Genomic DNA, 66,569 nt, shown 5'->3' with positions numbered 1-66,569 from the left:
CCACATGTGGAGCAGGATCTGCTTACCCTTCCGGAGCACCTGAGATCACCCCCAGTTTTTGGTGGGGTTCGTGTTGCTTAGTCTTTAGTTTTCTATGTTGTGTCATCTGTACTATTATTTGTATCAATGTGTTTGTCTTTTAATTTTTGGCCATGGCGATGTCAGTTTGTTTTCGATCTATGAGTTTGACTGTCCCTCTGGTATCTTGCGTCCCTTTTCTATTTGAGCCATTCCTTAAAGTGGAAAAAAGTAATAGATAATAGAAGATAGCACTCCACATAATAAGATAGAGTTACCAAGTCAATTTATAGCCTAACTAGTTTAGGTCTGTTGACAGGCCATCATCAGAGGCAAACTTCTAATATATACTAATATCTGCCAAAATATTTTTTTTCCTCTACCGTTATTCATTCTGTAACTTTACGGAAAATTTTTCTGTCATGAAACTGCTTAGCAAAATTTAAATTGCACTTTACATTTATTTTGTATGCACTGATCAATTCCTCTGGATTTTTCTCAATATGCAGCAAAGACTAACATTTTAGTTTTTTTTTAAATATCAGTATGACAACCTTCTGATGCAATACATCTCGATAAATACTTTAAAAAAAAGGCAATATGGATATATAAATAAGAAGATGTGGAATGAGTGCCAATGAGACAACTCTCCATCAAAGTCACAATGTAAATTTTATGAGACCAGTAGATTAACAAAACGTTCAAAAAAAGAACCAGAAGTACGCTAAACTCTAAACTTAGTTTTCTACTAGTAAAACATATTTCGAATATATATTGAACTTTGTAAAATATCTCAAACATGTAAATTAAGGCGATAACACCAAATCTCAAAATAAGAAAAAATATGTAGATAAGACACAAGACATGCATACAAGATTTATGACTTGGAACAAACACATAATTATGTGGTAGGGTTAAACTAGTCTTTTTAAGGTCAGTACCGGATAAGCACTGAACTGTAAACATAGTTTTCTAATAATGATACATAGTTCGAACATATATTAACTTTTGAAAAATCATTCTTGAAAATTGAGACGTCAATACCCTATTCTCGAAATTACACAAAATAAATTCAAATATATATGACACAAGACAACCACTGGAGACATTCCTGATTTAGGACAGATGAATGAATATGTGGTGGGACTAAACTATTTTATTTTAGAATCTGGCCATGAAAAGTACATAACAGCAAACTTAGTTTTCTGATTGAGATATATATAGTTCGAATCTATATTGATCTTATAAAAAATCTCATACTTGCAAATTTTAAACTGTTCGGGCAACTAAATTGGGATCCGAGTTTTGTTTAACAAAAAAATACAAAGAAAACTGAAAATAAACTGGAGGGAATGAAAAGAGTTGTCTGTTTTCACATAGAACATCTTTAAAGATTCAGTCGAGTTTAAAAGATCGTTTTGGTTTAATCATGTCAATCTAGTTTGTAGGCCAGTTTGGTTTAAATTCATGCCATATTTTCTGTTTATCTTCAATACTACATATGGCATTATCTTCCAAATAGTGTGTAGATGAATGTTCTTACGCATACAATTTTATTCAGCATGATATTAAGGTATGGTTTACATAATCCTATATTTTTTCTTTTTTTAAATATGAGTCCGAGATATAAATATGACAAGGTTTGCTGTATTAATGTAGAGAATGCCAGCAGACTGTTAAACCTGGATGGTACTAGTTTCTTCCAATACTGAAAAACGGATTTCTATCTTGTGTTCACATGCTAATAAGCAAAAAACGTAATTAAAAAAACGAGTTGGATTCTCGAGAGGGAAAGACATTTTTTATTCACATTTTTTTAAACAGAATACACGGTGTTAATGGTGTTATTATCTTTAACCACCACGGTTGCTTATGGGAAGTGTGATCGGCTCGAATGTGGGAGGTTTTGGGTTCTACGACAATTGGTATTTGGTGCTGCACGGCTAGTTATCTCTGATGCAGAATATGTAATAGTAGGGTGACATGTCTTCCTGTAGCTTTGTAATACGTTAATAAACCGACTCGGCAGGTCGGTCTAGATAGTAGGGTTTATATTCATATCACATTCAGATGCGGATTTAGAGGGTTTTTCAGGGGTCCCGCCCCCCCCCCCCCTTTTTTGTGGGAAAAATTTCGTGGATCCGCCACTGACATAAACATGTTCTCATCCTGATATGCATACACTATCGGACTCTATATTGATTACCGTTTGAACATTTTGAAATGTCGGCTGTTTATATTAACAGTATTTTTAGATTCACTGATATCTGTTTCGATAATATTGGAAGTCAATGCAGTTTCGATTAAGATACATTTAGATAGATGAGAAACACCCTTCAGAGGCGTGGCACGACATACCGCAGTCGCAGTACCATGAATGTTCTTAATGCATACTGCATACCGCGCTTAAAAAACGGAAAAATCTTACATTATAAGAAAAGCTGCAACCATATTTCCATGTTTGAACACAGATGGTAGTGAAAGTTATGAACAGGATTCTAGACTTTACGTGCCACGCCTCTGAAGGGTGTTTTTCATCTACAATATTTTCGTATACATTGTATAATTGACAGACAGCAACTAACGACAATGACATAGAGTACCGATATTGGACTGGTTTTTTCGTTACTGAGTACACAACCTTTTATGAAGTGTAAGAATGCACTATTTTTTTGTCAGATAGTGTAAATAATTGCGTTTTTTTTTATTCTTCATTGTCAAGTTTTATTGTAGAGTATATTTTGTTTCTGTAAAAATGAATAATTAAAAGAGGTTTCAGTACTAAAACTACACAAATTGTCAATTATCCTTGTGTACGCACTGTTTTTAAAGTTCGCCACGGTTCTGTGTACTTTTCTGGTTTTAATGAAATTTGTGTTTATATTGAATTTCACTTTTTGGTATCACCGATTACGAATTATATCGGTGATTCTATTTGGCACAAGCTACACTACGAGTACAGAAAGTAATACTGACCCTATTTGGAATTTTGAATTCATAGCTCATTTGTAATTTGGTTCGTTTTATTCAGTCTAAATTGTATGGGTAATTGTTTGTGAATTATTATTTAGGCACCGATCATTCATCTCTTAGGTCTGCCTCATGTCTTGACTCACATCTAGAAATTGACAATGAGGGTCGATTGAAAACAAAACTTTACGACAAAAGAGATGATTTCAGCTTCCCAATTGTGAACTTTCCATTTCTACATGTTCTATGTAGCAACATTTCAGCAGCGCCTGTATACGGAGTATATATCTCCCAGTTGATAACGATATTCCAGGGCTTGTGTTTCCTATCATGATTGGCTTGATAGAGGGTTGCTGCTCATAAGGAAGCTATCAAAAAGAAGAGTTACAAGTGATGAAGTTGAAATTATTCCTTCGTAAATTTTACGGACGCCATCACGAGTTGGTTGACCGTTATGGAATATCTGTTTCATAGATGACAACGGATATGTTGCAATTGTCGTAACTACAATCTCGTCCCCTTCCCCTGAATGTAACCTACCGAATTATACATATCACCGGGTTTGTATTTACATGATCAACACGAGGGGTGTCACATGTGGAGCAGGATATGCTAACCGTTCAAGAGCACCTGAGATCACCCCCAGTTTCTGATGGGGTTCATGTTGCTCAGTCTTTGGGTTTCTATTTTGTTTTGTGTACTGTTGTTTGTCTGTTTGTTTTTTTCCTTTTTTAGCCATGGCGTTGTCAGTTTATTTTTCGACTTATGCGTTTGGATGTCCCTTTGATATTCTTCGCCTCCCTTGATATTCTTCGCCTCCCTTTATGGCTGTGATGGTTTTTTTTCTTAGGACAAACAATTGTGTCGACTTAAATACAAAACAAACTTTTTTTTTTTATTTTATAACATACACGAACAAGATGTTTTCTTAAAACCCAGTGTCATTTTATCTTATTGCAAAGGAAACAAACTGTTTTTTTTTTTTTTTTTACATTCGTTTCTGAAACAGCTTCTTTAGATTGTAAATGGTGATCTTTTCAATTACTAGTATATATTCGTCATTTGTTATTGGGAATTTCTATCTTTAAATTTAAGTGCACTTTTGCTTCATAACTACACTGGTTGACTGGTGCATCTGGACTTATTATGTTGGGCAGTAACACTCGTGCTTTATTAGTTTGGTCACAAGGGATGTATAACTACGCCTTGTCGCAAAGTGGATGTTCAATTCGATGTCTCGAGTGCAAAACCTTTTGTTTGTTAAAAAGACAAGAAAAAAATCGTGACTACATAAATTCCAAAGCTGACCCCAAAACCATACCGTACTCTCGATATAACAATAATTATAGACGAATTCAAATGCTATATTTGTGCAAATTAATAGTTTCGTAATATGTTTTATGTTTACGTTGTTCTGCTTAAAACCATAACAATGTGAAATACAATCCACTGAATTAAAGAAAATAATCAAAGGACAGAGAAAAAAGAAATTGACAATCATGCACCATTCATGTTTGATTTATCAAATCTCATCTAAATTACCCCATGCACTGTTAGTTTTTATTTAGTTCATTTAAATTTTGATTCGGTTGTTAAATGAAAATAAGCATTGATGTAAATTATTGTGACCAGGTTATTCAAATGATTGAATAGAACAAAAAGAACCTTACGAAATTTGTCTACGCACTGTAATGGTATCAGGTGTTCTCTCCTTGGGGGAGTTTGGACCCTTTTGTGGTATTTGTGAGCGGCTGAGAGATTGAGTACCCGTCCCTTTTGAAATATTTTGAATTCGCTATCATATTTGTTTTAACAGTAAATATGAAACTATATACCTAAAGCTATCATGCTTACGCTATTTCAAACAGAGATAATAGATTCGACAAATATTATGACTGTAGTTTTAATCGCACCTTAGAAGCAAAAATCGACATCTGATTAGTTTCAGATACTTATGATTCATACAGTAACCTTGTCATACATTTCACCTTAATTTCTCGACCTTATGATTTATCGGAAAGCTTGTAAAGTGACCTGCTCCAACGGCTAATTCCAACATCTTATTACACAGTAATTGGCCACCCTAGTGTGTTCTACTCCATGTTAATCAAGATTAATTCTACTAACAGCTGGTAACTTGATGTAAAGTGGTAGGACCGTTTTCCACTGAAATAGTTTTTCGGAAGGAAAATTTTCAAAAAGTCCTTCAACCTTTATTGACATTTACAGTATCAGAGGTTATTTCAGCATTTTATCATATTTCTTATAATCCAATTATAAAGTTTAAAGATAAGATAAGATAAGAAAACTTTATTAGCAGGGGCGGATCCAGGATTTTGGAAAGGGTGGCGAAGTATGTAAAAATTGCCGAGCGGAGCGAGGCGAACATTTTTTTGGACTTTTTTTGGCTAACTTGAAAAACATTAAATAAGTGTAAAATGCACTTTCAAAGTTTAACGGTTCCTGACGTAAGGCATGTATATTTTATAGTTAAAGTGTAAGGGTTGGACATTTTTGATGCCGTATTCTCCCCATTCATTGTCTATTATAAAATGATTGGATGGATCATTCAAAGCTATGTACTAATATATTTGATGTGGGACTTGTCAGTAAAAAATTGACATGGAAAATTCTCGTTTGTTTATTTTCAGTTAGCATATTGTCACGGATTTCTTGTTGTAAACAAGATATACACCGGGCTATTCAATGAAATTTACAATACGACCGACACGAGTTAAGAAAGACAAACAAGCAATTTTTATCCAAATGTTTGGTTGAAATGTTTCACCCAACAAGGGAAGTGAGGGGTTTCAAATCAACCAAAGGCTACGAATGAGTCTGAAATGACAACGAATATAGTCGGGCCTTGAAAAAATATTCATTTTATCAGTTCGACGAAACAGACATTTCGGTCAGATATGGGATTTACATGCAAACCCCCGGCCCCCAAAAAAATTACGCCTGTTTTTTTGAAAATGACGCTATCAGCGGCATGTTTCCGATACCATTGACCAGAACTTACGGAAGTCGATTATCGCCTCCGCCTACCGCACTCGGTTTCATATTTACTATTTTACTATTTTACATACTAACTGGAATCTGCTTGTATTACGCTACACTAGAACAAAGTGTTGTAGTCGGACGGGAACCAGTTTACATACTTTATTTTATTTACCAAAAAGATATCTTGACCTGTCCATATGTTTTTTTGTTATTAAATGGTATTTGGAGCTATCCCTTTGTTATATTTTTCATATTTATTCGAGCTTTCACCTTTATGCACATGTCTTACAATCGTAAACAATCGGTATGTATACATGATAAATAGATCCGTTTTGTTATGGTGTTGGACTTTTTACCCTCTAATGATCAGCAATCGCTAGACAAAATAGTTCTCCTAAATAATGTCAGCCTTTCATGCCATTTCAACTTTACAATCATTAAAAAAAGTGAAAATCGGAATCATTTTGATATCCATTTGATAGAAACTGGTCTTTATCCAGATTTACGAAGATTTTAAAAATCGGAAATTAGTAATACGGTTATACCCACGCGGCGCGTATGAATCTTTATTTACAAAACAGGATTTCGGAACGTCTCTAGTTTTTAGATCGTAAGTCACGATAAACTCAAACTGAAAGTAAACAGTTGTTTGTAAGACGCATGTGTACTCACCATAAACAAGCTGAAACGTTCAGTATGGCATATATTTTAGGTTAAAGACGGTCCCATTCATTTAAAAAGCATTTTGAAAGTAGACGATGGGATTATTTCAGGTTTGGGGAACGAGTAAATTATCACAAAGTTCATTTCTTGACGACCTCATAATTTCATCATGTCGATGGTACAAATCGATTTTTACTGTTTACTGTCGCTTCTCATGTTTTGTATTTAAACGGTCGTTTATTTTTAAACCCGAACCAGGCATATGCATTCTGTAATTGTGCAAATCTTCGTTCTTTGGTCAATTGGCTTATGGATAGTTGTATCAATTTCAACTCTTACATTATTTTTTTTTTAAATATATTTGCATTACACATGCAATGGCAGTACCTTTCCAATTACTATTTATGTGTTGTGTCTAAATTAAAGTTGTAACACTTTATAGTGACTGGAAAGGGTAGAAAAATTCATCAGATGAGAAAAGGCTGAAGATACTTCAAACTGCACCGAATCATTAGATATTGCATCTTATAAAAAGAAACTGAGATTTGGATAGTTCCACTTCAAGGTAAAAATGTTTATCTCTTGTGAAATGAAATAAAAAAATATTGCAACACTGTAGTTAATTAATAAAGATACTATTACGTGTATTTCTGTATTGGCCTTATTATTGATTCTCGGCCCGCAGTCAAACGGCACCGAATCATTAGATATTGCATCTAATAAAAGGAAACTGAGATTTGGATAGTTCCACTTCAAGGTAAAAATGTTTATCTCTTGTGAAATGAAATAAAAAAAATATTGTAACACTTTAGTTAATTAATAAAGATACTATTACGTGTATTTCTGTATTTGCCTTATTATTGGTCCTCGGCCAGCAGTATTGGCCTTCCGCTTCGCCTCAGACCAATACACCCAAGACATGGACCAATAACAAGGCCAATACAGAAATACTTACGCAATGATATTATAGAATGACAGTATGGTTCAATAGCGGGAATCAGCCCCTCAACTACTTTTTACATAAATATTAACTTCTGGCTTCAACGCTTTGTTTGTCTTGTCTGGAGATCTTGCTGTAGTTCCAGTTCAGCAAGCATTTTAGAGACGTATCCCGTCCATCCTCTTTTGACTTGTAATCTCTGGTGATAGATTTTGCCGCTTGACATTGTATCCTTTCAAGCTTGTTTTTTTTTTGTTACCGTGTAGGGGTCTCATACTATGGCTCCATATTAAATTATAAGATCCATCCCTAAAGATCTAGATCATTGTTCTAATCTGACACAAATTTCAATAACTGGAATGCTACCCAAGTTGAATATATGGTGACACACGAGAACAGCATTATCACTTTTGAAATTGTGTTTAATACCATGATTATTCAATGTCATTAACTTAAATGGAGACAGACATTTGACCTGAAAGACATGAAAGGTGGTGTGGGAGTGCAAAATCAAAAACTAACTGACTAAGATATATGGTTAAAGAATGAACATCAATTACATGGGTCAACATGGTCAAGGGCAGAGTTGTTATAAAATAACAATATGACAGAGAAGTGGTTTCAAGTTTCATATAAAGCGACCTGACTGACATGAAATAAAAAAATCGAAGGAGTATCCCTATTTGTCTAATCTTCAAGGTGAAATAAAACTAGTAAAACAATATTATACTATTGTCTAAAGATACAGAAATATAATTTGCTTCAAGTAACAGAAATAACTAGGTCACTAGTAACTTATTTAATGAGTATGTGGGGTATAAGAGCTTGCTAACAACAGGCTCTTCATAATCATTTGGTTTGAAAAGGATACTAGTAGTCTATATTCTTGATTTAGAAAAATGTCATTGCAAGAAACAAATCACATTACTTAGAATACTTTAGATCATTCAGGTAGTCTTTATTTATATGTACAAAAGAACAGCCAGTAGTCATTGGATATTGTAGATCATTCAAATAGTCTTGACCTAATCATTTGTACTGAAAAAACAGACACATATACGAATATCAATTATATGCTTACGAGACATGTTGCAATGTTAAACTCATTACGGTATGTGAAAATCAAGACTTGCATAAAAAATATCACAATATTAGAGACAGTTGCGTCATTTTTCCTCAGAGCTTTCAGCTCTTTGATTTATTCATCTTGTTCATTTAATGCTAAATAATTCTGTTGGAAATTTTTGTTTCTAATATCAAAAAAGTGGACAAGACTATTGTTTTCAATCCAGATACGGCCAGAATTTTTGTTTAAGGCAAAAATCAGGGTCAGAATATTTTCTCTCAAACATCTCAGACTGCCCCCTCAAATCAAATGGTCCGTACCTTAGACTTTAAATCTATCTAGAGCTTATTGACTGGGGATCATTATTCAGCAATGTTGTTAATAGGCTGGGGCGTGTTGGGTTAAACATGTTTTCGTAGATAAATAATATTGCTGTGGAACTTTATTTTCATGGAAGTGTAATAGAGTATTACTGTCTGTTCGGTGGAATTGTGAAATAGAAGTCAATAAATACGTTCTTGCTCAATCCTTTGTCGCTTTGAAGGTGTCATGCCTGTCATCCTCAGCCTAAGCAATGTGTTACTGTTATTTGAATTTCAAAATGACTGAGTGACGTTTTTTCGACACACTGGTCAACTCGACCGTAGCAAATCACATGATTTTGACATAATCAATAATATATTACAGTAAATACGAGCGAGACATATCTTTATAAGTAAAGAATTGCCGCATAAAAATTAAATATGCGGAAAATGGCAAAGTTCACGAAGTCTAGTCTGATTGATCATTTTACAAAAAAAAAAAAAAAAGTGCAAGCAAAAGGGGAAGGGGGGGGGGGGGCGTACGCCCTCTACGCCCCCTCTGGATCCGCAACTGATTAGCACTAACACATTAACAATAAATGGTTATGGCAACAAAATACGGACAAACTACAATAACATATGTACAATGAAGGAGTGACAGTGGATAAGTATGAGAAAAAAATCTAAATTATTTTAAAAAAAAAATCAAGCACCTTTTAACAATGAGTTTCTCACCAACAAGCATTCATTCGAATAGTTCACAACAATTGTTAATACTGTTGGGGAATTACTATTTAGAATTGATATAAGCAAGTTATATGATAAAGAAGGTAATGTGATGTTCAATAGAACATTATATAATTTTTTAATGAGGTTATCTCTCAAATATTTGTAGGATGAACATTTTAAAAGAAAATGTAGTTCATCTTAAATGTCTCCATTGTTGCAGCAAAGACATATCCTACTCTGCTTCGGTATATTCAAATATCGCCCTCTTTCAACAGATAAAGTATGAGCACTTATCCTTAATAGATAAACAGAAAACTACCTTATCTATGTCTATTGATGTTCCGTTACCGTGCCGGATATTAGATACCATCGAGTCCAAACATTTTTTGCCGGGGTAGTTAAGACACAGTGTTATATTTGGTTTATATAGTATGTTAAAAAAGTTTAATTTTTTTATTTTGATTGATGTCAGTCACTTAAGCTTGCTTTTGAAAGGCTATATCTTTGATTCTTTCTTGAATGTGTGTTTTAAATAAATTTTAATATCAAAAGGATTCAGATTAATAAAATGAAATCCAGGTTTTGAAATAAGATCTTTCATATTTATTATCCAAGAGTTGTTTTTTCCGTTGATTTGTATATTTTTAGGGCAAGATAATTAGTTGATTCTAGTATATGGAGCCAATACTTTATAATTGCTGAAGATTCTATTCTGGTATATAAGGGCAATCTATTCAGCTCGATTAAACATGCAGCATTTCATGCTTTGCAATGTACTCCTAGAATTTCTTTAATAAATTTAAACTGCAAGTGTTCAAAGGAATCTGAATCCCTGTGTTGTCTACCTATTCCCCATACTTGACTGCCGTATAGAGCAATATACACAACAAGGAAATCAAATAATTTTTCTAATAACTTGCATTGGTTATTAAGTCCAACTGTTTTTTTTTTATTTTAAAAATATTGAAAATATTAAAATTTTTAAATATTGCTAAAATTGCAATTTGTGTAAGCTTTCAACAAATTATAAAGATTTTCCCACGAAGTCATTAAGCTATTCTTAACCCACACACACTTTTTTGCAAGTAGCTATGTTTATTATACAAATTGATTCATTTTACTTATCGTTTTCCTTCGTTTTTGTCAAATTTAGAGTTTTTTAGAATCAACATATGGTTAATACCACTTCGCGAGTAAACGGTTTCATAGTATTTCTGAAGACCCTTTTTAACTGAGGACAGAATTTTTGCCAATTTAATGGACAATTTCTTTGTAGAACATGCACATGAGCCGGCAATGTACCGTTGTTTGTACGGAATTTTGTGAAGCTTAGGTATCCAATATTAACAAGGTAAGTCCTCAGATTTGCTGTTCAATGTAATATTCATTGAAGCCAAGATGGACTTATGACTCGCCAAAATCTCATCCTGGTCAAATGATATAGTTTTGTATGTGGGATTACTTGAGTGCTCATTTATTCTTCATTCTTTTACAAGACACTCGTAGTAGTACGATTTACATAAAAAGACAATATTATTTAAAGCTTTGTCCGCAGGAAAAACAACATATTTATCGTGACGAGATGTTAGACATTTCACAGCTTCTTTGTCACTAAAAACGGACTTTGGTAGATCATTCACACAGTTTTTCAACTTATGAATTCGACGTTTTATCAGAGACCTGATTGTTTTGATCCATTCTGACAACGTGTCCAGTTCAACTTCTCGTTTAGCCCATGCTCTGGCGTAGTCTTCAATGATATCCATAATTATTTTGAAGTTATGGTTCTAATTGAGGTATTTGCTATTCGGCGTTAAGCAAACACAAATCAGTTTTTGTCTGTCCGTCCATTCGTTTAAAAATATATATTAGTCACTCATTCTCAGGGACTAATCAACAAAATAATTCCATATCCGTAGCTTGACAGTGATGAGACTATAAGTCACTATACGGCCTTCAACAATGAGCAAAGCCCATACAGCACAGTCAGCTATAAAAGGCCCCGTAAAACAATTCAAACGAGAAAACTAACGGCCTAATGTATGTACAAAAAATAAACGAAAAACAAATAAGTAACACATAAACAAACGACAACCACTGAATTACAGGCTCCTGACTTGGGACAGGCACATACATACATACAGAATGTGGCGGGGTTAAACATGTTAGCGGGATCCCAACCCTCCGCTAACCTGGGACAGTGGTGTAACAGTACAACATAAGAACGAACTATAAAAATCAGTTGAAAGAGGCTTAACTCATCAGATGGATAAAAATACAAACAATACAAATACAAGTGGACGTGGCCGGGTACTTGTACATCCAAACAAAAAAGACACTAAGTACAGATCTGAGAGTACTCGCAGTTACTGACAGCTAGTTCAAAGCCACTAACAACTAATAAAAAAAATCATGCATCTAAGACTATACGTTTTCTTTAATTCATTAAATTTTGTTTCAACGATGGATCGAGCAAAAAAGAGTTACTATGAGGGACTATATGGGGTCTAAAGAATAGAGAATAATGGTAAAAAAGTGCAGAAGAAGGGCAAACGAAATAAAGAATGGAGAAAGAGCCAAAATAATAAAAAAAAAAGAAAATAATGGGTGCCAAAATACAAAGAATAGAGAATAATGAACAAAATAAATAAAGACGAGTGAAAAATGGTGTAATTTTTTTAGAACAAAGATATTAAGGGCCCTACTATATATGACAAAACATTGAAAACGTAAATCCTAAACATTTAGCTAATTTAGTTGAACGGTGATACTGAAATAGTGGATAGCATATACAGGGGAGATATTTTAACATTCTTACATAAAAATTGTCTGAACGATGGTATTTAAATTGAACTTGGACCTATATAGACTCAACTCCTGCTCAAATCATGAAAGGGTCTACTCAAGCCTTTTTAGCATTATTATTTCAAAGGATAATAATTTAATTTATTGTATAAATTGGTTTGTTCAAAATGAAAGTGAGTTTAGATTTATAATTCACCCTTGAACTAAACTAATTTGTTTTTAATCAACATACTCTCAAGGAGTATTAATTAAATCCTTACATTTGAATGCAATAAACCAAACTACCAAATAACTTGGTGTTTTGTAAGATCAATATATAATTGAGATAGCTGTAGAGTTATATGAAAATCAAAGTCCATATGAAAAAGTTATTTACTAGTAGTCTGAACTGAAAATTCTAGCTTTTTTGACCTACTAATTAAATCATAAAATTTGACTGAAATAAACCAAACTACGACATAACCTGACATCTTGTCAGATCAATATAAAATTGAGATAGCTGTTGAGTTTTTATCAAAATCCAAGTTGATTTGAAAACGTTATACAAATTTTTAAAGGTGACTATCTGAGTTTGGTCTTAACAGAAAATTCTAGCTTTTTTTACCTATTAATTAAATCCTTAGACAGCAATGAAGCCAACTACCAAAATAACCTGGAGCTTTGTAAGATCAATATATAATTGAGATAGATGGCCTGATTCAGAACAGTCGAGACTAAATTTAAAGGTCAAGACTGGTCGAGACAGGTCAAGACCGATCGAGACTGGGCAAGACTGAGTTGAGACTGGTCGAGACTGATCGAACATTTGTCGAAACCATATTCAGACTATACCAAAATTATCAGGTACTCAATCAGACTTATTGTGTAAAGTCAAGTACAGTGGAGTACAGCTAAGTACTGTTGAGATTATGTCGAGTCTTGTCAAGTAGAATCTGTGGTCGACCTTGCTGGTCGAGCTAAAAATATGGTCCTTTCACACTCTGAGCAGTTTGTGGTGATACGAAACGCAAAAGACGATTTGATCATACAGACACTGCCCATAGTGGACATCTGTTGCAAGGTGTGTTTGTCATCAGCTTCCCACTAGTGCCCGTATGTTAAAATGGAGAGATAAAAGTTCGGCACGGAACATATTTCATACATACATACAAAAAGGATATTTCGATATGTTTGTAAGTGAGAGATTTACCCACAAACGACCATAATACGCGAAAAAGTAATACCAACAACTCACTGCGGGTCTTCTCTATGCCAAAGACCATAGACCAAAAAAAGGTGAGCTATTAGAGTCTAAAAGTGTCCCACGATACGCAAGAAGTGTGAAAATTCAAAATAAATAAATAACAACATAATTTATGTCAAAACATTAATATTAAACAAATACATGTATCAATGGAAAACTGCTCAGCAAACTATAAAATTGAGTAATGCACAATTCAGCAGACACATTCATCATCATCTAAATATGATAAAAACAAAAAGTTTTAAAATGTCTTCTATAAATTATAATCGTAGACATTACTTCATAAAACAAATTGGTCTTGAACGCTCATCCAACATTTTTATAGTTTTTTTATGATTCAAGAACATATATTAACAACAATGCAACATTTTATCAACCACATCATATGTATAGTATATTTTCTTGACGCATTGATTAAATATACATCTATAACGCTATTGGTCGTTGTTTTCCATTGCCATTGTAAAACAGTTACTTGAATGAATAAATACATTACACACATATATAGTGTTTATATCATATGCTTTCATTTAGATGTCAAAAAAGCCTTTTCAATCCCTCCAAAATATAAACTAAAAGATGGTAATATTACTTTATGTTTTTGATAAAAGACTAAGCTTACCTGCACATATTTTAATTACTGCCTGTTTTGACTACTATACACAATGGGCGCATTAGTTGCCTCTAAACTAGTGACAGTTTCTTAAAGGTATGATAAACCTTCTTTTGGAATAGCCAAACTGGCTTCGCATTCGTTTCTTGTGAACTGGAACCAGTTTTATAAGCTTATCAAACCTCATCGTGTGATTTAAACAGTTTAACAAACCATTATCAGAACTTTAGATTTGTTTCAAAACTGTTAAACCGAAAACTAGTTTAAAACCATACAATAAATCATTTTAATCACACACTACTCCTTGAATGCTAACAAATTTTAATTGTTATTAGACAAAAGAATGTAGACATTCAAGGGACAAACCAAACTGTCTATACTTTTGCGATGATAAAATGAAATTTCTGATCTGCGATTAAAAAAGAAATGCTTTTCATGAACCTAGCAAAAAAAGATTTGCAAATTAAAAAAAAAAACATTTAAAAAAAATTGTTAGATAAATGTCTTTTTGTTGCTTTACTTTAATGTGTTTTTTAAGGAATCAATATGCATACATATAACTGCAAAGAAATACAAGTTACAAAACATATAACTTTGGTGCAAAGAGTGAACAAACAAAACCGCAATTCTTTGCAAGGCCGTATAAAATTTCTTTGATGTCGTTGAGGTTATTTTGTTGTTACTTTCTTAATGGCATAAAAGCAAAAATCTCCAATGTAATCATATGTTACTAAAATCTGATTGCAAGAATGAACTACTTTTTTTAGAAGGAATGATAAATTTTGAAACTATCCTCGCGTAATGCCTCCTTATGCCACTCATGCATTATTTTTTTTAAGAATCTACAGTTACGAATCATTCTTCAAACATACTTGCTGTACGTGTACCTGTCTCAGGTTTTTTTTTTGTAGTATCAATTGAAGATAAATTTCATGTACATTCGTTGTAATTTGATTATTTACCAGTTTCTATTCTACGTTATTATTATAAGTATATATGAGTTGTCACTATTGCAATTACACAGATGAATCATTCTAGTACCTTGACCAAAAACTAGATTTTAAATCATTATTTCATTCTTTTAGGTGCATGCATATGTTACTAGAAAAAGTGATCAAAGATACCAGAATTAAAATTATATACGTCAGACCGGGTTTCATACTACAAATGTGCGGACGATCAATGCTTTTACAACCCTATAAAATTACACAAAGAAGCATTTTATTCTTCAATAATTATACAGATTGAAAGCGTGTTTTGCAGAAAAAGGAAATACAATAGATTCTCGTATCAACCTGAATATCAAACATCAAAACAGAGAGAATTCTTTAATTAACTTCGTAGAAACTACCTATAACACTTGGACATATACAATAAATTTATTTAGCTCAAATTACATCAGCACAAGGGTCAAATGCAACAATAAAACATGACAATACATACAAGAAATAACCGACATCAACATAAAAAACACACACACACAATAAATGTCATCATGTGCCCCTCTGTTTTCAATTTCTTAAACAGTTAAATAAGGTAGCCACATTTTGTTATAGTGTCTAAACTTGTGATGTGAAAATGTATGTGAATTATATATAAATATGATATGATTGGTGCATGTGCTTTGATATCAATGTTGCTTTCTATTGTGCTTTATATATCTATGATCAAATTGACATTGTTTGTATCCATTGCAATTGTCTAACAGTCAGTTGAATACATATATTTTCTTATAGTTGTGGCCTGTTGTCTATTTCTCGCATGAAGAGATATTCCTTGTGTCATACAAAAAAGTGATATGAAAAATACTTTAATTTGATCGGCTTATCCATCATCATAAAAAGCGATAAATTGCGGCATTTATATTGGCTATTTGTTATGTCATTACTGACTTGCAATTATTAAGACGATGAACATTTCCTCAATGGCAACGGAAATATGTGATTTCTCCAATAATATACAAAACACTTACACTTTCCACCTGCGAATCTTTTTGTCAAATTGTATCACATTCTGAAGCGAACAAAAAGTTTTAAAATGTCTGATGACAAAGTTGGACGTCGAAATAGATATATGACGTCAAACTGTAATAAAATTTGAATATAGATATATTTTTCAGTGAGATATGTATCAGTTTCTGATAGGTTTGATAATGTTTTATCAGTGAGGCCAAACTGGTTTCTCTTTCGTTTCTCGAAAGCTTTGAACCAGTTTTATTAACATATCAAATCGTCTCGTGTGGTTTGAAAAAGTTTAACAAAATGTTATCAGAACTTTAGATTTTGAAATTATCCTCGAGTATTGCACTCCTAATGGCGCTCATGCATTATTTTCTTTTAGGAATCTACAATTGCAGATCATTCCGAAAACAGTGAGTCTTTTGTACCTGCCTTATTTTATGTTCTGAGTATCAATTGCAGATAAATGTCATATACATTCGTTGTAATTTGAATATTTACCCATTTCTATCCTACGTTATATCTACGAGTTGTCACGATTGCAACTAAACTTATTCGAGTACCTTGACCAAAAATGAATATGAAATCATTATTTCATCCTTTAATATACATGTATATGTTATAGGTTAGCTCTATGATCAATAAGTATATTTTTAAGTCGATAGTGTTTCTTAAGTTCTATGTTATATACAATTCCATTCATTTGAACGATTACGCATGGGAAAAACATAGTAACGCGAAAGTACAAATGTTTTAAATATATCAAGAGGAGATAACTTTCATTGATTACTTTAAGGATCTTAGTTTCTTATAACATTACAAAATAGACGTTGCAGTCTGTTGTGAAATGTATTTCAACTAAATTACCTCTTTATAGATCTTTATATAACCAATATTAAATTCTTTTAATAAATCAAGTATATTTTGATAGAAATACTATTTCTACATTAGATAAATCATAGATGTATAAATATACATATATGGATAAATATATGAAACTATTTCTGTAAAGATGATTACATTAACTTCATTTGTAAATAAAATATGCTCTACGGTTACCTGCAGTTGTTACTTTTTACGTCATTTGATCTCTGGTGGAGAGTTGTCTCATTGGCAATCATACCACATCAGATTCTTATTTTTATATCTTGTAGGTCCAAATCTATATATTGATAAGGAATTTACATTGCTACCACAATCTTCGGGCCATGACTTAACTTTCTATTTTTACTCTCGCTACACACGTGAAGTAGACAGACTAATATTTTATAAAGGATTATACAAATCAAAACCACATTTTAACCCTTAGTTTCAAAATAATCATTACAATTACTGTTAACACTATAAATGATATAAACAAAATCCAAAACATTGCAAAATCTACAAAAGCGGTAACATCAGACCAGGTCACGTTCTTTTTCTTCTTCAAGTTGGTGTTTTCCGAATCATTGATACGATTGTCTTCGCAACAACCACAGCAACATGCACATCGCATCACATTTTCAATCCAACCTGGCACCTTGCGCTGACTGTGATGGAGGCGGAGCTCGAGTGCCGTAACACAAACTGTTATCACACCAAAACTTAGTAAGACTATCAAATAATATCCGAAATAGGATCCGGACGACTTGGGTAATTCCGAACTTACTATTGTTAGAAAAACGACAAATGATAAGAAAACCGTCATTGCGTAACCCATCTTTTCCCCACTGTCCGCTGGGAGGACATAGGTAAACACATTTAGAAGTCCTAGAAATATTACCGGGATAATTATGTTGAAAATATAATACACAGAGCTCCGTTGTATTGTAAGTGTAAACGTGACCTTTGACTCTGTTCCTTCTTTATCCTCCTTTGCAGAAGTTGAAACTATGCTCCATTCCGCACTTTCTTCCATATCTTCTGTAGAAATTCCATCCGCACCTTTTGTGACATTCACGTCATCTATGAAATATGTCCAAACAACAAAAACAAGGTCGCATGTTTGTTGATCAAAAGGAAAGTGAGTAATGTCAATCGTGCATTTGGATTCGAAAACCTCAAACGGCTGCCACCATACAAGTCCGTTATTCATAATCTGAGCTAGGATAAAATCGGTTCCAAGCGTATCCAGTTTTGTAAAGCCATTTTTAAGTGTCAAATCTGGTTTCCATATTTTATGTTGTGGAACGTTCAGTTGCATGACATTCCCAACGTTCCAGGTCAAATATTCGTCGGTCCATCTAACGGACAGGTAACCAGTTGTCGTTAATTTACCCTCAACTTCATCTAAACCATTAATACCAACAAGGATCATGTCTAGATCAACGTTCATCGGTTTCGAATAATCCTTGTTTGGTCGAACCATTGTACTATAACTTGCAAAAAGGTTAGTAATAAGAGTCTTTGCCTCATCTCCTCCACCAATCTGTCCAAGACATGGAATTGCTGCGTAAGATATTATGAACAGTGAAAATGTAACTATCTTTTCCATGTCTACCGAGCAACGTAGGACATACGAATGCGTATTAAAATTGGGTTTGAGACAATATATAACTATGGATAGTCACATGTTAAAATGAAACATGGGGTAGATAAGGGCACTTTTACTATATTCTGTTTAGGTTTTGCCAGATATTCTGTGTTCTTTATATATTAGCACTCAATTATTCTTTATTCTGTATTTTATGGTATATTTTTCTCTTTTCTTTATACTTTTGGTGCATTATTCTCTATTTTGTAAACCCTGTCAAGACCCTCATAGATCACAGCTTTTTAAAAATTATAAGTGGTATAGTGCAATATCAATTGATTCATTTGTGTGATGTAAAATCTCATGTAAACAGATCGACCCCGCTAGGTTTTAGCTTATTCATTTGAATATTATATTCTAATTCAAGACTTTACATCTACTAGTATGTCAATATTTTATAATAGAAACATGTTGAATTAATATGAAACTAGATTCTGGTTATTAAAATGTTATAGTATATCTAGAGGATTAGATTCCAACTCCCTCAGACAAAGTTGACCTTAGATGGATTTGGCTATTAGATTTAGGTAATTTTTGGTTACTAAGAGTACTAAGCTCTTCAATTGTTTGGGTTCTTATACATCCTTGGCTTTCAAATATTCGGCTTTGAGCGTTAATGCTTCGGACAAATCAAATATTTAAAGTGTTACTAGTATTCATATTTTTGTGGAAATTATCAAACCAATGCATGTATATGGATATATTTATGCTTAAGTAAGTCCTCCGTGGACGTTTAATCCACATTTATTACGAACCAATAACGTATAATCAAAATTCAAATATCTAATTAAGACTATAGTGATTGTTGATAAAAAAAAAAACTGCCTGCTGTTAATTAAACTTCGCGTGTTGGGGCCGATCGATACCTTGATAAACAATCAGCACAGAATCATAAAACACGTGAAATATAAGTATGATGATAAAGCGATGTTTGTTTTTTAATATATTTTTCATGATAAAATTTCCAATTTAATGCATAGCTTGAAAATTTGCAGCGATTGCTTGTAGAAGATCGGAGTTTATCATACATACGTGTTTATACTTAGATTATAGTATGGAGCTTCCATATATTTGTAAACTTTTTAATTAGAGACAAATTTTCACAAAACAGTCGATATTGGTAGGTGAAAATAAACGTGGATTCTTTTTTTGCATAAGCATAAATTCCGCCGAAAACAAATTCCATTGAAAGATAAAAGATTGATAGTTTTTTGGGAAACATTCCTCAAAATGGGCAATAATTTCATCGAAAAGAGAATCGACTAGAGGCATAAAAGTACATTAAATGATGCTCAATAGTTTAGTAGATACATTCGACTTTTAAAAAAACAAATGGCATATGAAGATCGTAATGATGCTATGTGGATAGTTATATCGGTTTTCAGGAGCTTAATTGACAGCCCGTTTTACTGCAATGGCTTCCATTTTTACAATTGTAAATATTAGTGGCGAAATCAGGTAATGGGGAGATAATTTGACGAAGTAGAATCCTGGCTGATATGATATATTTTGTTCTTTCGACTGATGATTTCCTACGGTAGAGAAGATAAAAAAAAGTTGTCTGGACCTGTTAAAAAATGCCATATAATTGTTCCTGGTTTGCGATGAAATCAGAATATCATCCCAGACTTATAGATTATCGATTGTTTTTTTTTTTCAAAAGGGAGGGCAGGGGTGTAGCACTACAACAGTTATCGGTAAGGCGGAATCATCTGCGCAGACATGATTCGCTCCTACCTGTGGAAAGTCCTGGAAAAGTCCGAGAATCTGTGCTTTCGGAGAGCTTTTAATATAATTCAGAATATTAAAAGGATTGGAAAATATTCATTTCTTTGTTTTTTGTTGTATACGATGGTCGTAATTGGGACATTTATGACGAATAACGTAAATGATGTTGCCAAATACTAGTAACGTAATTTTATATCTGTATTTGACGTTGACAGTAATTTGATATTTGTAATTGACGTTCACAATATGTTTTTGGGCATGAAGATAAAGAATATCCCGAACAAGCCCGAAAAAATAACTGCAGAGGAAAACATTACCTCATTGTTCGACCACAATGAAACCAACAAAGATATTTGTTTATCAGCAGGGTCATCGATATGAATAATCTTAGGATGACTTACCACCACCCTCTTGCTACCGAGATTTTTAACTTGTGTTTGTGACTAGAATGAAATCTATGATATGGAATTTTGAAATAAAATATGAGAACATAGATTTTATAATATTCTTTAAGAAAATGAAAATAAAAAATGGTGTTATCGAACTTGTTTTCTTGCTACAAGTAAAACATAAAAATTTTATTTAAATTTTTGTTTACTATAAGAATTATCCCCCTTTATAAGGCTATGTTGGAATATACATGATAAACAAAAACAAATATTTGATATAATGCAATACTTCGCTTCTTTTTCTTAATCTTAATACACAATCTTACACATAAATTAGTTCTGTCTCAAAATTTAGAAATTTACGACTAGACCAATTAGGCTATGAACTGTTATTTTACAATTTAAGATGGCGGTTTAAAGTTAATAAATCCTACATTACGTAAGTCAAGGATTCCGTTACACAAATCATTTCAATACCTTTACCTCATTCTTTCTTAAATACAAACAATTGGTTTGGGAATTTGGCGGTTCGTCTAAAAATCTTATAACGAAAACTCATAAAAGATAGAAGGCTTACAATTTCATCTACATCAGAATTTTCAGTGACGCTCGAAAACAGTTGGTAGGTCAAATCCAATACGAAATTGAAGACTTTGGCACCCGTTTTGATGCTTATATAAGTACAAATTCGGTGATAATTCTAATTCGGTGATGTCACAATCGAGTTGTGGTTACAACAATTGGTACATATCCGTCGTAATCTGTGAAACAGATATTCCGGCCATAACGATCAACCAACAGGTGATGGCGTCCGTCGAAGGGATGACTTCAACTTCACCACATGGAACCCTTGGTTTAATAGCTTTCTCGTAAGCAGCAACCCTCTATCGATGAAATCATGATAAGAAATGCAAGCTCTGGAATATCTTATCAAAAGGGGGATAAGGCGCTGCTGTGATGTTGCTGCATAGAAATGGAAAATTTAAATTAGGAAGCTGAAATCATATCTTTTGTCGAAAAGTCTTTAACTAAACCAGCCAATTTTTAGTCAAGATAAGAGGCAGACTAAACTTTATCAGTCGTATCCTTTATTTTCAGTTCGATAGGATAGATTCAACATACTCACCGAACTTTGATTACTTAATGACATGACATCGTCTAAAAAGCAAATCGCGAAGTTAAGGGATACACCTAGCTTCGATTCTCTTCATTCTTTCTAAGGAGCGCCTTGTCCCATGTGGGAATTTTACCACATTTGCTGATTTTCATAATGATAGGAGCAATAAAAGTAGTTCAATTACAAAAAAAACTCAAAATAGTTACAGAAGAAAAAATACGTTGATTTCCACTTAAATCAATCCTTTTAATTATGTTTAAATTAGGTTATTTGCATTCATCTTGACAAGGTAAAACGGAAAATATCTCGCAGTGTTTTCTCTGAAATCTATAATCATGCTGATCATTGCACATTAATGATATAAATGTTGTTTTTAAACTTTTACTTTTATAACAGATAATATATTTTTGTAATAAACTACATCAAAATTTGATCGTAATTAATGGTGTGTCGTGGGTCTATAAATTATTGTGAGTCGGGTTATTTGAAAAATTTCTATACAAGCAATTAACTTGATGTAGCTCAATATTGTTGTGATTAGATTGTACAATGTTGTATTCGAAATCAGATAACCACTTAAGTTGTAATTAATATATTAGTTTTTATCGTTTAAAATTGGGTTTGACGGGCATCAGTTTACATATCTTTTCAAAAGTTACTCTGAGTGATTTCAAATAACAAACAAAACCGGTTTGGTCTAGACTTCGAAATGTAAAATAAGATAAGTAAAAACTTTTAACAGATAATCATCTTTTGAAAAGAGTTTTCTTTGGTATCTTGTTCAGGGTCATGAACAGACTTTTAAATCGAATATTCACACACAGAAACTATTTTGTAGCTGAAATCCCCGTGACAATGGCGTGCTCGAAAACAGTTTCTGGTATTTCTAGAGGCTAAGATTCCAACTCCCTCAGACAAAATCGACCTTAGATGGATTTGGCTATTAAATTTAGGTCCGTTTTGGTTACTAAGAGTATTAAGCTCTTCGATTGTTTCGGTTCTTATACATCCTTGGCTTTCAAATATTCAGCTTTGAGCGTTACTGCTTCAGACAAATGAAATTTTTAAAGTGTTAATATTTTTGTAGAAACCAATGCATGTATATGGATGTATTTATGCTGAAATAAGTCCCCCGTGCACGTTCTATCCACATTTTTTACGAACCAATAACGTATAATCAAAATTCAAATATTAAATTAAGACTTGTGATTGTTGATAAAAAACTTTAAAGAAACTGCCTGCTGTTAATTAAACTTCGCGTGTTGTTGCCAATAGTTACCTTGTTAAACAATCAGCACAGAATCATAAAACACGTGAAATATAAGTTAGATGATAAAGCCATGTTTATTTGTTCTTTAATATATTTTTCATGTGATCCTGTATTGGAGTGACATTACCCATACAATTTCCAATTTAAAAGCAAAGCTAGAAAATTTGCAGCGATTGCTTGTAGATTTTCGTACTAGAGAAGATCCGGGAGTTTATCATATACATACGTTATAATTCTTTTCACAAAAGTCGTGTACATAAATCGCATGCCAAAATTAATTGAAATATCTTCTTTTCTAAAACCTAGATGAAAAATTCAATTCAACTTTATCCCAATGCATATGTAAAATCGCAATTTTTTTTTCAAATTATAATGCATTGTATCAGGCGGATGCCCAATTAAAATTAAACTACAGAAACGGAACTCTTTATTAGAGAATGCAAAAAAGGCCAAGTTATAAATTTTAATTGTTGACTGTTTCTGTTTCTATGGGCTTTAAAAGTTTAATGAAGGTGCATAATTTAGGATTGTATGCATCTTATATACGTGTTTATACTTACTTTATAGTATGGAGCTTCCATATATATTTGTGAACTTTTAAATTAGAGACAAATTTTCACAAAACAGTCGATTGTTGTAGGTGCAAAAAAAAACATGGATTTTTTTTGTGCATAAGCATAAAATCCGCCGAAATCAAATTCCATAGAAATATAAAAGATTGTTCTTTTTAAAGCATAGATTTGCACCTCTGCCCCGGTGACAGGCTTTTTGGGAAAAAATCCTAAAAATGGGCAATAGTTTTATCGAAAAGAGAGTTCACTAGAGGCATAAACGTACATAAAATGATGCTCAATAGCTTGTAGATACATTCGACTTTTAAAATACAAATGGCATTTAAAGATCGTAATGATGCTATGTGGATAGATATATCGGTTTTCCGGAGCTAAATTGACAGCCCGTCATTACTGCAATGGCTTCCATTTTCACAATCAGGTAATGGGGAGATAATTTTGACGAAGTAGAATACTGGCTGATATGGTATGATTTCCTACGGTTGAGAAGATCCCAAAAAAAATGTTGTCTGGACCTGTTAAAAATGCCATATAATTCTTCCTGGTTTGCGATGAAATCAGAATATCATCTCAGACTTATAGATTATCGATTGTTTTATTCAAAGGGGAGGGCAAGGGTGTATAGCACTACAACAGTTATCGGTAAGGCGGAATCATCTGCGCACAGATACTAGTAACGTAATTTTATATCTGTATTTGACGTTAACGGTAATTTGATATTTGTAATTGACGTTCACAATAGGTTATTGGGCATACAGATAAGAATATCCCGAACAGGCCGGAAAAAAATAACTGCAGAGGAAAAGATTACCTCTTTGTTTGACTACAATGGAACCAGCAGAGATATTTGTGTATCAACTGGGTCATCGATATGAATAATCTTAAGATGATTAACCACAACCCTCTTGCTGCAGAGATTTTTTAATTGTGTTTGTGACTAGAATGAAATCTATGAGAATGAGATGGAATTTTGAAATAAAATATGAGAACATAGATTTTATAATATTCTTTAAGAAAATGAAAATAAAAAATGGTGTCATCGAACTTGTTTACTTGCTAGAAGTAAAACATAAAAATTGTATTCTATTTTTTTTTTTACTTAAAGACTTTAGAAGGCTATGTTGAAAAAAAAATGAATTGCACAATAACAAATATTTGGTTTGATGCAACACTTCTCTTATTTTTCTTAATCTAAATACACAATCTTACACATAAATTACCATTCTGTCTCAAAATTTAGTTCTGTCTCAAAATTTAGAAATTTAAGACTAGACCGATTATGTACTGTTATTTTACAATCTAAGATGGCGGTATAAAGTTAATAAATCCTACATTATGTAAGTCAAAGATTCCGTTACACAAATCAATTTTAATACCTTCGTTTACTTTATAATTTCTTTTTTAAATACAAACAATTGGTTTGGGAATTTGGCGATTCCTCTAGAAATCTTATATAACGAAAACTCATAAAAGATAGAAGGCTTACAATTTGGTACGTTAGACGCGCATTTCATCTACATCAGAATCATCAGTGACGCTAGAAAACAGTTGGAAGGTCAAATTAAATACGAAGTTGAAAAGCAAACGGGATATCACATCATAGTTTACGGTAGCTAGTAAATTTTGATACGATCTATGTAAACTTATTGATCATTTGAATAAACTTATTCGTAAAGGTTATCAATTAACACTGTTATACGGTCTTTTTTTTTTAAATGTGTTTTATCTTTTCTATCATTGATTTTGTTTTTAAAACAAAATCATAAATGGAAGACAAACTGACAACGTAATGGAAACAATAAAATAACATACAAAAGTCAGAAAAACAACAGTCCTCAAAACACAACATAAACAAAACTAACGACGAAGTAAACAAAAACCGGGGGTGATCTCAGGTGCTCATGAAGGGTAAGCAGATCCTGCTTCACTTGTGGCACCCGTTTTGATGCTCATATAAGTACAAATTCGGTGATAATTTTAACTCGGTGATGTCACATTCGAGGAAAAGAGGACGGGTTTGTGGTTACGACAATTGGTACATATCCGTCGTAATCTGTGAAACAGATATTACATAACGATCAACTAATTGGTTATGGCGTCGTTCGAAGGGATGACTTCAATTTCACCACTTAGAACCCTTGGTTTAAAAGCTTTCTCGTAAGTAGCAACCCTCTATCGATGAAATCATGTTTAAAAATGCAAGTTCTGAAATATCTTATCAAAAGGGGGAGATATATATATTCCATATGCAGGCGCTGCTGTGATGTTGCTGCATAGAAATGGAAAATTTAAATTAGGAAGCTGAAATCATATCTTTTGTCGAAAAGTTTTGAACTAAACCAACCAAATTTTAGTCAAGAATAGAGGCAGACTAAACTTTATCAGTCGTATCCTTTATTTTCATTTCGATGGGATAGATTCAACATACTCACCAAACTTTGATTACTTAGTGACATGACATCGTCTATAAAGCAAATCGTGAAGTTATGGGATACAGCTAGCTTATTTTAATTCCTTCTAAGAAGCGCCTTGTCCCATGTGGGAATTATACCACATCTGCTGATTTTTATAATGATAGGAGCAATAAAAATAGTTCAATAACAAAAAAAAAACAAATTAGTTATAGAAGAAAAAGTACGTTTATTTCCATTTAAATCAATCCTTTCAATTATGTTTAAATTAGGTTATTTTCATTCGTCTTGACATGGTAAAACGAAAAATATCTCGCAGTGTTTTCTCTGAATTCTATAATCATGCTGATCAAGGCACATTAATGATATAAATGTAGTCAAAAATGCGTAGGCATTTTTAAACTTTTACTTTTTTAAGATATAATATATTTTTGAAATTAAACATCAAAATTTGATCGTAATTAATGGTGTGTCGTGTGTCTATAAATTATTGTGAGTCGGATTACTTGTAAAATTTCTATACATGTCAAGCAATTAACTTGATGTAGCTCAATATTGTTGTGATTAGATTGTACAATGTTGTATTTGAAATCAAATAAACACTTAAGTTGTAATTAATATATTAGTTTTTATCGTTTAAAATTGAATTTGACTTCATCAGTTTACATATCTTTTCAAAAGTTACTCTGAGTGATTTCAAATAACAAACAAACCAGGTTTGGTCTAGACTTCGAAATTTAAATAAAATAAATAAAAACTTTTAACAGATAATCATCTTTTGAAAAGAGTTTTCTTTGGTATCTTGTTCAGGGTCATGAACAGACTTTTAAATCGAATATTCACACACAGAAACTATTTTCTAGCTGAAGTCCCCGTGACAATGGCGTGCTCGAAAACATAGTTGTGGAAATTCTAGGTAGATTTCGGGAAATAGTACTATGCTAAGGACTGTGTAGAATACTCTGAAAATCGGTGTTTCGGAAGATCTTTTTTTTTGTATGCACTCAATTCCTCCGGTTTTTTATCAATGTGCAGCAAAGACTATCATAGTATTACAAGCTTCTGATGCTATACATCTCGGATAGTACTGAAACCTAATATGGATATGCATGTATTTTTTAATTAACATAGTTTGATAGATAGTATAAATAAATATGGATAGTGTCCACATGTGGACACAGATGATGCCCCCGCTTGGATATCATATAGTTATAAAGGGACATAACTGAAGAACGGTAAAAGTGACGCTACCCAAATTTGAACTTGATCTGAGTTTTGTGGTAATAAGCATTGTGTGTAAGTCTCATAACATTTGGTTGAGGCTAACTTTAGTAGAGAACAGAAACTAAAAATTCAGCATTGTTTCTATTTGTAAACACGCATAACTCTAGAACGGTTGTGTATAAGTTTTATAACATTTGGTTGAGACAAACTAAAGTTAGAGAACAGAAACGTAAATTCAGCAATTTTTATGTTTATAAAGGGACATAACTCAAGAATGGTAAAAGTGTCGCCACCAAATTTCGTACTTAATCTGTATTATGTAGTAATAAGCATTGTGTATAAGTTTCATAACATTTGGTTGAAGCAAACTAAAGTTAGAAAACGGAAACAAAAAATTTGTACTTGATCTTAGTTTTATGGTAATGAATATTGTGTATATGTTTCATAATGTTTGGTTGGGGCAAACTAAAGTTACAGAATGGAAACTAAAAATTTTGAAATCTTTCGATTTATAAAGGGGCATAACTCAATAATGGTTAAAGTGACACTACCCAAATTCAACTTGATCTGTGTTTTATCAGTGGAAGTCAAAATTAAACATTGCATTGTATAAAGCATTGATTGTAGTTGATTAAACTATATCATGGACAAAGGAAGATAACTCCAATTTTAAAAATAACTTGATATTTAGAAGAAAATAAAAATTTAGCAATTTTTCCATATATAAAGGGGCATAACTCTATAACGGTTAAAGTGACGCCACCAAAATTCAAACTTGATCTCTGTATTGTTGTGATAAGCATTGTGTATAAGTTTCATAACATTTGGTTGAGGAAACTTAAGTTAGAGAATGGAAACTAAATATTTTGTAATTTTTCCATTTATAAAGGAGCATAACTCTAGAACGGTTAACGTGACCCTACCAAAATTCAAACTTGATCTGTATTTGGTGGTAATAAGCATTGTGTATAAGTTTCATAACATTTGGTTGAGGCAAACTCAAGTTAGAGAACGGAAACTAAAAAAATTGCAATTTTTCCATTTATAAAGGGGCATTTATCTAGAGCGGTTAAAGTGACGCCACCAAAATTCAAACTTGATCTGTGTTTTGTAGTTATGAGCATTGTGTATAAGTTTCATAACATTTGGATGAGGCAAACTCAAGTTAGAGAACGGAAACCAATTTTGGGACGTACGTACGTACAGACGGACAAAGGTAAAACGTAATGCCCCCTCCGCTACGGCGGGGGCATAAAAAGATATCAGTGTGTGTTCGAAATAACTTTTTATAGTTAGTTTGTTTGCCGGCGTAAACAAACTATTAATTTCGTCAACTTTATTATAAGAAGAGTAACTAAGGCCTATTGTTCCCGCTTCATCAGTTCACCCACTGTTAATAATCAGAATAGGAGTCAAACTCAACACATAGGATACAAATATAAAGAATATTTGCTGTGTTTAAGCTATTTTTATGAGACAATTAGATTAACAAAACGTATATGAAAAAAAGAACCGGAAATCATGACCCTAAATTCTAAACATAGTTTTCTACTAGAAAAACATATTTCCAGGAAATTGATCTTTTGCAAGCCTCTTATCATAATATGACCAATTACATATGGTGGTAATCATTATTAACTTTGACAACTATTATATTTACATACTAAGTTATATTTTCAGCAGGAGAGATAGCAAGTTTCTAAATTTGAGCAGATTTTTTTCTTCAACTAATCCGAATATTAACACACATGTAAATTAAGCCGATAACACTGAATTCTAAAAACAAATATGTGGTCGGGTTAAACTAGTCTTTTAAAGATCAGTACCAGATAAGCACTGACAGCTGGTAAATACAACGAGAACTGGAAAAAAAACAGAAGGGAATAAAAGAAGATGTCAATTTTCTCATGAGAGCACTTCTGTTAAAATTCAGTCGTGTTTCAAGATCGTTTTTGTGTAATTATATCAATCTAGTTTGTAGGTAGCAATTTGTTTAAATGTTGTACTTTTTAAAACACCTATGTCCTCGGTTAGGGGGTTTGAGTGCTCGCATGCATAGACATCTATTATAACTCAATTCTAGGCAACCGTACGGCCTTCAACAATGAGAAAAACCCAGACATGAAAAATATGAAACAATTCAATTGAGAAAACTAACGGTTTACGTAAAATAAGTATGACAGATGTGAACCAACGACAACCACTTAACTACAGGCTCCTGACTTGGGACAGGCACATAAAGAATGTGGCGGGGTTAAACATGTTTGCAAGCGCTCAACCCTCCCCCTAAATAAGCTGTGACAGTGGTGTTACAGCACAACATAAAAATAAACTATAAAAATCAATTGAAAATGGCTTACCTCATAGTTCCCATGGGGGATCATCCCATAGAAGAAGAAGAAGAAGAAGAAGAAGAAGAAGAAGAAGAAGAAGAAGAAGAAGAAGAAGAAGAAGAAGAAGAAGAATGCCATATGTGAACACATTGATAATAATCAAAAGAAAGAGGTTAAAGAAGATGCAATCCTTGTTTGAACTTGTTTGACATGAGATGGGAGCCATCTCTGTGGGCCCCGCTGTAATTAACTTGTGGTAAAAAATGTGTATGGATAAGCTGATATGAAGCACTGTTTTAAGTTATTGCATAGTCTCCTTATGTGCTGAGAGTGATTTTATGCTATGTTTTTTAGTTAAAGTGTTATATTTGGCCTAGGAAGTTGTAAATACATTATGACACACCCTCGATCTAGTGTTGGTTAATACATGTCAAGTATAAACTTTGAAATCATAACGGTTCTCAAGATATACAGCGGACACAATCTGTACCATAGGACACGGGGTTGCCAACTGAAACCAAAGTTTCTGACCTTGACCTTTGACCTAGGAAGTTGTACATACATTATGACACACCCTCTGGTGTTGGTTAATATACATGTCAAGTATAAAGTATGAAATCATAACGGTTCTCTGGATATTGAGCGAACACAATTTGTTACGGACATACGGATGGACAGACTGATCACTTTAGGGCTACCGCCACTAGGCGGGACCCTAATAATCAAATCATGTATAGAAAACATCATGCACCTTTAAAAAGTTCATTTCAATTTTAATTCGAAAAAAAAAATATTCAAGGGATAGATAAAATAAAACAAAAAAGCATATGAAGTGTATCTACGCACTAAAATGGTATAATTCGTTCGATTCCATGTCCACGAACAGCTGATTACTCTATGTAAAGTGGTAGGACCATATTCCTCTGAATAAATTTTCCAATAGGAACATTTCCAAAAAAGTCCGTCAATCTTTACTCAAATTTAAAGGAATATGACAGTTGTTTTTCATTCGTTCTGTTGGTTGATAAAGTCTAACGTTTGATTTTGTCAGTGTTTTAATTTGTTAATACTTTTTTGTTACAACATTTTATCGTATTATTGATATAATTCAATTATGAACAATTATAAAGTTTAGATATTGCTAATACTAAATTAAGCAGTATGATTGCCAATGAGACAACTATCCACCAAAACTTAAATAAGTGGATGTAAGCAATTATAAGCAACTATACGGCCTTCAACAATGAGAAAAACCCATACCGTATAGTAGGCTAACAAATGGCCCGACATGAAAAATATGAAAAAATTCAATTGAGAAAACTAACGGCCTTATTTATAACAAAACAATTACGAAAATAAATATGACAGACATGAACCAACGACAACCACTGAACTACAGGCTCCTGACTTGGGACAGGCACATATAGAATGTGGCGGGGTTAAACATGTTTGTGAGTGCTCAACCTCCCCCTAACCTAAAGATGCAACTTTTGTAAGTTTTCAACAAATTATAAAGATTTTTCCATGAATATTTAAAGTTATTCCTAACCCAAACCAAAATTGCATAGCAAGTAGCTATGTTTATGATATATGAATCACATGATACTTATCGTTGTCGTTAGTTTGTGTCAAATTTTACAAAGACGTATCAAATTTGTATGGTATCAGCGCTGATTAACAATTTTACGTATGGATAAATGTTATTTAAAAAAAATGGCATATGTCTGGAATAAATTGATTGATTGGTGTTAAACGCCACTTTCAGCTATATTCAGCGATTTTTTGGCGGTCATTTTTTATTGGTGGATGAAACCGGAGTGCCCGGAGAGAATCGGCGGCCTTCTGCAGGAAAAATCTTGAAATTAAGTTCAGCACTCTTTGATTTCAAATTTCACCAGATATTTTGTTAAATAAAACTTTGAATTTGGACACGCGAATGAAATAATTCAAATAGAAGGAAAGGACGGTTTAATAAGTTACCTCCCTGAATTTTATATGAAGGAAGTAAGTAGCTGATCTCACACTTTCTGCACCATAAAATTTTAATCCTGGATGGACCCCTTTAGTGGAACTTAAGGAACCCCTTTAGGGGAAGGTTTCAATTTGATTAACTTTTCATGTGTTGTCATCCTGAACATGTCTGAAGTATTTGCTATTGGACTTTATGCACACCAAAACCAGTCCTTGTCTGTCAATCCGTTTGTTTCAAACTTTGTCATGTAGGTAAATTTTTTATTTGCATCTATATCTGCCACTTATAGTGAATAGCACTCACCTTTACAGACACTGCATCTTGAATTCTTTTTACTACATCACTTTAAGAACCAAAATCCACTGAAGCCCCATCAAAATTAACCATTAACAGATTTAGATGAGTCCCATTATTAGCTTTCAATTGTTCAAAATCGAGACCAACAGATTTTTACCCTTCTTTTAACGCTTCAAGTTTCCAGGAGCATCTACAGAATTAAGTGACACAATGTAGATCATTAGAACCACAGGAAATTTTTGCAAATTTTTGTTTTACATCAATGACATACCAGTTGGCTTAAATTCCACCATACACCTATTTGCAGATGATACCATTGCTTATCAGGTAAAAAATATGATAGTGATTGCGAAACCCTTTTAAAAAATCTTGATACACTATGTATTTAGGAACACACATGGAAAATGGCTTTTCATTCTGACAAGTGTAATGTTCTGTCCATCAGCGGCAATAAAAGTCAACTCTTATACAATTACACTTTGAAAATGTTAATAAGGTATAAAACCACTAATTCATAGCCCCATTGCTTTCTATGTTAAATTCTGCTATTTCAAGCATAAATGACTACTTTGTCTTAAGTTCAAATAAATTGGCAGTTATTTCATGTCAAAACTGTACCTTATGCTGACTTGTGCTGAAAAAATCAACATACATTTAATTGCATATTAGAGCGTACTGGTTCCCGGAAGTTTGATAGTACAAAAACAGGAACTTCTGATCTGAACAACAGGCCAAATGAGCCCTCCTATTAAAATTTCATATACTTCTTTATTATTCAAATAAAATATTCCCACTATTGACAAAGATACAGCTATGCGTAGGAACTATTTTGTTTAAAATATGTACTAATTTCTTGTATGTTCTTTCCGACCTGGCCTGAATTAGTGGTTCTATACCTATAACAGCACCAGACTTGTTATATTGACCTCTGCTTGACTTAATTTCCTTCTATGATCTATTTCTAGCATAGAAAAACACATAAAGCTTTTGTCAAAACACTATATCACTGAATTCAAGCTCAAATTGGACTGGTAGTAACATATGTGTTAAACTAAGAAAACTACATATGGATACTAATAGTGACAGATATGACACTTTTTCAATTTTTACCAGTTCTGATTTGTTAATATCTACTCAAATAACAGTGTTCTTACCTATATTTCTTATTTTTATCAGAGATTCTTCCTTGAATATAAAAACAGTGGTCCAAACATAAAATATAATTGATAATTTTGTCCACCCCTTTTTTCTACATGTTGGAAAAGGAGAGTGATTTGGTAAACAAACCATACTTGTATGTATAAACATGGATCAACAAGAGCAATTTATGTATCTCCAAGCTAGACATCTTGCTAAAATGGTTATAAAATGTATTTCAAGTGAGATTTTGGAATTCCTATACAAGTATACACCAATTTTCCTTGAAATAAATAATTCACCAAGAAACACAATAAAACATGAACACTTACTAGATAATTTGACTTAAAACAATATTTATACTATAAACTAGTCATAATATACAAGTTTCATTGGTTTCAGTGTTAGATAATCCAAAAAATTTAATTTCAGGTAAAATCTTAACTGTGTGCATGCTAAATGACCAAAAAAGGCTAAAATACCTTATTGTAGTAATTTGAAGGCTGTAATTTGACACTAACATAATTGTTACATAAAAAAAATAATGTAACATGATTTCTGACAAAAAATGTGACCAATTTTCACTGAAAAGGGTATGATTTCTAAAAATAGAATTTCACATGCCTGTCAGTATAACAGCACCAGACTTGTTATATTGACCTCTGCTTGACTTAATTTCCTTCTATGATCTATTTCTAGCATAGAAAAACACATAAAGCTTTTGTCAAAACACTATATCACTGAATTCAAGCTCAAATTGGACTGGTAGTAACATATGTGTTAAACTAAGAAAACTACATATGGATACTAATAGTGACAGATATGACACTTTTTCAATTTTTACCAGTTCTGATTTGTTAATATCTACTCAAATAACAGTGTTCTTACCTATATTTCTTATTTTTATCAGAGATTCTTCCTGGAATATAAAAACAGTGGTCCAAACATAAAATATAATTGATAATTTTGTCCACCCCTTTTTTCTACATGTTGGAAAAGGAGAGTGATTTGGTAAACAAACCATACTTGTATGTATAAACATGGATCAACAAGAGCAATTTATGTATCTCCAAGCTAGACAACTTGCTAAAATGGTTATAAAATGTATTTCAAGTGAGATTTTGGAATTCCTATACAAGTATACACCAATTTTCCTTGAAATAAATAATTCACCAAGAAACACAATAAAACATGAACACTTACTAGATAATTTGACTTAAAACAATATTTATACTATAAACTAGTCATAATATACAAGTTTCATTGGTTTCAGTGTTAGATAATCCAAAAATTTTAATTTCAGGTAAAATCTTAACTGTGTGCATGCTAAATGACCAAAAAAGGCTAAAATACCTTATTGTAGCAATTTGAGGGCTGTAATTTGACACTAACATAATTGTTACATAAAAAAAATAATGTAACATGATTTCTGACAAAAAATGTTACCAATTTTCACTGTAAAGGGTATGATTTCTAAAAATAGAATTTCACATGCCTGTCAGTAATAGGTATAAAACCACTAATTCATAGCCCCATTGCTTTCTATGTTAAATTCTGCAATTTCAAGCATAAATGACTACTTTGTCTTAAGTTCAAATAAATTGGCAGTTATTTCATGTCAAAACTGTACCTTATGCTGACTTGTGCTGAAAAAATCAACATACATTTAATTGCATATTAGAGCGTACTGGTTCCCGGAAGTTTGATAGTACAAAAACAGGAACTTCTGATCTGAACAACAGGCCAAATGAGCCCTCCTATTAAAATTTCATATACTTCTTTATTATTCAAATAAAACTTTTAACAAGGGTTCTACAGTGATCCCAAGTCCCCAAGCTTTCATTTGATACTAAAACTACCCAAATATTCCCACTATTGACAAAGATACAGCTATGCGTAGGAACTATTTTGTTTAAAATATGTACTAATTTCTTGTATGTTCTTTCCGACCTGGCCTGAATTAGTGGTTCTATACCTATAACAGCACCAGACTTGTTATATTGACCTCTGCTTGACTTAATTTCCTTCTATGATCTATTTCTAGCATAGAAAAACACATAAAGCTTTTGTCAAAACACTATATCACTGAATTCAAGCTCAAATTGGACTGGTAGTAACATATGTGTTAAACTAAGAAAACTACATATGGATACTAATAGTGACAGATATGACACTTTTTCAATTTTTACCAGTTCTGATTTGTTAATATCTACTCAAATAACAGTGTTCTTAACTATATTTCTTATTTTTATCAGAGATTCTTCCTGGAATATAAAAACAGTGGTCCAAACATAAAATATAATTGATAATTTTGTCCACCCCTTTTTTCTACATGTTGGAAAAGGAGAGTTATTTGGTAAACAAACCATACTTGTATGTATAAACATGGATCAACAAGAGCAATTTATGAATCTCCAAGCTAGACAACTTGCTAAAATGGTTATAAAATGTATTTCAAGTGAGATTTTGGAATTCCTATACAAGTATACACCAATTTTCCTTGAAATGAATAATTCACCAAGAAACACAATAAAACATGAACACTTACTAGATAATTTGACTTAAAACAATATTTATACTATAAACTAGTCATAATATACAAGTTTCATTGGTTTCAGTGTTAGATAATCCAAAAATTTTAATTTAATTTCAGGTAAAATCTTAACTGTGTGCATGCTAAATGACCAAAAAAGGCTAAAATACCTTATTGTAGCAATTTGAGGGCTGTAATTTGACACTAACATAATTGTTACATAAAAAAAATAATGTAACATGATTTCTGACAAAAAATGTGACCAATTTTCACTGTAAAGGGTATGATTTCTAAAAATAGAATTTCACATGCCTGTCAGTAAAAGGTATAAATCCACTAATTCATAGCCCCATTGCTTTCTATGTTAAATTCTGCAATTTCAAGCATAAATGACTACTTTGTCTTAAGTTCAAATAAATTGGCAGTTATTTCATGTCAAAACTGTACCTTATGCTGACTTGTGCTGAAAAAATCAACATACATTTAATTGCATATTAGAGCGTACTGGTTCCCGGAAGTTTGATAGTACAAAAACAGGAACTTCTGATCTGAACAACAGGCCAAATGAGCCCTCCTATTAAAATTTCATATACTTCTTTATTATTCAAATAAAACTTTCAACAAGGGTTCTACAGTGATCCCAAGTCCCCAAGCTTTCATTTGATACTAAAACTACCCAAATATTCCCACTATTGACAAAGATACAGCTATGCGTAGGAACTATTTTGTTTAAAATATGTACTACTTTCTTGTATGTTCTTTCCGACCGGGCCAGAATTAGTGGTTCTATACCATAAGGCAAAATACCTATGTGCGACAATTCAATCAGACCTAAAATGGCATATTTACATAAACAACATTTGTAATAAGGTAGAAGGCACACTTGGTTTTTGTTGAAGAAATCTTATTATCAGTTTTATCTCAGTAAAGGAACAGACATATACATCTTTAGTCAGAACACCATTAGAATATGCCTGTTCTGTCTGGGACCCATACTTTACTGAGGATATAAACAAACTAGAAAAGGTACAAAGAAGGGCTGCTAGATTTGTCTCTAACTGACACATATACATCTTTAGTCAGAACACCATTAGAATATGCCTGTTCTGTCTGGGACCCATACTTTACTGAGGATATAAACAAACTAGAAAAGGTACAAAGAAGGGCTGCTAGATTTGTCTCTAACTGACACAGATACATCTTTAGTCAGAACATCATTAGAATATGCCTGTTCTGTCTGGGACCCATACTTTACTGAGGATATAAACAAACTAGAAAAGGTACAAAGAAGGGCTGCTAGATTTGTCTCTAACTGACACAGATACATCACAAGTGTTAGAAACTGACGATGTCCCTGGGGTGCCTGTACTATAATATTTAGAAATAGTTGTTGCATGGTTTTCTGTTCAGCAGCTGTCTGACATGACAGGTCATATGGATCAACACATCATACCCCTAGTAACGTTAATTGAAAGTCTCAGCATGAACAAAGTTCAATACCCCCAGTACTGAGAAATTGATATTGAAAGTGCAGGAACTGCAATCAATACATGATACCTGTCCACCTTTTTATTCCTTTTACTTTAAAAACATGTTCAAAATCAGTTCAAATTCCTGGAATCCTGGATGAAGTAATTGAATTCGATTGGCTAAGATACTAATAGTGAGGAAGTGATTTTCCACTTTCTAGTTTTTTTTTTGCTAGTCCGTCAGGCATATTGGATTACAAGTTTTGATTGCCCTAAGCGTAAATGTTTTAGTCTCGGGCATCAACCTAGTGGATTTTTTAACTCATGCAATAGTAATGACTCATGTTTGCTCTCATTTAGCTCTATCTGAAATTATGAAATTAAACTACTAACCAGACTACAGTTTACTCAAGGGTTTGCAGGATTTTTTTTTTAAAAATGGTGCTGTGTCCTTTGCTTCTATACAGTTTATTGAAAAATAACACATAATGTATATTTGATACTTCTAATTTTCAATGTCAATATAAAAATAAATAAACTAAATAAAAATATCAGTCTTGTTATACACGTCCTAGACTTCTAGAATCCTTAAAATCTCTTTCCTGCTTGATTTTATCCAGTTCATACATCATTGAGTAAGTAGAATTAAGCAGATCTTCAGTTGCTTTCTTTAGTAATAAAGATTCTTCACCCACCCCCGGAATGTTAGACTTCATACTGCTAGGTAGGGTCATGTCCATATATGACTTGTACAAATCTGTGTTTTCTTTCGTTGGTTTTCGCACACTTGACATGTGAGATGTGTAAGGGAATGGGTAACTGGTAGCCATTCTTTCTGCATCAGCCAATGTCTAAAAATATAAACAGAATTTGTAAACAGAAATTCATAGAATCATAAAGAAAAATTCAATTAAAACTAAAATCTGAGTGGATCCCATCACCAAAAAAGTAAAAGTAAAATTCACACATATTACCAAACAATTATGTATTTTCTCTTGTCCTTATCTATATTACAATTATACACAAGTACTTCCACATAATAAACACAATTGGCATGAATTCATTCTTTATATAACACTTTATAGAACATTTAATAAGTTAATAAATAGGTCAAACGGCCCTTTATGGGTTTGTATGTAAGGTTGTATGCAAACCATTGTCAAAACCACAAAATTGAATATCCAGGAAAATAAATTTTTTGTTCCATCCAAGAAATTTGGTATCCACAGAAACAAATGAATCCAAAGTAGCCTGGATTTGTTAATGGGTAAAATGCTGAACTTTGGTCTATATCTGCAATATCAATGAAAATAAGAACCCAATGAAATGTAATGAGTCCACAGTATGTCCAATGTGATCACATTTTATCAATGTTATATTTTGGGTTTGACCTCGTAATTGTAATAATCAAACCTCCCCAAAAAAGTAAAGATAAATATATTATTTGTATCCTTTTTAAGTTGAGAGATTAATTTCAACTGCCTCTAAATACCTGTTTTTATCTAAGCTGTACAAACTACCCAAACATTGAAACTTTTTTTCTTTATTAATGAAAAATTTGGGATTTTAAAATTTAAAGCTTGACAACTTTGTTAGTAGCTACAAATTTCTGAAAGGTTAAATATTTCTTGATATATATTTTACATGTATGTGTTGGAAGGAATACTTGTTAATTAAGCAATGGAAAAAAACACAGCAAGAATCAAACCAATTATAACAATATAAACAACAATCTTGTAATCCATGCAATTTATCTGTATAACTGAATTACGAGATATCAAACAAACTATTATCATATATAAATGAGTCTTTCCAGAAATTTTTGTATTGTAATAATGTCTTTCACTGACTTTAGAATAGTGAATTGTGAAAGTGCTTTAAGATTGGTTTTTCTAAGGGATTATATTATGAGGATAATTATCATTAAACAATTGACCATCCTTTTAACTTCTATATTGTTTTCCATTAATGTTGGAATTCACTTTATTTACAATCAACTGTAAAATTGGATATAGTCCTTTTTGACATTTTCTTAGCTCAAAAAATTTCTGGCATGTTAAATACATGCAAGTTTTATTACTGTATTTTCTGGAATTACTCAAATTAAATAAATATGTTTAACTTGTGTATGCTTCACCTGTTTACAGGAAGAAGTGATTTACATGATTTTTTAGTGGAAATGTAACAACAACTAAAGACTGATCCTTTCAAACATGTACAATATGTAGGGAGGAAGCAATTTTGCATATTTTTATGCACTCAACAACAGTACAATACTTGTGTGCCGCCCCTAAATGTACATTTGAATGGAACACTTTTAGTTAATTGTATTTCAAATTTGCTTTTTTTTATGAACTTGATTTTGATATGAAGAAGTTGGGTAAATGTCAATGAGACAGCAAACCAACAACACCACTAAAAAGATGTTTGTATGATGGATGACAAGTGATACATGTGATACACAATATATAATATAATAAACATAACTAGTTAACATTTGTAAACTATTAATATTATTAAAAGGAAGCAAATCGTGTCAATGACCACCTTTATAACAGTTTCATGAAAGTCATCTGAAACCTGAAAATAATTTGAATCAAAATATAAAATACTACAAATAATGACAGCATTGAAAATGAACTTTTAAATTGCATGTAATTTACAAATAAACCTAGTAAAAATTCATTTATAAAACTAAAAAAAAAAACAAAAAATTTGGAAATGCAATTAAGTATAAAACAGGTCAGAAGATTTTTCCAAAACCAAAACTAAAATTTAGTTTGTCTGCCATATCTCTGTTCTGAACACCACTGATTCTCAACCAATTGCTTTCTATGGTAAACTCTTCGATTTCAAGCATTAATAATAATTGTTTTTGTCTTAAGTTCAAATAAAGTGACTGTCATTTCATGTCTTGTTGCTACCTTAACTTGTCTGGAACTCAATAAACCAACTTACCTGGAAAGTTTAAATTAAACTGGTGCGTGGAACTTAACAATTACCGAAATGGGTACTTCTGTTCTGAGAAACAAGCAAAACATGCCCTCCTTTTGAAATGTCATGCATTTTTTTTTATCAATCAACTAATCAGTCAAAAAATGTTCTACTACTTTTATCAGTAGTATTTTTTAAAGAATAGGAAAAAGAAGTTTACAAACTCCTGGAAAGTACAAAAATTTAAATTCTAAAATACGAATGTCTGATGAATTAAAACTTTCCACAATCAGATATCTTATGGCAAACGCAAAATTCTGTCATGTAAGCAAAATGAGCAGTACACTCAAAATATTTACACTATAGATAATGAACATACCGTCTGAAGTTTAGATTTGACACCTGTTGTTGCATCCTTTAAACCAACATTTGTAGCAGCAGGTACCATGGAGGGGATGGAACTCTCATATCCCATTACACAGTGCTATAAAATATAAAAGGAAATTACAACTAATACTTAGGCCACCCTTAACAAATTCTTTGTTTGATGTTGCCTACCCATACCTTGTAGGGTTGGGTAGGTGGGTAGGATTTTTTTTTTTGGAAAACAACATAAGTTACATGTTTTATACAAGAAAAATACGTTAAAGTAGGAAAAATTCTTTAAAAAAAAATTTGAAATGATTTGTGTCATAAATTTTTTTCGGGTAGGCTGCTTTTTAGGTGGAAAGGTAGGCAACATCAAACAATTGAAATATTAATTTTGGCCTTATATTCGCATGTGCATGTCATGATAAAAAAAAGTTCATTCAAAAGTGTGAGTCTGGTCAGACAAATGACAGATTTGAATTGTATTTGAATTTTTTTGAAAATATGTATTTTCATAAATATGAAATTAGAACATAGAAATTGCACATATATTATGTGTTAACAGGTATTCAAAAATTGAGAATTTTTTATGACATTATAATTTATCTAATTTTGTAGCCACAATAAGTTTCCTTGAGGTTTTTACATAAATAACAATTGAAGCAAACTTTTATCTTAAAGTACGAGTAAGATGCAGATCATTGTAACCGTGAAACAAAATTCACAAAAGAAAAGCTCTTTATTAGAATGACCTTTTTTTTTAAATAAAGATTTAAATAACTTTTAAACAATCAGAGTCATTTTGACAGAACAAAGAAAAGGCTGGTGTTTAACCCATTCAAGGTGATCGATGGCTCAAGGCATCGCCGACCACACGTCTGACAATGCCTTGAGGCATTGCCATAGCCAGGCCGAACGATGCCTTCAGGCATCATCAATCACGTGATAAAAATAATTCTCGTCTTTTAACACATTTTCCCCAGTAAACCTACATTTAAGCCAATTTGTATATATATATGGGTTTTCAGGAAGCTTGTATATCAAAGTTAAAGAATACCTATTCTGACTGAATTTGATACCTAATATTTACTACAAAATAATGGAAGATCGGTAGTGTCAACAAACAAAATAAGCCGTCGCCATTTTGTACAACACATGTGATGTGAACATGTGACCTTTTTGGTCAAGAAAATGTTATTTGGAAGGTAAGTAAAATTTAATTTCATGATTAATTTGATGAATATTATATCAAAAAATATGAAAAATGCGTTTTGCAATTCCACGGAGACAAAAATCAAGTAATAATCGGACTTCGGTGGGCGCGGTTATTGGATTTTTCCAAAGAGTGCAAAAGGTTGTGCTCCTTTTATGGAAAATCTAAATAAAACTGTCCAATCAATTTCTTCTCTCACTTGCTCTGTGTCAAGGACGCCAAAATCATAGTAAATAATAGTAAAATGTCGTCTGTAAAATTTTAAAATAAAAAAATGTCCAATAGTTCAGAGGACGAGTTTGAGGGTTTTCGGAGGGAGAAGTAGAACTTGCTTGTCAACGGTATCAAATGCAATTAGCTCAAAATGGTATAGGTGATGATTTCATGATCAGTGATGTTTAAAGTGAACTTTCAGACGAAAATAATGATGAACAACAACTGGCAGATGTAAATAATGCCGGTGATGCCCCCAACAATGACGGATGGCACCAAGAATTTGATATATTTGAAAGAGGTCTCCCCCATCTATTCCAACCTAGAAGTAATACAGGCCCACAAAACATATTAGGTCCAGAGAAGGATACCATTGACTTTTTTCAACTGTTCCTATTTGACAACCTTATACAAAGTATAATTGAGAAAACTGATAGTTATGCAAAGATCCAAAAAGATATAAACCCTGACCAAAACAAATCAGCTTGGTCTTGTCCCTCCTTACTTGAGATGAAGGCTTTTCTTGGTATTACTTTTCTCATGGGTATTTAAATCATATTGGTCTACAGATTGCTTGGAAACCCCATATTTTGCCACAGTTTTGGCACGTGACAGATTTATGCAGATAAAGGACAAAAGGAAGGGTTGTATTCAAGCAATTCATGCCTGCTAAACCAACGAAATGGGGCATCAAACTATGGGCATTGGCAGAGTCTGACACTGAATACATGTCATATTTGGATCTACCAGGCAAGACAGATCGAACACTTGTAGGGTTGGCCAGCACCGTTGTTATCTCTTGTCTTGAAGTCCTGCATTGTTCACCAGTTTGTTTGAAAATTTTGACACTGGAGCTTGTGGAACTATCCGCCACAGCAGAAGAGGCTTGCCAAAGGATTTGATGACAAAGAAACCTGTTAATGTAACACAGAGAGGAGATAGTCAGTTTAGGCAAAAGGGGGCAATTGCAGCTACAGTATGGGAAGACAAGAAAAATGTGTCTGTGATCTCTACCATACATGACAACTGCTTGACGGAAGTAAGTAGAATTGTCCAAAATGAAGGACAATTCCAAAGACATTCAATGCCCAAAGATAGTTGCGGATTACACCACCCACATGGGTGGTGTTGACCGTTGTGACCAGTATATCCAAAACTATTTCTTTGGACACAATACACTGAAATGGCCAAAGAGAGTTTTCTTCAAAATGCTTGAAATCATTAAGTTTAACGCCTACCGTCTCTTCCAAATTTCACCAAATCACCAGCAAACTACATCAATGACATTCTTGGAATTTTCAAAATCTGTTGCTACTAAGCTAATCGCAGGGTACAACCGTCAGGGAGACCATCAAACCTACCAGTAGAAATCAGATTGACACACAGGCATTTGCCAGCAGACTTGGGAAACACGACATGGTGTCATGTATGCTGGGCTAGGGTAGCTAATGGTACACAGGAAAAAGGTGTCAGACAAAATATGGTTGTGTTGAATGTAGCAAACACCTTTGCCTGCCACATTGTTTCACAGTCTTCCACTCACTCAAAAATTACATTTCTTTATTGACAGTTACTTGGTTACAATTGAAGTTGAAAGGATATACATAATTTGTTGAAAAGATATTCATAATTTGTTGAAAGGATATTGATAATTTGTTGAAAGGATATTCATAATTTGTTGAAAGGATATTCATAATTTATAATTGTTGTTACAGTTTACAGTTTCATTTATTAATTTTTGAATCAACAAATTTAATGGAGCATCAAATTATTTTCATCATTGAACAATGCACAACCAAAGACAGTGGAAATTCTAGCATCCCATGGACACTGACAAAGATAATTATCTAAATAAATCATAGTAAGTTCATGATTGTCTTAAAAGTGTTAACTATGTCTCACTTAATTTATCAAGATTATTGAAGTGTTAAATGTTCATGTTCATGTACAAAAAAACAAAATGTATTAGTGTGTCAGATCAGCTAACATTTGAATAATATTTCCATGCAGTGGTCTGATACCAAAAAAAACAGAAAAAATATATATGCACATTCATTCAAAAAAGCACATATGAATCTCAAAAGTATTAATTTTACCGGAAAAAATATCATTAGATATCTCCACAAAAAAAAAAAAAAAATCCACAAAAGATCCCAATAGTCAATTTATATCTAAATCAATGCAAAAATACAAAGAAAATATTGGACTAAGAAAGACAACTCCAACTTAGTCAGGGACACAATTTCCTATCAAGTGATTGCATTACAAGTAAAAAAATGACAGACCATTTTCAATCGTGTTTATTCCGACAAATGAGTAAGAATTTTGACTGTAAAGTTATTTTTTCCATAAAACTTTGTTAAAGGAATACTCGAAATTGTTAACTACCGTTTGTAGTGTTAATTTAGCAGATAAAAGGCAAAAATATAAACCGGTCACAAAAAATATGATTTCACAAATAAAACATCATTTTCCTCCCACAAAAAGTTAAAAAGTATCAAAAGTAGGTATTGCCATGTAAAATTATTTATTTTGCAACTATCCTTACATACTTAAATGTGACAATATTGAGTTTGAAACCGATTTGATGAGAAACAACGAAGATACAAACATTTTTTCTGAAACGTCAATTTTTCTCCATTCACAAGTCAAATTAATTCAGGCCAGGCAAACTGCGCGCGGAAATTTGAACAGGCCACACAAAGTCACAGAAAAAAACAATTCAGTATGCAAAGTGTTAAGGATAATGTCAAGACTATGTCAATAGTGCAACTGGAATTGAAATGTATTTTAAAGTACATATCCTCAGGTCTGAAAAACTTTATAACATTTACAACAACAACAAAAGATTTTCAGTACCATCATCATCAGATTTATATAGGTGATTGTAGCCTGTTCTATAAAAAAAACCAACTGTGTGAAAGTTTATATCAAATTGTGTCTATTTATAGTATTTATTTACCTTTGACAAAGCAAATGAATCAGAAGGTTCATACTGACTTCTCCTTTGTGGTTTGACACGATGTGGTGACATCAATGTTGACCTTGGTATACTGACCCTGTAATATAGCAGTTATTTATTAAGTTGCTTTCTCATGTAATCATGATAAAGAAAAAGTATATGACATACAATGCAGAAAAATATATAGTGTTTTATGCAAAAGTATCACATTCACAGAAAACTATTCTAACACATTTAAAATGGTATATTTTTAATGTATAATTGTGAATATGTATCTTTTTTTTTTTATATTTTCTCATTTTATGTATGTATTGTATCAATATTTCTAGTACTTTTTATTCATAATACTGCTGTATAGAGTACTTATTTGAAATACTTCCAATATAAATCACATATTCAGTCAAGGATGATATACTTGACTCAAATTATACATGAAACAAAAAAAATTAAAGTTTAGGGAAACTCAAGTTTCCAGTTATAGCAACAAAATTTAGGGCTATTCCATTAAAATATATGTGGGAGGGTAGGAAGGGAAGTTGAACTATTCAATGTGGGTCATTGGTCTTTTTTCCGTATGCGTCTATTACCATTATGCAAAATTATCTAAAAAATGGTTCTTGGTTGTAGGGATATTTTGAAAGTCCCTTCCTACCCTCCCACATACATTTTAATGGAATAGCCCTTACTTAAAATAACTTTTAATTCAGAAATCAAATAGTCTTATTCATCTTTATTCAACCAAATCCTATGCCATGGCTTAAACTTGTTCAATCTGAATGACTGGTTACCTGACAAATCTAGGTTGTTCGTATGTTGGCTTCTTTTTACTATGATGAGGAATTTCACCCTCAACCTCTTCATGACCAGGAAACAAATGATCTTTGATTGGTTCTGTGAAAAGTCTATCATTCACTTGGTATGGCTTTACTTCTGCAAAAATAAACATCACACTAATATTTTACAACATGTATAGATAGAGTATCTAGTTCTAAGTGCAATTTATAAAGAGTATCTAGTTCTAAGTGCAATTTATAAAGAATTTTATAAACTATATCAATAAAATTTCAATCTTGCATTTTTTATCAAGTGGTTTCTATGCATTGTAAAAAAATATATAATATATCTGCTTGGAATTATTTATTTAAATTATCCAAATTGTGTAAGGGATTATGCAATTTTCTACAATTCTGCGTAAAGCAAGAAAATAATTCCTTTGTTACTATGTTTTCAACTGGCTCATGTGAAAGTTTTTTTCTCTCTTTTTAAATGTTCCATCACATTCAAACATGTTCAAACAACAATGTAAACATCGTTTTTATTTCGCAAGTGCATTTCAAATTTGCACATTTGTGGTAAAAATGGGATTACAAAATAGGTGGTTACGAAATGAATATGCATTGTCTTGTATGAACATGTACATCATAACCATCCAAACATGCTCTGCCAATAAGGCTTGTATAGGCAGGGATACAGTCTGTCCTTCCTAAGTGTTGTTCCCTTTGCAAAAAAATCTATAAGAAAAAATTGGTACTGTAAACCTGGAAATTTTAGCGTCTTTTTGAATTCGCAATTTCTGATGGTCCTATATAAATTTTATTAAATAATATTCAAATGGTACAGTTGTACATGTATCATAAATCAAGTGTTAAAATTAATCCAGAAAATGTTTCAGTCTGAAGAAAGTGAACAGTTACAAAATGTACTGTGTGTTCATCAATGTACATGTAGATTTAAAATTATTTGATGTATGTAGATTTAAAATTATTTGATGTATACTAAGTATAATTAAACTGCTATGTTTATGTTTGCTCGTAAAAACACATACATGTAAACAATTATCTCAGAAGAATTGCCTTATTAAGAGGGAATTAGAAAATTTTAGAAACTACAGCAATTTAATTAATCTTTTGATCCTATTTATCTGTGTAGATACAAGGTGGTAATCAATTTTAAAATGATAGACAGGTGTCATTTACTTAACTGTCAAGAATGTTGTTTAAAAATAACCATATCAATAATTTCCTCTTGCTTGAGATGTCTTTCATTTTATTTCAACAGTCTTGATGAGATGTCTTTCATTTTATTTCAACAGTCTTGAGTTAAAAGTTTTTATTTTTAAAATTGATTTCATTTAGAAATAAAGATTTAATTCGTCTGTAAAACCTTTGATATAAATTGGCACTGTACATAATCCTATTGGTACAGGTTCATGTATAGTATTCACAGTGATTTTGCTAGCGCTCGTCACTTTCGTAATTTACGAAACTGTTTTCAAAATGACGAAAGTATTTCAAATCAATTTCGTCACTTAAATTTGGAAAGTGTAAAAATATTTTCGCATGAAAATAATATAATTCTACCTGTCTACATGTTTCTGACAAGTTTATTACCCTCAGCTAATTAACATTTACAGGTGTTAAAAGTTGTGATTACAGCTAATCCGCTTATCGTCATCGGATGGGTCACTAATCCGGTTAATTATTTTACCCAGTAAAATTAGTCAGTCTGCATTTTAATTTCAATATTTCTCAAGGCCAACGACCACAATTTGCAGTTGGTTTGTCATAGTTTTGTCATTTGAACAAAATTGTTTCCCCCCCCCCCCCCCCGGACAGTTCGCTTTTTAATTTCAATATTTCTTAAACGATCATATTTTGCAGTTAGTTTGACTTAGTTTCGTCAAATGATCTTATTTTCGTCATCTTTGATATAAAACGTTCAATTTCGATTAAAAAGATAGAACTTTATTCAAAACGTTCAAAAATGTTTTCACGTTAAAAACTTCCATCATCATCAACGAGTCAAACAGGTGCTTCCTTTACGATATACTGCGCACGCCTGAAAGTATTCCTATGAATTTAAAGACACTAAAACGTAAAATACGAAATAAATTTAGTGCCAAAATAAATGAGAGAGACAAATATAGTTCTTACTAAGCAAATTGAAATATAAAAATGATAATTTCCTGCCTTTTTTTAAACACGAACCAATCCGTAGATGAATCCGGATTCATTCTGAATTTATTATCTACTTGTCACTTCCCGTTTACATTTCAATTGAAATCGAAAGTAAACGTGATCAATTCTAGATTAATTTACAATTTACTGTTATTGGAATCGTTCCATGTGAATTTGTACAAATCCTTGGTTCCAACTTTATAGAAATTAATTCAAAATATCGATTTAAACGTTTTATAAGGATAATGATTATGCAGTGTAATAGTCTTACAAAGTTCAACAAGTTCATTTATACTGTGATTCTTGGTTTTAAAAAAAAGGAACCCAACTTTTGTTGATCAGGAATGTCCCCTGAAACTAATTGAAGTAAAATTTTGAACTAGATTTTCAGATCTTATATCCTAATATTCATATTTAAGTGACACATCAGTCAAATCATGCAATTACTGCCTAGTACATTAATGCCTTAGTCCTGCAAAGTATAACAAAGATGTATAGCTTGTAATATAAATACATCCTTGGTTCCTTGCTGTTACCCAAAATAATGTTGATTTTCATCTCGCGCAAAAGTGACTAAAGCCCTCAAAATCCTAGCTTAAACCCTGGTATTCATCCTTTGAAATATTTGCTGATGTTTTATTTTTGTGTTTCAACTCTTACCGCAAAAATAGCAAGAATAAAACTGCTGCCAAAATTTCAGTTAACAGTAATTGGAAAATCAACTATTATAGATAAAAAGAACATACCCATATATTATATAACAATAATATAAACTAATGATATACATGCATCTGGTGGATGGTTGTCTCAATGGCAATTATACCAAATCTTCTCACTCTTATATACATGTACTATTGAACAAGACAACTGTCTTTGTAAATCAAACATACTTGTTTCTGCTAGAGCTTCATCTATAGGTGATGGTTCACGCTGTTTTAACTCAAACAATGATTCTGGAGATCTGAAATAGGACGTTTTCTGTCAATTATGTACATTTTAATTATGTGCAGTTACATTATAAAAGAAATGTATGTATATAGTGCCTTGCATACAAGTAGATGACATTTTTGTCAAGGAACAATCTCAAATATCAAAGAGTCGTTTTTTTTGTTTTGATAGTGTTTTAGTGTGGTTTTTTGTTTATTTTTGGGGTAGGGTCAATAATAAGTGTTCCAAGTTATTCAAGTTATTTTCTAAGCTACATATTTAATTGTTGTATAAATAAATTTGTAAAATGAAATGTTTTTATTTTCCAGATATTTTTTTTTTTTAAATTTTGTGAACCTCAATTTTGTAAGGCTACAGATATCTGGTTGTAGATTAGGTTTTGATTTTGACTGCATAGGTTGTAAATAATGCAACTTGATCATACTCAGTGTTCTCCCCAGGATTTTTGGATAGCACCAGGGTAACGCGTGTGGACTTCTTGGTGAAATATTTCATGCAATCAGTTGTGTCTTGTCGCGTCGCTTAGCTCTAGTTACTGTAGTTTTTATGTCTCTTGTTTTGTTTTAATACTGTGGTACTGTGTTATGTAGACATTGATTCAGAAAATTATTGGTAAAAAAGAAGTAAATCAAAAAACAGTTTGTATACTTTAATATTTTTTTAAAATAAATAAATTATGATTCATAATAAAATATTCATCTGAATTTAAAGTAATTAAATCTTTTATAAAATCCAAAATCAATAAAAATAAAATATCATTAAAAGTGAACAAAAATGTTCTATTGGTGATAATCAAACATAGATACAGGCTTAATACTGCCCTGAAATCTAAATCTTTATTTGTCATGAACCATTTAAAAGGAATTCCTAAATCTATAAATTTTTCTTTGGTCTATAGATCTATAAGTAACCATATTCAATGTCAACAACTAAGTCTCCCTAATTTCCCGCCTAAATGACAGGAAGTAGATATAAATAGATTTAACATGTGCTTTTGGATAAAATTTGCAAGAATTAGATTACTTCTGTTATTCATTGATTATGGATATTGATATCCAGTTTTAAGGTACAGTCATGCATTTTATTTATAAAATATAATAGATTGCAATTAATTGTAAATAAACTTGAATATTCTACGTGAACTAACTGGGTCATGTGATATGTACAGACAGATACTACAGTTTGAAACCCGACTATCATGCAATAACTATGTCATACTTAAAGATAATATTGTCCATGGTTTAATCAGAGACATATAATACTATATTATAAGAATTGGGAAATGTATAGTTGTCCATTATACGTAATTAGCCACCTTTATGATGTACACAAAATGTACCTATCGGGTCAAGACACTGTTTGTGTACAAAGTATTTACCGACTTGTCACAGGTCAGTGCTTGGGTGGAGAGGGAAGCCATAAAATAGTTATCTGTGATCATAAAGTTATGAACTCTTAATTAAAACACAAAAGAATCATGTTACAAGTGTTAATGACATCGATTAAATGCAATCAACAAGGTTAACCTCATAAGGTAAATCGATCACGTGGTGTAAACAATCTGTGTTGAACTGGTTTGAACTGGTCAAATTTCACCTGGAATTTTACACCGCACGGAAAAGATTTAACAAGTCGTTTAAAACTTTACCGATTTACGATTTTTTAACTGAAAATTTTAGCACCACGGAGAAAAATTATACATCGCGGTAAGAACGATACCACCGCGGTAAAAAATTATACATCGCGGGCCCGCGGTCCTTTAAGGGCCTGGGGAGAACACTGATACTCCAATCAAATGAATTTATATACTGTGTATTCATCTTTATTCATGGGATACAAATTTTCGAGAATTTTGTGATCATATAAAGTGAACCACAAATTTAAATGTATGACGAAGTACACATTTTCTATTGACTTGTACACAGATAAATCCATAAAAAATCATCTTTCCTCAATCCACGAAAAATGGTACCCACGAAAAATAAATAAATCCACATGTTGAGTACTCACTGATTGTAAAAATCGTTGCAACATTCTTGTCTGTTGATTCGACGAAATTCTCTTAGTTCTTCAAAGTAGCCCTCTGAATGGTCCATAGCTTCCCTATCATTGTCCAGCAGTCCAGATATCCAGTCATAACCAAGAAGATGGCGGTCATGAAGCTGACCAAAACTCTCTCTACTGATAGACCCATCTTTTGATGTCAAGAAACTCACTTTGCTTAAATTCTACAAATAAACATTTACATGTATCGAAAAGTAAATACTTTTGAATTATACAAACATCCATACATTTATAAGGAATTTTTTATATGTACAAATGTATATATAAAGTATGTTCTGAAACTAAAATTATATGACAGATATAAAGTATATATATTCACATTTAAATGAAATATTAAACTATATTGTGTATCTTTCAAATTCTAAAATGTTCATTATGGTGCATGTTTATATCAACAAAAGAATCTAACTTTGATTTTAGGTAGTAATATTAAAACTAGTTAAATTAGCAGTTAGATGTACATTTATGACAATGTACATGTAGCTTATTAACATACATGGGTTTACTCATTGTTGAAGGCTGTACAGTGACCTATAGTTGTTAATTTCTGTGTCATTTAAATTTGGTCTCTTGTGGAGAGTTGTCTCATTGGCAATCATACCACATCTTCTTATTTCTATATTGTATGGTTCATGTACATGTACCTTATAACTTTTTTATTATAAAGTTTACTGCTTTTCTTTGTTTATCTTGTTTATTACTAGTACTGTACTAATTAGTAATGAGCCATTAACAATACAAGTTGACCCATGCAGAAACAATTCAAGTACATGTAATGAACCTGTCTAACATTTAGTTTATCATTCTTGTTCTAAAATGCATTATTTTCAAACAAATCTATGACATCAAAATATTTCCCCTGTCTGAACTGGTTAGATTTTCGCTTGTCAAAAAACCTTTTTTTTTACCTTTGAGCAGATTAATACCTAAATCATTTTCTTTTTTGAGGGGAGCATTTAATACCTTTTTCAGTTGTCCTGGTCCATTAGTTAATATTGATTTTGGTTTTTCAGCTTCCCTAGCAATAGCTGCCACTTTTCTATCATTTCCTGCATCCACCAGTCTACTTTTGTACCTCAACTTAACATCACAATCCTCATCTGATATAGCACCATCAAAGTTTTCCTTCCCTGTACCCAAAACCTCTTCAGGAGAAGTCTGAAGCTTAGATTGTAAATAAGCCAAGTCACTATCATTAAATTTGGAATAGCTAAAGTTGAGCCTTGTTGGATCATCCCTGTATAGTTCACTATCATTTAAATTAGAATCCACTTTCACATTTTGGTCAATAATTTTCCTTCTTCTCACCACATTGGGAGTCTCTTGCTTACTGGATGTTTCCCTATTTTTACTTGTAACTGTTGCTGATTTGGGCTGATAGTTATCATCTGCTTGTACAAATGCCTTCAATGGAGTATCATCACTTTCATCTAAACTGCCATTCGTTTCAGATACATAGTTATTGTCTGTTGTTCCAGAAACAAGACTTTTTCTATATAAAACACTCTTATTATTCATTTCAGCTTTATTATAGGTCTGGTCCATGTTTTTGTCATAATTTGTTTGACCATTGTCCCTGCTGTTTACTTTATATTTTGCCAACCTTTCTCTTGCTTTGGCACTCTGGATCAAGCTCTGTTTTAGAGCAGTTGTTGATGTTTCCAGTTCTCTACTATCATCCTCAGAACTTTTTGAATAATTATTCTGATTTTTCAAGGTTTTTTGTAATTTTCCTTGTCGAGCTTTTAATTTCTGTAACAAAAGCTTGCTTTGAGCTTGCAGTTCTTTATCTATATCCATCCTATGAAAAAATATAACAGTGATTGATGGCTGTTTATTATGAACTTCAAGTAATAAATGTGTCAATTAATGCATTTTAAGAATGAAAATAAACAAATACTGTGGATTCATTTATTTTCGTGGGTATCAATTTTCGTGGATAGAGAAAAAAAGACGTTTCGTGGTATACGTAAATTCGTGGATCGCTGATCACAAAAAAAATAAATAAATTCAGATTCGTAATTCATGGATTTCTTTTTGATTTAGGAGATCATATAACCTCCTTAGTTTGATCAATAATAAAACAAACAAAAAAGAAGGAATTCATTGAAAAAGTTTTGAATTGTCAAAATCCTCGCTTGGTCATTCTAGGTTAAAGTGTTCATTGAAAACTTCTATTACAATAATAGACAGAGACAACTAATTATTTGTTTGTTTTACAATTTATAAATTCTTGTCAGAATTTTATAAGGCATTCAAAACTCTATGATTGAAAGCTCATTACCCTAATCACGATATAATAAACAGTCATATATTAAGTAAAAGGTGTGAAAATAAATGTTCCTGTCATAAACAATATTACCTACGGGCAATATCCCCGTACTTAATCCTATTGATTTTTAATCACCAGTGAACCGAACTATGACACGGTAATTAACAACTTGCAGTTATTTTCCATGAACAGTTTTAATCAATTTTAAAAAGTAAATTATCACTGATATTCGATATATTTATTATTGATTTAATCAAAATACTTGTATCTTCTTTCAATAAAAACACGTGTTATGTTACAATGTTTATCCCTAGTCAACACTATACTAGAACTGCATAACATAACCGGAAATAAACATCCGACTCCATACACATTTCTCGGGATTATTCTTTGTTGAATTCTTAAATTCGTGGTTCGCTGTGACCCACGAAACCCACGAAAATTGGTATACCACGAATAAAAATGAATCCACAGTAGATATAGGAAGATGTGGTATGAGTGCAAATGAGACAACTCTCCATCCAAGTTACAATTTATAAAAGTAAACCATTATAAGTCAAAGTCTGTGTTGCTCAACTGGATATATATATTTGCATCTTCAACATGTTTAACTTTGGGAATTATCCAATATTGTAGACTTACAAAATGTAATTCATGACTAAAATCTTTTTTTTTTATGATCTTACCTGGATGATAATTTTTCACTGCTTACAGAACTTTTTCCTTATTTGTCCTAAAAAAATTCAAAAAATTTAAAATGGGTAAAAAAATTGTTGAAGGGCAATTACTCCTAAACTATATGAAGAGTTGACTGAAAATTTCAGCCATCTTGACATATTGTAGGTCTGGCTGACCATTTATGTTTTTAAATAAAAAATTTCTATCTATTTTTGTTTTATACATGTATGTCATCATTCATTGTCATTGAAAGACAATGATAAAAAATTTTACCGATAATTTCAGCCAGGTTGACTTTTTAGCTCACCTGGCCCGAAAGGGCCAAGTGAGCTTTTCTCATCACTTAGCATCCGTCATCTGTTAACTTTTACAAAAATATCCTCCTCTGAAACTACTAGGCCAAATTTAACCAAACTTGGCCACAATCATCACTAGGGTATCTAGTTTAAATAAATTGCTTCGCCGAGCGCAGCTGGATACAACCGAATTGTGAATTATACCCCTCCCCCACCCCCCAATAAAAAAAAATATTTTTACACCTTTTTTTTTTTGCTTTTGTGCAATACACTATGCTGTTGCGAATTGACCCCCCCCCCCCCCTCCCCTTTTTTTTGCAAAAAAAAAAATATATTCTAAAAAATGTTCTTTTTAATTTCTGAAATCTGAAATGAGAAAAAAAAACGCCCCCCCCCCCCCCCCCCCCATTTTTTTTACCTCCCCCCTTTTTTTCCAAAAAAAAAATCCTTTCCCTCAAGATATGGCAGTCAGGGGTACTACTTGTACAAGTAATCTTTATTTACTTGAAGAAGTTAAAAAAAAAATACTTATATAAGTTAATTTTAATGTTTGAATAATCTCCCCTTAATTTTCTCAAAAATTCACTTGTATAAGTAAATTTATTTTACAATCCCACAAAAATTCTCAAGTTTTGAGATGTAAAAACATGCCTTTAATGATTTTTCCAAGGTTAGCTCATAATTTTTTATTAGAGTTCAATGTTTCATCTCATTAATTCAACAAAGAAACTGATTGCGCAAAGATCTTAAGTACATTGTATTTGTGCAAGGCCTTCAAAAATTGCTCCTTGGGGGCTTGTAAATGAGCAGTGTTCTGAAGATAACAGACAAATGATATTTTCATTGTCCATGAAATTACACTTAAATGATTAGTTAAGACATCTGCAAAGGACAGACTATTTAAAATTCTATTAGAGCAAAGAAGTTCTAAGAATTCAAGAAAAGAAGATAGGATGACTTTTTCACTTATATAAGTAAAAAAATCTGAATGTCTAAGGGACATAATTAAGCCAATTTTTTTTTACCTATACAAGTAAATAAAATACACTTGTATAAGTATCCTACAAATTTACTTATATAAGTATATTAATATTACTTCTTCAAGTAAATAAAAATTACTTGTACAAGTAGTACCCCTGACTGTATGGTCATTATCTCAATTCAAATTTCCAATGGAGTTTGCAACCATAATTACCCATTTAAATACATCATAAAAGTCTTAAAATAGAAAATGACATACATAATCATGCCTAAAATTAATATTCCTTAATCAGCATTTTTAATAGTAACTTCTAAAAATAAATTGACAGCTAATCACCTCAAGACAATACAACATTTCTTTATACATAATTTAAAAGCAGAGGAAGGGAGATAATCCAAACACAAAACATTGTACTTAAAAGTAATTGTCCATTAACCAGGAAACCCTTGTTTTTCCCCCTTTTTTGCCCCTAATTCCTAAACAGTTTGAGCCATTACCCTCCAAAGCCAATCCTAACCATCCCTTTGTGGTATGGAAACTTGTGGTATAATTACAGAGAGATCCATACACCATTCCACAAGTTATTGTCTGGAAACTAGAAAAATGCTTTTTTGGCCCCCTAATTCCTAAACTGTTAGGACTATAACCCCCTAAATCAATCCCAACCTACCTTTTGTGGTAATAAACCTTGTGTTGAAATTTCATAGATTTCTATTTACTTATACTAAAGTTATTCTCCGGAAACCAAATGTCTTCGGACGACGCTGACGACGACGTGATACCAATATAAGACCGCAAAAAAATTTTGCGGTCGTATAAAAATATGTCTGATGACCTCCCCTGCCAACCAAGATGGCCGACACGGCTAAAAACAGAACATAGGGGTAAAATTCAGTTTTTAGCTTAAATCTCTGAAACTAAACTATTTAGAGCAAATCTGACATGGGGTAAAAAAGTTCATCAGGTTATTATTATTATAGATAGAGATTAACTGTAAACAGCAATAATGTTCAGCAAAGTAAGATCTACATGACCAAAATGGTCAATTGACCCCTTAAGGAGTTATTGCCCTTTAAAGTCAAATTTAACAATTTTTCCTAAATTTTTGTAATCATTTACAAAAGCCTCCTCCTGAAACAACTGAGACAAATTTAACCAAACTTGGCCACAATCACCATTAGGGTATCTAGTTTTAAAAATGTGTCCGATGACCATGCCAAACATGGCAGACATGGCTAAAAATAGAACTTAAGGGAAAAATGCAGTTTTTGACTTATATCTCTGAAACAAAAGCAAAAGTATAACGGTTGCATTATTTCATGCATCAATTGTAAATAAAAATATCAGGTGAGCGACACAGGCTCCTTGGAGCCTCTAGTTTGTAGATCTAATTGTGTTGTGTATATTTATAACATTTAAAGTTTCTCACTATGTATTATAGATTACATGAAAATAGTCAAAACAAAATGGTCAGATTTTCTTTATCAGATTATAGACAAAGTGTTATATTCACAATCATGTCAAAAATGATAATTGCAGGGTTTCCCCTGGGTAAATTTTCTTTTTTCATCAAAACAACATATTGTTGAAACTTTTAATTTTTTCACCAACTAACATTATAAACATATTTCTTCTTATAAATTTTTCCGTCTTTCTAACATGTTCTTACAAAAAAAAAACAGGTTACCACATAAATATTGTTATAATTGTCTATTATAAATCTAAATAACTTTTTTTGAAATTTACATAGTAATTCAGTTAAAGGTGCACTAGCTGTCAAATTCATGTTCACCGATTTGACTCATATCCTCATATTTGATTTAAAACCATGTAAAACATTTATCCAAATTATAAAAATTCTAAAATAAACAATTTCCAGGGCATGGGGTCAATGTAGCTTCGCTTTGTGTGTATTTAAGTCTTGATGCCATCTAATTAACTATCGAGTTCACCTCTGAAAACCTCTGATGGTCATATAAGCAATATAAACATAAATATAGATATAAAAAGAAAGTGAACCTTGTTCAATTGGATTTTTCTAGGTCTGTTTAATTTCATATTTTAAAAAGATTAAAAATATATGTTAATCATCGTTTTTACCTGTACAAGAACATGAAGAATGATTTTTTGTGGATTGAATCAGTCAATCAACATGAATTGATCAAAAGATTTACCTTTGTTTCACTTTCAATGTTGACATAATTTCATTTAAATAACCGAACATGCACAATGCATGCGTGATCCATCTCTAGATAAGGGGTTAAATTGAAGTTTACATGAATACAGATTGCAAGTGAATAATTCATCATCAATGTTTCTTAGCTTAATTTGACAAAATTGAACCATACCGGCTGCTAAAAACAAATTATTATTTCATTATTTCGCTTTCATTAATGATAAAAAATAATTAAATCATACTTTAGATTTTTTATATATATCTCGTAGCTAGCTATAGTGCCCCTTTAACCATGTTAACATGTTTAACAATCACTAATAACAAAAGTTTCCGCTGGCGGTCGCCATTTTTTGCATTTTATGAAAAAATAAAAGTTGTGCCGATCGAAATTCATTATTTGCAAAAGAATTTGGCGAAAGAAATACAATGTATAACAATTCTATTAAAACATAATTATGACGCTCAACTTCTTTAGAGTGGAAATTTTAATTTTACATAAAACAGCTTTTAAAGCATTGTTTCCAAATGTTATGTTGACAGTTGTTTTCTAGATGGAAGCATTTACAGAGGATCTCAACTATTTAAAAATTCTTGAGTGAGTGATGAAAAACATGAGACAATTCTTGAAATGACTTCGACCATTGCATCAATCGCTTCTTTATATTGTAGGTTTTTTTCTCCAAATTTTGCAAATTTTTGCTGTCATACTGACTTAAGTTTGATATTTACTCGTTATTAACAGGTATATTAGTATAAAATTCATTACAATGTGAGAGATTTCATCTGAAAAAAATTATATAAAGAAGAATAAGAATTAGTTCAGCTAATTTTAAAAGATTGAAATTCATAATTTATAATTACATGAATGAATTGATCCTTTTGTTTGAATAATCCCCCTAATTACAGGTTATAAAACTTCCAATGGAGTACAATTTAAAACATAGGGCAATATGTGTCGGTTAGTGTATGGAAAGGTATATACAATGAAATTTAGAGCGAGGGGCTTGCCCCGAGCTCTTAATTTCATAGTATATACCTTTCCATACACTATCCAATTTAGCACATATTTACAACTTAAGTAATCCTGTAGTTAGTCTATTGATATGTTTTGGCTGACTAGGTGTAGCTCATGTACGTAGTTTTGTAAATCTACTCACTAGTATCATGGTAAAATATTGAATCTAGAATGAAAAGATGGTAGCTGCTGGTGTAAGTATGTTTTTTGACATAAAACGGTGTTTTACTATTCATGTACTTCTTCACATGGTAAGATGACAAAATAAATTGACCAAAAGCAGGCAATAATTAAATTGCAGTGGAAGCTTTACATTCTTGAAAACATTTTTTCAATTTCAACTAAAAACTAAAACTATAATAAATTTTACACATATATATAGTTTGCACTGGCGGATCCAAAAAGGGGGAGGGGGAGTTCAGGAGGGGGATGGAATACGCCCTTTTTGTGATGATCAATGCTTTTGAATGAGGACATACAGTTGGAGTGTTGGACCCCCCTTTTATCTTAGGTTGAAACCCCTTTTAAAAATGACTGGATCTGCCCTGGTATGTACCCATAGGTAGTCTAGTGGATAGTTTACATGCATGAAATATTTGTCACTGGACATTAAGCAACCAATTATCAATCAATTCATGACGAAATATATCAAATTGCTGTAATTTTCCTTCACAAGGTTTCATGGTTCACTCTTTTTTGTGTACAAAGTAATTGCATGGAAGATAAATGATTACAATTTTCAGATGGCATTGTACTCTAATCAAGGTATAAAAAAAACATATGTGTTACTCTTTATTTAAATGAAAGAAACTTTTAATCGTCAAAAACATTTTTAGATCCAAAGATTAAATAGTAGGATGTTTAAAAATCAATTTGAAAACTAATTACAAACTATTTAGTTTAATTTGGAACACAGCATGCGCATTTATTTCAAAATAGCCAGTAGCAATTTTTGTTTTAATATCTTGATTACGATACAATGAAATCTTACCCTTGTGGTCATTCATGCGTAGTTACTTAGTACATGGAAAAAGTATGTACTATGAAAATTAGAAGGCAAATATAAGCAATTTGATTGGACGAGAAGATGTAAGTATGTGCTAAAATGAATTAAATCCCAAACTTAAGTAGACATAATTGAAATCAAAACATAGTCTGTGTCTCATTCATTAAAAGTATTTGATCATCTGATTAGTAAAAACAAGAAGGTTGTTGACAATTCTTTGTTCTCTATTCAAAATCATAAACAATAAACATTTCATTGTCAAAATGGGATACCTATATCTATAATCAAACAAAAATTTTAATGCATTGGTTCATTGTCAAAACGTTTTTGTATTCTTTCTTAATTTTGATGTCATACCATTTAACAGTGTCTTCCCTAGAAAATTTTTCATGCATGGTGGGTCCATGGTCAATTTGCAACGCGGCGTGCAACGTTTCTTTTTCAGAATTAGTTACACTACATAATTCATATGTTTAAAGCCATATACCAATCTAATTGTTTTATTACAGGCACAGCAATTCATACAAGTCATGGAACTTTAAAGTATTTATTACGAATGAGAGGAATTAATGAAAGACCTTATAAACAATAATAAAAATAATCCAGTCTGCAATAGTTATTTACAAATTAATGTCATGTACACATTATTTTATTGATATCTTCCTCTGTTTCAACTTTCCAAAGGTCAACACACATTTTTCTAAATCAAAATCTTCCTCCTTTGGTCCTTCAATTGATATATATGCATTCTTTTTGGCATAGTCTGTTTCTCAAAGGTGTTTTAACTGTTTAAACATGAAAAACACCCTTCACAATCGGCTGTTGAAACTGGCAAAACAAGACCTTAGACAGACAAGGATACAAAGTTCCAAGACTGGCAACTTTGTTCATTTTCTGCCTAAATGTTATGTCTTTACATTCTTTCACTAACTGTGTCCTCATTTTGCTGATAGAATGGTTTCAGCATCAACAGCAAGTTGTTAAATAAAACTTTGAATGTCATCATTGCTTCACAGAGATTTTACAGGAAAAAATAAAAAAAAATTATTTGCGTTTATTACAGAAGTCGTCAACATGGTCAATGAAGAATACCTGACATACGGATGACATAATTTTGGCAATTACCTGTTTGGAAGCTAAGCTGGCATTTTATTTCATGACAATTAACTTTTTTTTTTAAATACATCCCTGTCCGATTTATTCCTATCTTGCTGAAGTGAAAGAAATTTAGCCCCACTTGTGTAAATAACGGCAAATGAATCCGCTACACTTCAGCTTGTGACCCATCGAAATAAAAATAGAACAACACAAGTTTATTAAAAACAATATTTCCGTAAATAACTACGTATGTTTTGAAAGTTTTTCTATCAAATCTTTTAAATATTTCATAAGACACGTCTTTTTCTCTGCCCGGTGATGTGTATTCTTTGATATAATCAATCAACCGCGACTAATCTAAAAATAACTGATTGTTGTGACCAATCAAAAATAATTCATCGATGTAAATATAGCTGATGAAAAAACTGCAAAACTTTATTAAAAAAAAGTTTTGTCATTCTCTGTGAAATTACGATAGTTTTATTTTATAATCATGATAATACGAGAGATTATACCAAATTTTAAATTTCTACTTTTTAAAGATCGCAGTAAAATAACGAGGTCAAACACCCGTTTTAAGGTGAAATTTATACTGGAAAAGGTTAAACTTTTTATTTATCACAGAAAGATATGCATTGGAGATTAATTTGACGATTTATTTATCAGCTAACTGGCAACTTTTATTATGTAACCGAAGTCTCGATGTATAACCAACTAATCAAGAAGGTTGTAAAATCCTGGCACGCGCGATGTGATGCATCCAATTATCAGTCATATGAGTTTAAAACACCTGTGGAGTGTTGTCACTTGTCACTTCACTTTCAAAATATCGATAATAAATATTTTACACAGTTATAATTTTCACACATAGCGGGATGCATTGCGGCAATGATGAAAGCATGGTGGTCGAAATTTATGCATAGCGGTACCGCAATGCTTGAATAGCCTAGGGAAAACACTGCATTATGACGAATCAACAGTTTATATATTCTACTCTTAAATTCTAACTCTTATTGAAAAGTAAGCTTTAAGCAATTTTATTACAAATAAGCTTACAACTTCATTGTAGTACAGAACTTAACTTAGGACTAAAAGTATTTTCCTATTTTGAATCTAATTTCTTATCTTTAACATTTTTGTGTTTAATATAAATGGTCTTAAATTATTGACAAGCATTGAAAGTCATTTATTTCAAAAGCTGGAAAATCAAATAGTAAAATTTGTTAAATCTGGTTAAAATAAGGAATTATTTGAATCTAGAATTATTTTTAATTCTGGAAAATTGATGAGAAATTTATGATGAAAACTAACCCAACTAAATAGGGTTAGCCATGCGCGCATCATACATTTCTAATCAATTTTCCAGAATTCAAAATTATTCCAGATTCAAATAATTCCTTGTTTTAATCATAATGCAGCTTGAGACAACAGATCTAAATAAGGTATTGGTACTGTACATGTATACCTAACAACAAAATTATTTTCATTTACCTGTGTTTTAAGTTATCGCAAATGGATGGTATTTTTGTTCGAGCATATTGTTTTTCTTTAATTGTTTAACATTTCTTACCGATATAACATGTTACTTTTATTATTCTTCCCTTAGTTTATTTATTCTGTATTCAAAATTATTTATTTTGTAAAAATATTTCCTTTCTCTATTGGTACTGTACAGGTATACCTAACAACAAAATTATTTTCATTTACCTGTGTTTAAAGTTATTGCAAATGGATGGTATTTTTGTTCAAGCATATTGTTTTTCTTTAATTGTTTAACATTTCTTACCGATATAACATGTTACTTTTATTATTCTTCCCTTAGTTTATTTATTTTGTATTTACATTGTGTCATAGGTCAAATTTATTTGTTCAGTGTATGTTCAATGGTGTTAATATGTCCTTTGATTGAGTTAAGCTATTTCAGTTGATATTTTATAGTGTGTCTTTCTATGTTGTGATGTTACACTATTGTTTCAGAAAAAGGGTGAAGGTTTGGTACCATTTAAACGTTTAAATCCGCTGCATTTGTTTGCACCTGTCCTAAGTCAGGAATCTGATGTTCAGTAGTTGTCGTTTGTTGATGTGGTTCATAAGTGTTTCTCGTTTCTCGTATTTTATATAGATTAGACCGTTGGTTTTCCCGTTTGAATGGTTTTACACTAGTAATTTTTTGGGGCCCTTTATAGCTTACTGTTCGGTGTGAGCCAAGGCTCCGTGTTGAAGACCGTACTGTGACCTATAATGGTTTACTTTTATAAATTTTGACTTGGATGGAGAGTTGTCTCATTGGCACTCATACCACATCTTCTTATATATATTTGATAAACTCTCAAATAATAGTTATACATATACATGTACATTCTATTTTATAAGTACTACATGCACACAGTTCGTGAAAACTTATTTTGACCCGTCGGTCATGGGACCGACAACACATGATTATTTGTCAGTCCTACAAAATTTTAGCCAGTCCTACAAAATCTGTCAATTTTATCCTGAAATAAAATTAATAACATATTTTATCGAAAAATAACTTTATTAATATAAGTTTTATTCTTTGCACCCACAGGCAAATTAACAATGAAGGACCAGTTCATGTCTTCTGATTGTTCTTATTTAAAGTCATCTTCACTATCCATTTCATCATCTGAATCACTTTCTCGGCCGTTACAGTATTTGTTTGCTCCATTGTAGGGTTCAATCGCCTATTGTTTGCCAGGGATGGCTCTTATGTACAAATTTAGTAGGCCACATGTAGATGGCCGCTTTGGTTTGTTTATAATAAATCCGTAAACCAGTACCGGAAATTGGCAGCGGGTACATCTGATAACCAATGTAAACACTTATTGGAAACAGTTGCGGTACATCTAATAACCGATGTAAAAAAGTGCTGAAATATGCACTACAACGGCCGTTTTTACATCTGTCATCGGGACCAGGCAATAGCCTTCAAAATACTGGTCCGAGCCTCATTTTGACCGACAGGACAGACCATTTTCGCAAAACTCTGCATGCATCTGTCTGTTTTCATTAAAACTAGGTTTTACTTCATCAAACTATTTTACTAAAGTAATCGAAATATGTAATCGAAAAGTTATATCCTAATTTTTGCTGTAATCGATTAAATTATGATTACAATATTAATGTACATGTAATCTAAATGTTGTTGATTACAGATTACTGTTGATTACAATCAATTACGATTACCCCATGTTATGAAATGATGTAGTTAAAAGGCGTCACATGTCACCTTTTAATAACAACTTTGCAACGCACTTGTTTGAAGCATAATTTTACGTCTCCTCCTTTTCTTTTTAAACGATGCTGAACAGAAACTTTGTAATGACGAAAACTGTTCAAAAGCAAGAAAAATCTCTGACTTTATAAACATGATAAACTTTTTCAGTTTACTTTGATAGAAATAATTAATATTGATTTGAAGTGTGTTCCAGTACAAATGTTTTGGTGACACACTTGTTTCAAGCACACGTCTCGACATTTTCTTTTTACGAGTCATGAAATGAAAACTGTTGCTACGAAGAAATTTATTCAATTGTAAGAAAAATCTATGTCTTTATCCTCCAACTAGACAGGAAAATATATATCTGATAAAGTTATTAATCATTGTTAAAGATGAATCTCGTGTTCCCAGAAGTAAAAAAAATTATGATGTCATGATCTCTTTTTCAATTTTATAGTATCTTTTGGGAAGTAAAGTATGTTTAGTGATTATTTATTACAATGTAGATTAAAATAAAGGATTTGAAGAATTATCAAAGACAGCAATGGGTCAAACTGATTTTTTTTTTGTTAGAAAGGGAAATTGTAAGAAAAATAAGTTTATGTTAGTTGGCGAAAACAAATTTGAAAATGGTGAAAATATATTGTTTTGGCTAAGGAGGTGGCGAAAAAGAAAATTAACCCAGGGGAAACCCTGCTATGAACAAATATATACAGTTTATACTTTTTAAAAGATACTGTTAAATTGTAATATACAATGTACATTTTTTTGTAGGTCGATCATAAATTCATCATTTTTGACATCTGCCTGGTTCATCTTCTATCAGTTTGTCCCATACTTCCTGTCTTGTTGAAGGATTAATGCTAAGATCAGAAACTTTTCTTACTTTTTGATATTTTTCTTTATTACAATAGTTTACTTTTCCGCACCATCGTTAAAAGAAAAAGTTGAGATGTAAAACTATGCTTCAAACAATGTGCCTCGCTAAAATGATAGTAAAATACCCATGTCAATAGTCAAGCTCATTTGAGATTTTTCTTGTATACCTTTTCTTCACAGAGGTGCAAAATAACATATCAAGATAATCATGATAATATTTCATATGGGAGACAAGTAACTAAATGGACACTTGTCAGGCAAGCAATCTTTTTTAAACAATTGTCATTCATGTCACTACTGACACTAGTTACACAGAATAGTCTGAGTAGGTGAAAATTTAATCCAAATAATTATGACGTAAGCAACTGTAAGGCGTCAAAGCAAAAAGTAGTATAGCCTTTCAAGATCTCATAATAATTTGGACTAGTATTAAAAATTATGCAGTTACCATTGTTAGACAATAACAATGAATAAATTATTAACACATTTAAATAAAATTCTTGCGACAAGTAAGATACTGAGATTGAAATTACACCTTCTTTCAAAATACTTCCAAATAATTAAAGTACATGTAGAGTAAATCTGGCTGACAAAGGGAGATAACGCCACCCCAATTTTGTTTACCCATGAGGATACAAGAAAACAAAATACTTTTGTAAGAATAACACCTAACAAACTAATGCCAATACTTTTTTCGTCTTATATGCTATTTTAATTAATGCTTTGAAGCCTTCTTGCGACCATCAGCAGACGTCGTGATCATCTGGACGAAAAATGAACAAGTTTGTGCATGTTATTTTGCTTTGCTTTTAGTAAGTTTTACTTAGCGTACGTGGTTACCTGGTTGTTTCTTTCAAATGGAACTGTCAATCCAATTGAGATTTTCTAAAATGGTGCTATATTTAGTTTGTAATTCTATCTACTGTTATTGTTTGACAAATAAGAAAACAATTTGATGTAACTGATAAATATTCTCCACATTTAACCTCTGTTTTCGAAATTGTCCACCATCTTGGCCGCCGTACAATTTCCTATTTTTGATTGGTGTAATTGAAATTGACTATAATAAACGCAACGGATCCGGGTCCATTCAAGATCTGGAAAAGAAGATCTTTATCATACACATGTTTATGATCATGTTTGTTACATGATGATGATAGCAATAATTAATTTAAAATAAAATATATATTTTTGTTATTGATATTGATATTGATAAATGAAGATTAATCAAATTGTAATAAGACACGGAACACGATTTTGAAAAGGGGTATGCCAACAAGGAAACATTTGGAATTTTACTTGTTTAAATTAAGGCAGTGGCTATTTTGCCGGCTCCGGAAAAATAGCCTATATGGAGCTATTGTACCGGCTCCGGTAAAATAGCCTCCTTGGCGCTATTTTGCAGGCTTCGGCAAAATAGCGATTTATATAGAGTTTTGCATTTTGCCGGTCTTATGTTAGATTTTTTATTCGGACTTTATGAAATACAATTTTTATTGAACATATCTATGCAGAAATGATATGTGTGGCTAGTAGTCCTATAATATAATATAATATATTATCTTCGAAGGTTCATATCATATAGAGCATTCAACGTTTTTTATTGGATATTTTTTTCGAAGTTCAACATTGAAAGTAAAAAAAAAAAAATCGATAAAAAACGTTCAATGCAGCGGGTGATATGAACCTTCGAAGTCTTATATTATAGGACTAATGTGGCTAGATATCAATTACTCTTTTTTTTTGCCTTGCATTCTGGGTTTGGTGTATTCACTTTTAATGAATTGCACTCATTAAATTACATGTACACACGTTAATTTATGTTGAACGTTCAACAATGGAAGACGACATTAATTTGTTATCAGACAAACTTGAATTAAACGCTAAGTTTGACTCACATGAAGAGCTACAGCAGGTTTTGGAGCACTTTGAAAATGACAACTATGTGCAACTTTGAAAAAGTGAGTCGAGGTCAGGCCTATAAAATTCATA

General features: G+C 31.9%; 2 protein-coding genes across 4 annotated transcripts; both read right to left on the bottom strand.

Moving 5' to 3' along the window:
• Positions 1-17,308: 17,308 nt before the first annotated feature.
• On the bottom strand, positions 17,309-18,787 carry LOC127719226 (acetylcholine receptor subunit alpha-like). Its single transcript, XM_052225241.1, has 2 exons — positions 17,695-18,787; positions 17,309-17,314 (listed from the first exon to the last, which is right to left on the bottom strand). The coding sequence occupies exons 1-2, from the start codon at positions 18,781-18,783 to the stop codon at positions 17,309-17,311; spliced, it is 1,095 nt and encodes a 364-aa protein (XP_052081201.1). The 5' UTR covers positions 18,784-18,787.
• Positions 18,788-37,763: 18,976 nt separating this feature from the next.
• LOC127720178 (uncharacterized) lies at positions 37,764-65,621 on the bottom strand. Of its 3 annotated transcripts, XM_052226647.1 has the most exons (10): positions 65,418-65,621; positions 53,893-53,939; positions 51,898-52,735; positions 50,881-51,098; positions 48,813-48,883; positions 45,754-45,895; positions 44,966-45,062; positions 40,588-40,692; positions 39,822-39,854; positions 37,764-38,125 (listed from the first exon to the last, which is right to left on the bottom strand). In XM_052226647.1, the coding sequence occupies exons 3-10, from the start codon at positions 52,732-52,734 to the stop codon at positions 37,835-37,837; spliced, it is 1,794 nt and encodes a 597-aa protein (XP_052082607.1). In that variant the 5' UTR covers position 52,735; positions 53,893-53,939; positions 65,418-65,621; the 3' UTR covers positions 37,764-37,834. The 3 variants fall into 3 exon arrangements, with proteins under 3 accessions (XP_052082607.1, XP_052082606.1, XP_052082608.1); XM_052226646.1 differs by lacking the exon at positions 53,893-53,939; XM_052226648.1 differs by lacking the exons at positions 39,822-39,854; positions 53,893-53,939.
• Positions 65,622-66,569: the final 948 nt, after the last annotated feature.

This window comes from Mytilus californianus, unplaced genomic scaffold, assembly GCF_021869535.1.
Source record: "Mytilus californianus isolate M0D057914Y unplaced genomic scaffold, xbMytCali1.0.p SCAF_11, whole genome shotgun sequence".
NCBI lineage: Eukaryota > Metazoa > Mollusca > Bivalvia > Mytilida > Mytilidae > Mytilus > Mytilus californianus.
Note: the sequence above shows the minus strand (reverse complement) of the source record. Positions and strands in the feature narration are given on the sequence as shown.

What these genes read in the sequence shown, in the direction of transcription:
- LOC127719226 (XM_052225241.1), bottom strand. Translation starts at nt 18,783, where the DNA reads ATGGAAAAGATAGTTACATTTTCACTGTTCATAATATCTTACGCAGCA.
- LOC127720178 (XM_052226647.1), bottom strand. Translation starts at nt 52,734, where the DNA reads ATGGATATAGATAAAGAACTGCAAGCTCAAAGCAAGCTTTTGTTACAG. An exon ending in GACCAGGACAACTGAAAAAG is followed by an intron (nt 51,099 to 51,897) that starts GTATTAAATGCT and finishes GTTTATTTGTAG; the next exon opens with AATTTAAGCAAAGTGAGTTT. An exon ending in TTCATGAAACTGTTATAAAG is followed by an intron (nt 38,126 to 39,821) that starts GTGGTCATTGAC and finishes TTATATTTTTAG; the next exon opens with ACATTGGCTGATGCAGAAAG.